This window comes from Haliotis asinina, chromosome 13, assembly GCF_037392515.1.
Source record: "Haliotis asinina isolate JCU_RB_2024 chromosome 13, JCU_Hal_asi_v2, whole genome shotgun sequence".
NCBI classification, from domain to species: Eukaryota; Metazoa; Mollusca; class Gastropoda; order Lepetellida; family Haliotidae; genus Haliotis; species Haliotis asinina.
The window spans coordinates 22,422,468-22,494,556 of NC_090292.1; the positions used below are offsets into that span (position 1 = coordinate 22,422,468).

The 72,089-nt window shown below is 39.2% G+C and overlaps 1 protein-coding gene across 1 annotated transcript; it reads left to right on the forward strand.

Annotated features, from left to right (window-relative positions):
- Positions 1–3,381: 3,381 nt before the first annotated feature.
- Positions 3,382–18,010, forward strand: LOC137259422 (FMRFamide peptide receptor frpr-18-like). Its single transcript, XM_067797083.1, has 3 exons — positions 3,382–3,433; positions 4,330–4,793; positions 17,456–18,010. The coding sequence occupies exons 1-3, from the start codon at positions 3,382–3,384 to the stop codon at positions 18,008–18,010; spliced, it is 1,071 nt and encodes a 356-aa protein (XP_067653184.1).
- Positions 18,011–72,089: the final 54,079 nt, after the last annotated feature.

The following is a 72,089-nucleotide window of genomic DNA, read 5'->3' on the forward strand; positions in this document are numbered from 1 at the left end:
CAGCGTTTGGTCAAATCATTTTTCACGCAGGTATTTTACTTTGCACGGAAGTGTATCTATCCAGACAATTCGTGAAGAGTATTTGTTAAGTCTTAGACATGAACGGATTATTTATTCGGTATCAGGTGGTCTGGGCTGCCTGACACATGACATCCTATTCCACTGCACACATCGACACACGGGGCGGTTGGATAGCCTAGTGGTTAAAGCGTTCGCTCGTCACGCAGAAGACCCGGGTTCGATTCCCCACATGGGTACAATGTGTGAAGCCCATTTTCTGGCGTCCCCCGCCGTGATATTGCTGGAATATTGCTAAAAGCGGCGTAAAACTAAACTCACTCATTCACTCACATCGACACACGCGCGGTGGTCCAGTGGATATTCTGGTTCAGACTCGAGTATTTCGAAACCGCATTTACAAAATAAAGCTAATTAACAAACAGACAAATCGTTATTGCCGCCAGACTCGGGAATCATCCTCATTGACACTAGTAAAGATCACGTTCTTGCCCATGCCCTGTGAACCTTTCTCACTACAGATGACGCCAAACATGACCCTTAGGATAACGATGTGGCGACAAATGTGTAGGACGTTTCATCACCCTTTACGACCCGAATCCTGCTGCATCAAGTCCATTTCAGGATGTGGGTGGTGTTAATAAAACGTTCTACGTCAGAGTTCTCTTTGTGGTAAAGGGTTCTTGCGTAATGAAGCTGAGTAGGTCGCGATTGTTGAGTTTTTAGGACACAAAAGGACGCTGGTCATTTGCCCCATCCATTGTAGGATGTTTAAGTGCCAGTCTCATTATAACCAAGAAGATTATCCCCAAAATGTGACAGCTTAACAATTTTGCAGGACATTTCAAAATCAAGCCGATTACTCTCTAACACTGAAATTCGCTCTCAGTTAATGAACTTTCTCACGACACGTTGAAGTTGCGAGTCGTGTGTTGTGTCGTGCAAGTCCCTTCCTTGTCAAATCAAACCAATATTCACCTTTTGCTGGTTGATCACTCTATATGATTCTAAAAATTACGTGTGTTATATCTTGCGACAGTGATTATGCATTTTGCGTCATATGGAACAGAGTTGGGTACGGACGTACACAGAAAACAACGTTGATACTTGATGCGTTTACCAGAATGCGTTATCAATGCTGTGTGCGTAAGCCTGAGGTATCGTGACCAATTTCAACGTCACATGCGCCTCACCTTCGCAGTCCAACAATCAAATCAACCAGTTCCTAAATATAATTTGGCTTAGAAAGGAGAGCAAGTTTTTCCTCATCATGACATTACACAGCGTTCTCTATATCAGCACTGTATGATGAATTTGGATATTTGATTTCATTTGAATTTGAATGAAATGTTTTAAGAGCAGCTGATAAAGTAAATGATCGATAATGCAACACGCATCCACAGCCGGGTTTGACGTTGCCGAATAGATTGAAGATCAGTTTCTTCACCTTAAAGCATTAAGTGAAATCTGAAGACTTGAAGAGGGTTTTCACCTTAGAAATCTTTCAGTCACCTGTCGGAAGTATAATACGTGTTTTAGCTTCAGGTAAAATATTATCTTTGAACCGTAATAAACCGTTCGATCGTTTTGAAAGGTTTTTGGCCCTTTCATTTTCCAAAATAAAAGGTCGGAAAACTGAACTTGTCATGAATGCTAAATATTCCTCCAAAAAATATATTCTTGATCTCCTGTTCCAGAATGGTCCATCCCTGAAGACGTGTGTAAATTACTTTTTCAGTTCACTGGGCAGAAAAACGTGCCTACACATATAATCTTCACAAAAGAAAAATTAATGAAATCCAGTGTTAGGTGATTGTGGTGCAGAATTAAGTGAAGCAGCATCACCGTGGGAGATGATAAGTTTTAATTAGGTTTCAGCCACAAATGAGAAGAATACGCCCATAAGTCTTTTGTCTCTTCTCATTACCTGTCACATGACACTAGAGAACAATACGTTTATTATTTTACTGTCGCTTTCTTATTAGATATTTTTATTTTCATTTCATACTGTTGCCGTATTTCACATGCCACTGGCTCAGGTGTGATTAGGGTCGGAGAGATATAGCTGACGTCTTGGCGTCAATCAATCTGTTGGAGTTTAACTTAATGTGGCAGTTTTTTAGGAGTGACATAAATGGTTTTAGGAGCTTTTCTTTAGTTTTTAAAACTAAACGTTTTAACTATTGTTTCACGAAACTCATATTTTACAGAGACAGCGACTTAACAGGTCTACTTCGGAATGGTAAAGTCGACTCTGTGTTTGAGTGTAGCGAGTAGCATGTCGGTTGCATTTACAGGCAAGCTAATCAATATGTATCAAACCTTGGGGCGCGGTGGGCGAGCTGACTAAAGCGCCTAGGCTAATGATCCAGCGAGTTGAAGGTATCGGGATCAGCCCACCTGTGACCGAGTGTAAAACCCTTGGAGTCGACTTTGTGTGCAGACTCGTTCAGTGTTGTCACAACCCTTAGTGCGCAGTACAGAATCCTGTGCACTTAAAATGACCCATTAGTTGGTATCTGACCAGATGGTGGCCACATAAATACGTGCATACATCTAGTTGCAGGTACGGCAACGTGCAGTAACACTGGACAAAGTACTATGAGTATGTATCCCAACCCACCAGCTGTGAAGTGGGTACCTCGATAGGATGAGAGAGCCACAACAAAATTCGCTGCGCCTATAGTTGTATACTCCCCAGGGAGTTGAGATTGATAATACGACGTGACGCTGAGACTGACATCCAATGACCGAGAGAAACAAATACCAGCGCCTTGAGCAAGCACTAGTAGCATGGATGTGTGCGCTATATAAATATCCTATCATCACCAAACCTATGCGATATGTGGTTCGTTTAAACTGAATATCCACAACAACAGGCTCCATCCTACAAGGTCATTTATGTCAAAGAATGGGAGATACCTTCTCCTTGGGCCTTGTGCGACGTATAATCTCTTTTCATTGAAAACATAAATCCAATAAAGTGATATTAAAATCTTCATAATTTTGCCTTGCCACCCGAAAATTTAAATCTCAGAATGTTATACAGCTTAGGATAAAAGTTGTTTGACAAACGATCATAAATTCAAATAGTTATTATTGCGTAATATAACTTAGATAAAAGTCGTTAAACAAACGATCATAGATTCAAGTCGCTATTATAGTGAGTGAGTGACATTGCAGCTATATCGTCACGGGAACAAGGAATAATTACATTGTAGACCAAGAAACAAAAACTAAAACCCTGTTGACGATGAACAGTAAAACCACTAATATATCACAGACATCAGTTAGTAATAATTATTAAATCTAAAACAGTTTAACAGATTAACTATAGAGGACAATACGGTATAAAACTGGGCTATGGACTGCCAACAACTGAGGGTAGATCCCACACTAGGGAAAGCTGTTATAGGTTTGTATGCACAATAAATGAAACATCGGTACACTTTCAATGCAGTCAGACTGTAGGCGAGGACACTGACTTGCTCTTTTGTAATAGTCCACTTAGCATGAGAGCGTAGTGCCGTTCTTAGACTCGACGGGGTATTAGCACGATAACGAGGGGCATGTCTTGGTGTCTTTGCACTACAACGGAGTTTTTCTGTCTCTTGTGACGAGAGGGCAGTTCCTGGTGTTAGTTTTCGCACAAGAGCACAGTACCTTACGTGGATTTACAAGAATCTTAGCTCTATAGTTAAGAGCCTTGCCTTAGTCTTGCCACTCGAGTCATATAAGTTGTCTTCCTCTTAGGATCGCAGTCAATTACCTTGTCTTAGTATCAGCACTTGAGCGCACTACTTTGCCATAGACGTTTAGCACTAACTGCGAGTATTTTGTATTAGTCCTTCATCAGTTTTTGTACCAGAGCTGAGTACGTTTTCTTAGATCTAGATTTGCAAGAGTTTTAGACTTGTAATAGTTTAAGCGTACAGCTGAGTACTTTCTCCTAGGCCTACACTTGCAAGTGTCGTAGCACTAAAACTGAGTACGTTGTCTTAGATCTAGACTTGCAAGAGCTCTAGTACTAGAGCTGAGTACTTTATCTTAGACTTGTAACACATTTCACACTTAAGTTGGGTGCTTTGTGTAGGCGTTTTAGCACAAGAGACGTGCACCTTGCCTTCGTCTAAACACAAGAGCGCCGTAACTTGTCCTGGTCCTCGCATAAGGGCGGAAAAAGTAGTTCTCTTAGATATACCACGTACCTTTTCGTAGCGACATCATTAATTTGTGAACTAGGCCCATGATGTATAATGAATACCTTTCGTTTACGTCCAACAACCCTGCTAATTTGTCATTGCTCTGCAGGTGGGCCCCCTTATCCGCCCGTTCTCCCTACCGACGACAGATGGGCTTGGTGGATGAAGCAGATCCTGACTCCTTTGATCGTTGCCATAGGAATTGGTGGGAACTGCCTTTCCTTCATCGTGATGAAAACGAGATCCTGGCGACATAAGTCCTACAGTCACTTTCTGTGTGCCTTAGCTGTGTTTGACAGCCTCACTCTGATCAACAGGGAGATCCTTCTTGTTCATGAACTCCGGGAGTACGCAGGGGATTCAGGGCTGTACGCTGGATTCTCTGACATAGCCTGTAGCATCCATAACTTCTATGAACACATGTGCTACTTGATGTCTTCGTGGCTTATTGTGTGTATGGCGATGGAGAGGGTCGTAGCGGTCTACTTTCCTTTGCGGAAGGCCTTCCTGTGCACTCCCAACGGCGCAGTAATCGTCATCCTGGTGCTAATCATGCTTCTCACCTACACCCAAGTAAGTATTATGAATTTGTCTTTTCTAACAGGTAGGGACGGTGAGGTAGCCTAGTGGTTAAAGCGACCTTTATTCACACTGAAGAACAGGGTTCGATTCTCTTGACTGGTACAATGTGCGAAGTCCATTTCTGGTTTCTCGGTCATGATGCTGCTGGCAAGCATAAACGCGACGTAAACCTTCATTCATTCACTCACTCAGCATGTGGGATCTTTTCACAAACTGAATTTTTCGTCTTTGTTTTTAAAAAGGTTAAGATATGGGTAAGAACTTCAGCAACCCATGCTTGTCATAGCGGGATCGGTTATTAAGGAAAGCTGCGTTCGTTGTCACATGCCACCGTATTTTAACTGCCTTGTTCGATGTTCATGATGATGAGATTTTCAGGTCAAGACTCAATATTTTAGGTTGAAGCTATCTCGCTTTGATATTGCAGCAAATGCACACATGTCAGCGGGAGCGAAAGCGTTTACTTTGCTTTAGACCATGTTTAGGCATGTCAGGCAAAATGAGCACATGCTGTAAAGCCCCGAATTTGAAACAATGAGAGCAAAATAGAAACTAAACCGTCTTTTTTCTGAGTGGTGCATGGCGGAGATGGCTGTTGAACACATTTCTATAAGCGACTGGTAGTCAAAACATTATCGCGAGGTGGTGTGGAATCTCCTACTTTCTTTGAAAGTGGAGGTGAGTGAAGTCCAGTGCTTTTAGTGTTTGCTTACAAACCACATGTTCGATGCCAGATCCATGTGGTGTTGCTGTGCAATATAACCGTACCGCAACAGTAAGCTTAAAAGCCTTCTAGATGTTACTCAATTCCAAAACTAGAAGAGCTTCCTTTCTGGTATCACATTAATTAATTGTGATCAATATCCCTGAGTATATATACCAACCCCGTGATTGGCTCCTCCATGGTGAGCACGTAAATGTATAAGTCGTATCAGTTACTGCATCAATTATATCAGTTAACAGATCAGTCGTGTCAATTACTGCCTCAGTTGTATCAGTTACTGTTTCAATTAATGTTTCCGTTAACACATCAGTCGTGTCAGTTAATGTATCAGCTGTATCAGTTAATTTACAGTTGTATCAGTTAATGTATCATTTGTATCAGGTAGTGTATCAGTTGTACAGAGAAGTATTAAAAGAATCATCTAATATATGAGTTACATCAGTCACTGTATCAGCTGTATCGGTTAATGTATCAGTTTCATCACTTATTGCATCAGTTAATATGTGAGCTGTATCACTCAGTGTGTGAATTGTAATAGTTAACGTATCAGTTAATGTTTTTCGTCGTGTCGGTTAATGTCTCAATCGTATCGGTTTAGCTATCAGTCTTATCAGTTTGTATATAACTTTTATCAGTCTGTGTATCAGTTGTATCAGTTAATGATTCAGTTGTTGTGTCAGTAGTAACAACTAGTTCATGAGTTGTATCAGTTAATGTATCAGTTGTATCGGTTAATGTATCACTCGCATCAGTTAATATATCAGTTTAATCAATTAGTGTATCAGTTGTGTCACTTAAAGTTTCCGTTAGTACAAATTTTGTGTCAGGTATTGTATAATTTGTATCACTTAATGTATCAGCCGTATTAGTGATACATCAGTTGTGTCATGTAATACACTAATTGTATCCGTTAATGCATCTTTTGTATCATTTAATGGATTGTATCAGGTCATGTATCAGTCGTGTCAGTTGTATGAATTAATGTATCAGTTATATCAGTTCATTTACCAGTTTTAGTGCCTAATGTATCAGTTGTATCAATTACTACATCAGCTCGATCGGTCAATGTATCAGTTGATGTATCAGTTGTATCAGTTGATGTATTAGTCGTATCAGTTGATGTATCAGTCGTGTTAGTTGGTGTATCATTTGTGTCATTTAATACATCAGTTGTATCCGTAAACGTATCAGTTGTATCAGTTACTGCATCAACTGTACCAGGTAAAGTATAAGTTATATCAGTTAATACAACAAATGTGTCAGTTAATGGATCCTTTGTATCAGGTTAAGTAACATTTGTTTCAATTACTTCATCAGTTGTATCAGTTTACGTATCAGTTGTGTCAGTTACTCAGTTAATATTATGCATCAGTTGCACCAGTCAGTGTATCACTTAATGTATGATCTGTATCAGTTACTGTATCAGTCACTCAATTCATCAGTTGTATCAGTTAATGTACCACCCATATCAGTTAATCTATCATTTGTATCAGTTAATGTACCCGCATGTATCAACAAATATCATCAGCCAAAGTATCGGCTGCACACTTAATGTATCGGGTTTATCAGTTAATGTATCAGTGGTGTAAGTTCTATCAGTTATTACACACATCAAAGGTACAAAGTGATTCCGAACCCAAGATAAAAACTACCCAATTTATTCAATCACTGTAAGAATGGTTTAAATTGACACTTCCCTCTTTCTCTCATCAATAATCATACATGTTCTTTCATGTTTCAAATCCATTACCCAGCTGTTAATGTAAAGAAACTTCAAGAGCGCTTCAAGATTGTGATTTAGCACAATGTTCAAAGAAACAAGCAATATCTCACAGGATCCAAGATAGATCTTACGTTTAAATTAAAAGCTTTAGCTTCTCTTCAAAAGTACCATAATCATGATTGATCTCACAGTGAAAATTACCTTATAATCTAAATCATGATCATGTGATCAACATGCTTCTAACTCTTGATGAACTTCGAGAAGATGACAGAATTTGTTTCATGTGAAGCAATCAGGTGAGATGAAACAGGATTTAACGTCATGTTCTAAATAAACAAAACTCCGTATTTTATTGGTTTACAAAGTTGGGTACTTGATGGGTGAATATCCGTCACTGTGTAAACTAGTGTAACTTATGGTTAAGTGACATTACATCTCTATCAACTATATCAATATTGACTATGTCACAAGTAAGTGCAGTTTTGAAAGAGCTTCACTAGGTGTAATGTAGTGTTCTTTCTTTCCTCTGTGGCGTTGAATTGTTTGTTTTTCTTGAAATATTCGAAAACAGCATAAAGACACCGTCTGCTTTGTCAAATAACTCCCACAGTCGCTTGTTTTGGATCTAATCTTACGTATAAAAGAAAGTACTCACATGGTGATATGCGATTAATTTTCAAACCAGAACGTCAGTATCTTCATTTGTGTTCTAAAAGTGACGAGTATAGTGCATGTGTTGCCAAAAGTGATATCTTTGCCAGCGTCTATATATTTTTTGTAAGTGCCTTTGTTGTCACTTACTAGTGACGAACATTGGATACGTGTAGCCAGAACACCTCAGGTATAATGGGCGTAGGGTAGTCTTGTAGTCCTCTAGTCCTAGAGTAGTCTAGTAGTAAAAGCATTCGCTCGTCACGCGAAATGCACGGGTTCAATTCTCCATATGGTTATTATGTGGGAAGCTCGTTCTGGTGTCCCCCATCCCATTGCTTAACTCACTCACTACCAGGAGGGTGGAGGTTAGACATATCGTGACTATGGGTGTTGTATATTCAAAATAAACTTAGGCAATAAATAACATCTGTCAACGAAAGACATAAATTTTTCGAGATTAGCGCGGATGCAAAGTAGAATACAGACATGAAACACTATTTCTACACAACAAATAACATAAATATTGGGTTTTAGACAGCCAACAACTGAAGATAGATCACCATACTAAGGAGCATCGGGATGGAGATGAAAGGAGAGTCGGTACCACGATCAGAAGCTCCTGTCGTGCCCAAGGGGCGGAACTCCTCCCTGACTGTGAAACTACTTAATATATGTCGCTATATTAATAATGGAAGTTAATTCACAATTACAGTTATCATACATCCGGACAACGAACGATACGTCCAAAAGGCACTCCGATGACCTCGGTTGATACAACACTTTATCATCTCGATATAAGCCAAACGTCGAGGATATTTACCAATTGTAGCCATACTGTCTGCGATGGTAGACAGTGAGGATATTGTATTGCAGGCGTGTATGACAGAGCACGTTCAACCTAGACAATATCTGGTAAGGAGTTTATTAAAGTACAGTGTTTACGACAAGAAGATAACGAAGATATTGTGATACAGGAAATTTGCAATTCTAATCACGAGACAAACAGAAGAGAGTGCCTAGTCTCTATTAATCAAAGCCTTCAAGAAACTGACAATCATATGCAATGGACATCTCCAGTACATTTGGGCTATGTAGTATGTTCACAGGTAACTGGAAAATCGGCACAAGAGGTGTAAGAATCTGCTGTAGAAATCAAACACTTTCGTTTGAGAGTGAATGAGTGCGTGAGTGAGTGAGTGAGTGTGTGAGTGCGTTTGTCTCTCGCTTAACTACATTCCAAGTAAATATAACATAAGTTGCCATCATTCTGACTTCATATGCATTTCAAAGTACACATGACTGCGGATAATTTCTGATGATTTAGAGTGAGTAGGGGTTTACGTCGTGGTTAGGAATATCCAAGCTATATCCCTAACATGTGGTTGTTAAACGGTTATAAAAGCGAGGGAATATGGATTGTGATCCCCCTGAAGATCCAGCTCTACAGAAGGAGGTGATTCCCAAGGAGAGCTAGCTTTACAGAAAGAGGTGATCCCCAAGGAGAGCTAACTCTACAGAAAGAGGTGTCGCTGAAGCATCAACATTGGCCTACTGAACGCTTGACATTTTATGAACGATTCATGTTCGTTCCGGGAACTATTATTAGCAGTTCAGCTTCCAACAACGACCAAGATCTTGCCATTAATTCCTCTTTTAGGATACTTGTGTTGTGGGATATTTTATTGGTCAAAACGTTTGCTCGTGATGACTAGGACCTGAATTCGATTCCACAATGTGCACTGTGTACTTCGAAATCCATATGAATGTGGATGTTTGCTTTAGTCGTCCTGGACTCTCTCTCTCCCTTTCTCTCACCCTCAGATAAAGCTATGCGATCATCGGGATATAATAGACAAAACTATCATCTTCGTCCTCAGCACAATGACTGGGATATTGTTAAGTGCGGTTAAACAAAACGCCAAACCACCGCCCAAGCTAAACCAAAGTCTGGTATTCATCATCCCCTGACAATCACGTGAGAATTCAGAATTCTCAGAAGCCACTTCATATAGGACAATTGCTGCAGAGATGATCCTCAAGGGATTTTCCCGTGTCTGACATACTACAAGTAGATTAATTTCAGTTCAGGCTAGCGTCAACAGGTCACAAATGAGTTGGGGAATTAGAAAAATCAAACTCGTCAAGTCTAGAGCTGTCACAATATACTTTAGAGGGATTTCTTCAGACTGAATAATACAGTCAAGTGAGTGGTATAACGGCGTTTATTTTTGGTTGTGTCGGAGTCTGTATATAAATGTTAGAGGTTGTTCGCTGTGAGATATTTTTGGTCATGCAGTTGTAAAGGGTATAACAGTTGCGGGGACGTATCGGGACGAAACTTAATATCACACACAACACCCTTCCCCCCACCCCCCACCCCCGCAGAAAAAAAATAAATAAAAATAACAACAATTGATAATAGGACACCGCCACCACCTCCACCTCCACCCCCACCACCACCCCTACCCCCCTCCACCCGCACCATGTTTGCACGTAATGTTTGTTTAACATATTTGATGAAAAAAATCAGTCTAGGCCAAGTGTTACTCGACAATGCAAACGTACTCTGTACCTAGAAGCAATTTTAATTTTCTTTATTTAGCATTTGTCTCTGAAAAAGATACTTCCGGGAATAGCTGGTTAATGCAACAATTCTTTCTTGATTTCTCTGAAGGAGAGACCCTTGTCACCAACGTTTCGTAACAAGACATTGTTCAAGAACGCTTTAACAGGGAGCTGTATTTATTTTGCAGAAGTGTTCAAGATGAAAAGGATATGGGCTATTGCTGACATGCAGTTTGTAAGTGTTTTGGGTTCAAACTGAGGATCTAAACAATAATTTTGTCAATTATGGAAGTAGCATTCACTTTACGTTCAAACGTATTTTGACAACCAAGACTGTTGCACATTCCTTTGTGATGACTGTAAGTGGACCATCACATGGACAATATATCAGTCATACGAGAAACACAAGTTTTAAAAATAAGCAAAACACCTTTATAGAACAAAGTCATCCTCAAAAACGTATTCATTTCAGTATTTACAACTTAGAATAGAAACACTAACAGTTTCCAGAATTGCCTTGAACAGTACTGTTTACAGTCTATGAAATTCCAAATTCATACACTAGTTATTAATAATGAACGTATTGTCAACATTGCACCGTATATATTGAAAACGTGTGGCAGGTACAGTTACATTGAAAACGTGTGAAAGATACAGTTACTTTCAATAATGAGGGACACTAACGTCAATTAAAAGCGTCATTCTAAGGTTTGTCTTACATGTCGTTACAGTCTCTGGTAAGCTTAATTTCATAGGTGCCATTAAATGGTCTATGATAAAAGAGGTTGTGGTCTGTCTTAGGTTTTATTAAGTGTAACATAACTGGCATTAATGTTTGAATTCTCAAAACTGCTGTCATAGTAAGGTAAAAGCGTCATTACGGTCATCGTCGATAACCTCTAGGTTATGCGTTACGATAAATCTACCCTATATAGTGGATGCATCTACGGTTGTGCCCAGTGATTTTATTACCTCCAACTGTAAGCAATCAGCTAAGCCGCCATTACAATCGCACTTGCAAATATCACTAAAGATAGTTGTCGCAGCCGCGAAGATTTGTTTGCAGTGCGACAAATGGATAGGGCCGAAAACATAGGCAAGAATTCTTTCTACCTCTTTCAGAGTACCTACGAGTGCCACATATTAATAGTTTATTGTTTTTAAACTAAAATAAACCTCGCGCCCCTACTCGTTTTTTTTATGCAAAACGTTTTGGCAATTTGGCCAACTAGTTTCATATACCTTTTCCACAAGGGATCTGCTATTATTCTGTAATGGTCAAATAGGCCATTGTTCCACCTGTTTAGCTGCCTGAAATAGCTCCGAATGAAGCTAATGAAAGCTAATGCTCATTTACTTGTTTGTGTCCACATTAGTGTGAGGCGGGTGAATTAATCTTCCTTTTTATGCCGATCAATAGGGCAATATTGCATCCTTTGCTGTCTATATTTTACTGCCTTTGAGGTTCAATGAATCATGCTGTTTCTTTGATATGTTTCCTAAAAGCATCGCACAACTCTTGCATGAGATGTCTTTGGTCAGTGTTAATCAGTTCAAACCCCAGGAAAGTTATAAGGAGACGTCTGTGTTTGACGTTAGAAGGATTACGCCTTATTTGGGCGTATGGAGAACCACTGTGTTATCAGAAACTATTCATCACATTGATGTGTAACATATGTTAACATTGTGTGATTAGGAGGACAACTAATCTCTTCAACATAAACCCTCAGTGTTTGATAAAAAACAGATTAGATGCTTTTACTGCAATATCCGTCTTATGAAAAATATCTTTCTGCCTTGTGTGAGATAATACTCGGGTTATTGTGCGTGGTGGGCGAGCTGGCTAAAGTGCCAGGCTAATGATCCAGCGAGGTTGTGGTGTCGAGATCGAGCCCATCTGTTACCTGTGTAAAACATGGCGTCAACGTGGTGTGCAGACTCTTTCCGTGTTGTTACGACCTCTAGTGTACAGTACACAACTCTGTGAGCCCATGAATCCATTGGTGCAGGACCATATGAATACGTGCAAGCACCTATTTACGGGGACAGCAACTTAGACAAAGTACTACAATTAAAGATATTTAGTAGATTTATCGGAGTCAATCAATGTTGATATGATATTATTGAATGCTTTCAGAGGACATCGCCATTTGCACTGTCTTAAAAACATAGTTATTTGGAATGTAGTCGTTTTTGAAAGATGATTGGTGTACGACATGTAATTTGCATGTATACGATTTTCATTTCAAACCAACGACTAGAAACAAACACTAACAAATGTGTGATGCAAGATGAATGTCAAAATAAGTGTTGTAAGTGATTTAGTGACCTTCTAGAAAAAAAACCCGTCAAAACCAAGAATGGGATCACATCATGCTTTGTGTTTAGGGGTGGTAATAGAGGGAAATGGTAGTGCGTTCATAAGATGTCTGTCCCTGAAACGTTTGTTAACGTTTATACTTCCTATTCAAATTGAAAGTTCAGGTTCCCCTGCTATTTTTGAAGAGTATATACTGGAGGCTGTAAGAGTTATATACTTCCAAAGGAGTGGAGATTGATAATACGATGTGCCCGTTGAGATTGATACCAGCCGATTGAAGGAAATAATTACAAGCGCCTGGTTGCGTGGATATGTGTGCTATATAAACAACCTGTAATAATAATATGATAATTACTAAATCACTATTCAGATCGCCGTGCTCCCATTCAGGGAACATGCATAAAAAAGAGAATTCAGTCTCACATCCAACCAAGTCAATATCCTTTCGAAGCAAGTTGCAAGGGTCTTTTCAGATGCATATTGCGTGAGCTAACAGATCAGAACCATCACCTTGACAGATGTAAGATCAATAGTATAATTGTCATGCTGATACATCAAATACATCATTGGACTCCAGCTTTTATGACTGACTGGTGTGCACTTGATATCTATGTAATTGAAATAAATGTTAAAGTTCGAACGAAAGGAGCAAGCATATTTGCTTTTCTTTAATCATTGCTTTGTATGATTCTTCAAAGTGAAAGTTTACTCGTCTGTCACATGGAATGTTTCTGTAATTGAACACTGTTCATGGACTTTTTCACCATGTTTCATCGCAAATGCGTTTCTCGAACATGTGTTTCTATTCCTTTTATGTATAAAATCGTTAGTAGGTTTCGCAATTTCAAGCACTGAAAATAAAGCCTGACAGGAAATTCAAAAACAGATTTAAACCATGGTGTTCAGTAACGAACAAACATGCGTCTTGCCCTGCTAGTAGATACACACGGTGAAGCGCAGCTAAAACACATATGCTTCTTTTCAACGCGGCACATTTCGCTACAGTATATTTATAAACCTTTGCTGAATATCAAACACAAATATGTATCCCTGCATAAAGGCACAATTCAAAGAAATGTGTCGAAATCTTTGCAGAATCAACGAGCTACAGAGAATACACTTCTGACCTCAAATATTTAACTCTTCAACTAGGCTCAATTCACCGGAAACCTTTGCTGAATAACCTCTGAAAAATGCTCTACGAACGTTCTCTGGTCACATAAGGTCGTAAAAGTACGACAAAATTTGTGTACGTGTAAGCAGATTTCGTTTCCATGACAGAAATGTCAGTGACTTGTACAGGAAGCTACTGTGCGATAAACTTTGGAATTTGCTCCAATGTCCCAGCACATTTACTGCAAGACAAAACGTACGCATAAAGAACTTGTTGATTTATTTTTGACAACGTTTCTGTACAAGGTCTTGCCCCTTCGTTGTCCAGACACGTTGTCAAAAATAAATCAAGAAGTTGTTATTTATAAGATTTGTCTTGTATTACCACACCAACCTATAAATGCCTTTGGAGAAACCCTGGATATTTAGTCATGTTTTTGCGGTTGACCAATAATGTAACATCATTTTCCTTAACAGCAAAATGAATATTTTTTTCATATTTCTATTAGGCTGATCTTGGATATTACAAGAGGCTACAACACGTGAGGTTCCTTAGTCGAATCATCTGTTGTTATCATACCTGGTATCAACCTGCACTCTGGCAGGGATCATACAGATCCATCGAATTATAGACCGATATCTGTAACCAGCTGTGTCTGTAAAACCATGCAATGGACGGTGAATAATAGAGTAACTTGGTATCTTGAAACCAATAACCCGATCACAAATATCCAATGTGGTTTCAGGAAAAATCGAAGTACCATTGGCTATTTGGTATGTTTAGAATCCTTCGTGAAAAATGCTATGGTCAATAAACAACATGCAGTATCGATTTTCTTTGATCTCGAGAAAGTTTATGACACGACCTGGAAGCATGGTATTTTGAAGGATTTACATGATTTTGGATTGAGAGGTCGCTTGCTTCTTTTTACATCACATTTTCTGAAAGACAGTCAATTTCAAGTACGAGTAGGTTCAACCCTGTCTGATCATTATAATCAGAATCAGGGTGTACCTCAGGGCAGTATTTTGTCTGTCACTTTATTTAGTGTTAAGGTCAACAGTTTATCCAAGGTTTTAAAGGATTCAACTGATGGATCACTATTTGTGTACGATTACGGCAATTACAGTTGTGTTTAAATGAAAAATAAATGGTGTCTTGAAAATGGCTTTAAATTTTCTAAATCTAAAACAAATTGTATACATTTTTGTAGAAAATATAAGCCGCATAAGGACCCTGAACTATCTTTAAATGGCACTCCCATCAAAGTTGTCAAGGAGGCCAAGTTCCTGGGTTTAATTTTCGATTCCCATGTAACCTTCTTACCCCATATTAAATCCCTTAAAGTTAAATACCTGAAGGCACTAGATTTGTTGAAAGTTGTTTCCAACTCAAAGTGGGGAGGGGATCAAACTTCCCTTTTACACCTATATCGATCACTGGTCCGTTCAAAACTCGATTATGGGTCCATCGTATATGGTGGAGCCTGCAAAAGCAGCCTGAAACTTCTTGATTCTGTCCACCATCAAGGCTTAGGACTTTGTTTTGGGTCTTTCAGAACTTCACCTATTGACAGTCTTTACGTTGAGGCCGATGAACCATCTCTTGCGTAACGCCGTATATAATTATCCTTACAATACATTACTAAATTATACTCTTATGAATCTAACCCTGCATATAAATGTGTGTTCAATGCACTTTATGAGGATTTGTACAATAAGAAGTCTTCTCTCGTTCCACCTCTAGGGCACAGAACTAAACTCTTTCTTTCTTTGGTCGGCATTGAGCTGGACAACATAGCTCCCTCTTGTCTTCTTTCTTCTCCTTGGCAGTTGGTTAGGCCACAAGTCGACCTAACATTAAGTTCATTTTTAAAAAATTCGAAACTGATGAATTAGAGTATAAACAAGAATATCATCAATTAAAAACTAAATATAGCAATTACAAACCCTTATTTACGGATGGTTCCAAGAACGGTGTTGCAGTAGCTTGTGCCACTGTCACTGGATCCAGAACAATATCTTCTAGACTTCCAGATAACAGCCCTATTTTTACTGCAGAAGCAAACGCCTTAAATATATTCAAGGTCTTAAATATATTCAAGGACTCGTATAGTAACTCACTCACTCACTATCATCCTGCACAGACATTAACCTGACTGTGTACAGCTTACAGTGTCACTCCTACGATGAAGGGTATGAATTAGTCCGAAATGACATTTTGGAAGATGTGGTTGTTATCGCTATAATACAGTGGAAGTTGTCAAAACCGGCATCTGTCCAATCTTGCAAGCTGCCAACACCAGCATAAAATCTCATTCCTGTCTCTATCTTGAAGATTTATCAGCAGCTCTACAATCCGGCACGTTGTCCAACCTGGATTGGTCGATCAGTCCTGGTGAGTGCCGGTTTAGACAACTTCCACTGTAACTTCTTTTTCACACAACTTCCACTTACGTACATTATTTGTTCCCCTACGGTACACTATTGTAGGTTCGTTTCTGATGTAAACAATACTGTGAAGTGACGTAAAGACACCTTCACGGGCAGCATAGGCAAAACATAAAGTGAAAACAACATCTTACTTCTAAATTCATCAATGCTGTAGGACCGTAACATAACGTGTTTCACTATTTTCCTTTTATTCTCAATGGAGTCAGTCTCAGGAAATAATTGATGCAAAGCATTGGTTGTGGGAATCGGGCGCTGGTTAATAATAGTTGAACCATGGGCCGCCGGCTACCCATAGTGTTTGTTTTCCCTTATTTATTGATCTACTGATAAGAACGAAAATAATAATATACCTAAGAAATATGTCGCATCATTCACATTATCAACATTACTCAACTTTTCTCAGCTCTCAAAATGGCCCACGGATAACCAAGGGAAAGTCAAGTCTAATCCGTTGAGTAGATGTACAAATCACTAAAGGCCGTCTGTGGTGCGACTACCAAGTCCAATAATCAAGTGGATGTCCCCTTAACTCTCACATGCCTGTCGACGGTATAGATGTCTTAGACGTCTATTAGGCTATCGGGCAGGTTGTGTCACCATTTATTGATGACTCTTGTTACGAGATTGAGAGATAAGGCACCATCTACGGAAACGCAAGTGGTGATCGTAAAGGGGTTCAGGACTGAGTCAAATGATAGTCCTTCTTCCATGAATGTGGCGTTGCATATATTCTGTCAAGCTTTAAATAATCTATATAAATACTCCGACTTTTCGGCATGATCATGAAGTGATGACTTACGAAAGAATATGCAGGGTCCAAACTTTCATTTCCAGACTACCATAAGTTTGAGTGAGTGGGTGAGTGAGTGAGTTAAAATGTCCCGTCACATCGGCAATATTTCATCCACATCGTGACGAGAACAATTAATTTTATACAGAGCTATAAATGACGTTTGTGTCGAAACTCGAACACCTGGAAGCATGTATTTTTATTTTTATTTTTGCTTCTTCTAAAGTCGGAACTTGTTGAATGCACGTAGTGTTTTACTCCCCATGTATGTCATGAACTACTCCCATAAACCTCTGTTCTTCTTCCTCAGGTGTTCCGGTTTTTCATGGTGGGCAAGATAGACGACAAGTGCGTGGCCTTCACCGACTACCTCACCGTGTACACATCGCTTCACGTCTACCTCTACCAGTTCACGCTCATCTTCATCCTACCGGTTGTTACAGTTCTCACATGTAACATCCTTGTGCTTTTCAAGATATACAGGGTGATGAAGCCTCGAAGTCCAAACGGAACAACCCTTTCCAGGTCCCGGAGAAACGTTGCTAAGACCCACAAAACCACTCTGATGTTGCTAACAATATCATTTGTGTACGTCATCACATTGTTCCCATCCGTGGTGGTGTCAATCATCGTTCATGTTGCCATAGCAACTAGATACACAGGCATGAGGGAACTGTTTATGAGGATACGTCCCCTGACAGATCTGTTTGAGTTGTGCTCGGACTTGAATTATTGTTCAAACTTCTTTATTTACATTTTGTCAGGAAAAATGTTCAGATATGAGCTTCGGAGAATATTCGCCTTTGAACGGAGCACTGCGCTGACAGCGACATCCAAAGCTAGGGATGAAATGGCTCTTGTGTGACGGAACCTTTTTAACTCTCAATATGTGATTTCAGAACAACGTCAGAATGTGTTCTCTTAGAGCATTCCGTGACGACCACGGTGGCAAAATATCTCTAGCTGAGTCGATTGTCAAACTTGTGTAACGGACCGATAGTCTGATACTCAAGTTTGGTATAATATTTCTTTGTTTTGTGGGTGTAATGGGTTTATTTAAAAATTAAGTTCAATGAATATTATAACGTAAATATTTAAAAATATATATTAATATAAAGACGACACTTTTCTTCATTCATCATGTTTTATATCTGTACAAAAAAGACTCTATTCAGCTTAATCTTCATCTATTCTTGCTCAGTTCATAAAGATGTTTTTATACCTTCAATCACTGAGCCAATATACTCTCTCTATAAACAAACAAAAGGTCGAGGGCTCAATGTGGTCTGTTTGGAACATGTTTCTTTGAGTCTTCGACTAGGAAGTAGCAGGTTGGAATAGCTGGTTTGTTTCAGTATACCATTGTTACAGGGGATAGACTCACAACTGAGAAACAATTATTCAACAATTTGCCCACAGTGCTGGACATCTTGGAGCTTGGTACTGGACATGAAGATGATTACCGGTATGAGCCATATTTGTGTGTATCGTGAAAAGTGAAAAATCGTGTCAATGTGATAATGTGACCCGCGCCATTACGTATGACACATGCTGTATTCTGAAATATTGTCGATGTCTCCATTACCAGCAGTGATGTACAAAGTCACCTGTCATCTCTTTTTTCACATTAGACCCATGAAGGTCCCGGGGTAGAGTTGGCCCGCCCTCAGAAACCCATGCTTGCCATAAAAGGCCATTATGCCTGTCCGAAGCTTGACAGGCAAATAACGGGATCGGCTGGTCAGACTTGCTGACTTGGTTGACAGATGTCATCGGTTGCTATTTGCGCAGATCGATGCTCATGCTGTTGATCACAGGATTGCTTGTTCCAGACTGGATTATATACAAGCCCGCCGTCGTATAGCTGGAATAATACTGACTGACGCGTATATATATAACAATTTATACTCATGTTTGTACAGTTCGTTTATGCCATTGTAACGATGCTGAAATAAGTTTCATCTGATCAAAACGGACATAGTAATAATGCAGGTTTGCAGCAATTCTCAAAAGATCAGACGGCTTAACAATGAGCCAACGGATCGTGTTGCCTCTAAGGGAGGCAACTATGAACAGCAACGCGTGACGCCGGACACTTCTATGTCGCTGTGCCGCATTTAAGCGAAAAAAAAACACGATTGTATATTTTGTCATTTCTCAGTGAGGAATCAATGAAAATGAGTAAGACAAAGGATTGTGGAAGGACTGGGTGATTAAGCTCTTTGCAACCAGTTATAAGTCACCGTATCGGAATGAAGACACACACACGTGTTTTGCAATTTCTTTTGTTCTTAAAAGCAGGTGCGTGAATTCAGTTAAAGGAACATCATTTCTGTTAAATCTTGATGTGTCAAGTTCACATATATTGGAGGAAATTTTTATCACTTTGGTTAAGACAGCAATACAAACAAATTCCTGAGTCGTGATCGAAATGAAAATTGCGACATGGAACTGCCTTTAGTTCAGATCCATGACAAATTGAGTGTGTACTTTGCACTCATGCTGACTGTCTCAGTGCCACAATAAAAATATATTCTGTTGTGAATTTGTGTTGCATTTCATGTCAATCGGATCATAATGCCTGTTAGATTTGAGCATTCCAGATTATCGTATTTTGAGAAAATGGTCAAGCAAGCGATTTGAAGGCGTTAGTGAGTAACAAATGATTAGCATCGGTCGCAACACGGGAATCGAACCCACCCTGACATGGTAAAGATACACGCCACTGCAATCAACATGAAATCATCATTATCATCATCATCATCATTATAAGGATGTACAGGCTGCCTTGATCGTTGCTAAGAATCAATCATCACCTGGCCCCTGCTGCCATAAAAAATAAAACAAAACAAAATATAATAATGTGATAATGTAAAAACAGATAACTGGGAGATACAGACACAAAAAATACATATTTGTGGAGCATATAGTAAATATCCAGATTCAACAACTCAGTAAGAATAACTCAGTTATTTGACACTTTTGACCAATGACATAGTGATTTTACAGGATCTGGACAATCTCCACAATGGCGAAAATAGAGGATTTTACTCAGGAGCATGAATGATGTTGCTTTATTTCATGCAAATATGTGTATTATTGTTTTTCTTCGTTTTCTAGATTTTTTTTAATTGCCAAATAAACTGATAACTGAACCAGCCACTTTCTTCAGATACTTTCCAAAAAGGACATTTTCTTTCCGTTAAAGTTATTTTTATTCCATCTCCCAGTTTTAATGGTTAGATTATGGTTACAAGTTTTAAAATTGAATATGACTCACCAAAATCTTTCTCGCAGTGGAATACCCGAAACAGAAACAAACAATATTCTTTTTTATAATATGAAACAATAACTCAATTCCCATGATACATGCAGTATTCCGCAATATCAAGTACTATATACACTAATGTCACTATTGAACGAAACCTAACACAACCAATTAAGGGTAGCACAAAAAGATCGATATTGCTAAAACACCTCCCCAGCCATTTCCAATGTAATTCATCGTCGATCGCTTTTTCACGTTATTGCATTGCACTGTTGTATTCAGACGTCTAGACAGATTATACACTTACCTAAACGGTAAATTAGTCACCAAACTAGTTTGCCACCATTAATGGTTGTTTCGTGATCTTCACACCAGTTACATTGCAGTGTTTGCTCAAGCGTTCAGCTTGACTGTATTCAGGCCACGAGAATTACACACATAACTATCGAACACACAGAAAAAAAACACACTCACTGTTTATCAGGCTTGTACAAAAGGAGGATTAAAAGTATTTGGATCACGGATTTAGGATTCAGCTTTATGAAGAAACATCCCATGAATAGGTTTATTTCTCTAGTTAGCTCAGTTTTAACCTGAGTACATGCTCAGAGCGCACAGTGAGAAATGGCATGAGAAAATAGATAGGTCTTTATTTGTAACTTGAAAAAAAGACGCAAGATTGTTCAGTCTCTAGAGTATTCTGATAGGTTGTTCCACAGGGTAGATTATATTGGTGAATAATTTGTCGTGACCAAAGGTATAAGAAATCCCCACAGAACCAGAAAATGTAAGTCTGAAGTCCAGAAGTCTAAAATATTCAGTTTTATGTATTAAGCAAGCGAAAAAGCAAGATACAAACATTCACAATAGAGGTTTCACGTACAATGCAACTGAGTCTGATCTAAAGTAATGGGTCACAAATATAATATCAACTCACCAAATTCTTGGTTTGAGAGTGAGAAACAGTTATACTGAATGTAACACTGCGGGCGGTCAGGCAGTGGTCATGTCTCATGTCAGTGATCTCCGTGTGTGTGCCCATGGGCAACACAATGACCGGCATTTATATACAAACTCACTGATTCCTGAACATTCGAGCACCATACCACCATCACCATTAACTTCTCGTAGTCTCGTGTTTACCTCAGCCCAAACATTCTCAAAGGGAGGTAACTCCAGAGAACTACCTTAAAGGCCTGTCGCTAAAATACTAATAGCACTTTATCATACGACATGTCACCCATAATAAATATCACTCAAAACTCTAAACATTGTGATAATAATAATTATCACGTAATCAATAATACAATTTACAGGAACTACACTCTCATAACAAGATGTTGTATAAGTAAAAGTCATTTTGCCAGGTTCTCATGTTCTTACTTTTGGGACAATCCACGGGAATTTTTTTACTATTTTCTGAGTGAAGGTGTCTGCTGGGGGTACATATTTCTACTAGTTTCTGAAGATACGATTTGCACTGACGTGACAACTTTAAACTGCAATGACTACATTCAATATAGAACAATCTTTATTGATAACAACCCCTTCGTAATTTACGACGATACGTATTGTGCCGACGTCTATGGCTGGTTACAGAAAAGAGTGATCAGAAGTATGTCGTGAAACGATAGCTCAAGTAAACTCTACACTGACATGACTTTATGAAATGCATCAACCATTACCCATAACAATAATATTGTTTGATAATTTATGGCCTGGGTTGAGGCATGTCTTGGTATCACAGTTACATCTGCATTTTGGGGATAACTTTACTGTGCTTGACGAACTGGGCATGTATGTCGATAGTATATATATTGCCGCAGCATGATTACATCTTTATTATTATGTAATAATTTCATCACGTACCCGGTATTTACTATCTTCATTGTGTTAGAAACACATCAGACTGTGCCTCTTTGTGTTTTTGTATTGGCTTCGTAGAGTGTTATTTCTAACTCGATGACGTCTGGTTAAGTGGGTCACGTGTCACGCCTAGGATCCATGTTTGATTCCTTGCATGGGTAATATGTCATGCCGATTTCTGATTTCTCCTGCCGTGATATTGCTGACATACTGTTAACAGCGGCGTAAAACAAACCTCACACTTTGATCCAATGTCACTTCACCTGTCACAGTTACAAAAAAGTACTAGTATCTTGCCCATACTGTCTTAATACATCATTCTTAACAGCTGTTCCTGGCATCTCACAAGACTACCCGGGCACTGTAAACGCCCCTTAATGCGCACTGATTCTCCCCCACGACACCATCAACAGTACATTATTGTTGGGAGCTAAAATGCATAAGCAAATATGCAAAACTTCTGAAAGCATTCTGCGATCAACAAACCTATAACAGACCTTTATACTTCATCCTACAAGCAGTTCATGCCACCTACGCGTCCGATCGCAGATGTTAATCACGTTACTCATATCTTATTAGTATTTGTAATCAGTAAACGTATCAGTCCATGTGTTTTCAGTTGGAACGTGGAATGATTATGTTCTATGCATTTTCTGCATGGAGAAAATACATGAGCAATACTTTCTTTAGATCCACTTTATCGTTGTGGCACTTGGCATCTTAAACAGGTGTTGTACCTACAGCTTTGAGTGTGATTCGACACACATTTACACATCTGGCGATCAATATGTTTTAATATGGAGTATCGTTACCCCTCTGGTTATTATTCAAAATGAAAATTTCAAGATTTGTTGTGATCTCATAATCAAAGATGGCCCCGTCTCTTTCATATTACCAGAACAATATATAAGATAGAGACAGCGAAGAACCAGCTGTAAGTAATCATAATTTACACTGTTATGCCTTTTAATGTAGGCAGTTTGGCTTCAAGGTTATACCCTGATGCGATGGCTGAATTACATAGACCAGCGCGTATATGCACCAGTCTAGTACCACAGTTCCACAGTTATTATTCTTATGTTTTCACTAATGTAACGCTCTTGCTAGTGTGCTCGTTTTGATACATTCCAAGAAGCTATCATTACGCTGAAGCGGTAATGACTTTTAAAATGACGCAACAAGTGGTGCCTCTACAGATGTGTTGTCTCGAACTTAAAGGGCTGTGTGGATAATATGATTCTGCCAATGCTGATAAATGAGTTCATCCACACCTGACCTAATATCTCGCCCACTCAAGTGGTATTAATTGGTAACGCACATGTACAATATTGAGGTTAAGTCATGCTTTCAATCCTTTATGGAAAAGGTAACAACTTGGTACCTGTGGTTTAGCAACAATGCCTGTGCCGATGCCAACCTAGGGTCTGCAGTGGCGTTGATGCTGCATTGCTATTTGTGTTCTTTGTGCATCGGTTGGAGATTACAACATCTGGCCCGTTACAGCGTCTGTACAGGGATTTCATGAAGCTGTATAGCGTCCAGCTATACTTGTTTGTTCTGAAAATAGCTTTTCCTCTGGAATGACTTCGTTCCGTCTCTGTTGTATGACCTGAAAGAGGTATGTAATGGCTTTGGGGATATGGTGCTCGCGTAGATGCCTACTAAGATCCCAGGCTAACGTCGATGCAATGACGGGTTCAATGAGTTGTGCACTGAATGCTGGACCGACAATAATATCGATCGCGGGAATAATCTACTGCAGATCGCAAAATTTATTTCATATGGAGTGAGTGAGTGAGTATATCGTTACCCCGTACTTAGCAATATTCCAGCCATATGGCGATGGTCTGTAAATGATCGATTCTGAAACAGACAGTCCAGTGATCAACAACATAAGCGTCGACTTGCACAATTGGGAACCAATGATATCTGTCAACCAAGTCAACGAACCTGACCACCTGATCCCGTTAGTCGCCTCTAAGGCCAAACAGAGTCGCCTTTTGTGGCAAGCATGGGTTGCTGAAGGCCTTTTCTACCCCGGGACCTTCAAGGGTCATTTTATACGGATATCCAGCGAGATCGTGCAATGTTCCTTATGCGTCTTGGTACAGTCGTTTATTATAATTATTATATTAATCTTCCCCTTGAATAACCCTTTTCTTTCTAAGATGTGTGATAAGATGAAAGATAAGAAATTATTTTAAATGAAGGTCATTTGGCCTTGATCCTGTCCACCTACGTTATGACGTCGAAATTTATGTAATGGCGGATGAAATGATAAAATCTTGTATCATCGCATGAGGAAGTGTAATTAATACTATCGCCCCTGATTGCAAAGCATTTCTTTCTTGTAAAGTGACAGAATGTTCCTCGGCACCAAGTCCGTTCATAAAAAGTGAAATGTGTAAAACATAATTATTTGAAACGTTCTTTTACACTGCTCGCATATACGGAGCACGGCTGTAAGTGATTGAGTTAATCGGAGCCAAACCGTGACGAGAACAAATTTGACGAAAATACAGAACAAGTATATTTCATAAAACCTAACGTCCAAAAAGTAAAACAACCAGACTATAATAGTTCGAATTTAAAACTAGCATGTACAGTTGAAACCAAGAGCACGGTACAAATACATACAAGAAATAACTATACATCGCCAACAGCTGAAAGTAATTAACCATCCAAAACTGTGTTCCACAGGAGATGTCGCTTGTGTGAAATCAAATGATATCTCTTAGGAGATATCATTTTGACAGCAGAGTTTGTACAAGGCCCTGGTAATACCGTGACGCCATGAACCCGCTGAAGTCACAATTGCAAGTCTAATGACAGAGCTGTGTTCAGAGATGTTCAGTTTTCATTGAAAACTAGTGAAGAGTGAATTTGTTGTGATAAATAGAATCTCACCCAGGTGTCTTCTGATGTCAAATATATCAACACTTGTTGACAAAGGTAAACATATCGCCGTAAGCCATGGATGTTTGCAACTTGAACAACTCGTGGTGATGTAGTTTTTATCAAGAGACACTCAGGTGAGATTCTCTTTATGTTAGAAAGGGTATAGTTGAATTGACCTATGTGTAGACATTGCCATCAAGAAGCCTGAAAATGATTCTATAGAATCAAAGTGTCTCTCGGAAACTATTCATCCAACCATTGTCTCTAATATAATGGTTTTGATGGCGTTAGGGTAATTCGATAATTGAATGCAACACCACATGACATAATAGCGTATCTAAGACAAACTGTTCATTGAATGCAACACAACACGACTTAATGGCTTGTCTATTCTCCTCTATTCTCCTCAGCGGCTACCGGTGGGTACATTGTATGGTCTCTATACCAAACGCAGACGGATAGACGGACTAAGAACGTGTGAGTGCAAAAGTGTTCAAATAACGTTAATTTGCGGTACAACTTCCAATCGAAAAGGATGGTGGGCGAAGAACTGACAATACTAGTAATTCAAGGGAAAGTAGTTTACCAATAAACTTAGTGACGTATGTTGGAACCACTTTACAAGACCTCTTTGCTCAAAATTGTCACGTTAGGATTCCCGAATCAAAGATAATTGTTCAGTTTCTATGTTGTTTTAAGGGTCAAGCAAAATCCTGTTCATCAATCACTTTGCCAAATGATCTATATCACATGTTATGAGACATGCCCATCCAAACTGGTTACGTTTTGTGATGGTAGCGTAAGATGTTGGCATATGAAAGGATCATCAATAGTGTTCGTATTTATACAAACACAGCATTTATACTGGATTTGGTTAAAATATTCAAATCTGTGAAGACAATATCATTTCAATGGGTACTTTTGTTTCTATGGAGTGATTGATTTTGTATGTGAGAATCAATGACTATCAAAATAAATAAATACACACTCTTAAATATCCTCAGAAACAAAGTCTGGTTTTTTTTGTAAAATTGGGAGACAACTGTAAAATGTGAAGGAATGGCGCAAGAAAGTTAGTGTTGACACCAAAAAAAAAAAAGAAAAACAAAAAAGAAACAAAATGTTGAAAGGGAAAGTCGAATGAATGTATTTGTCAGATGGCAGAAATCGTGGTTGGTGACGAATTGTCAAGTGGAATAACAGGCACATATACTTGACCAGGATCCAGTTTAGGGGAAAGGTGGCAATAACCGGACGTCAGAAGGATGTCAGTGATGTGGGATGTCTTATTTCGAATGGGCAGTTGATAAATCAAAATGGTGACGTCCTGTTGTTTTTCTGTTGTATTTTGGAAAGAGGGTGACAATGCCAGACCTCATGAAAATCATATATCCCGAGGTATGTAGGCGTCAGCTTGGCCTGAAGAGTCGCCTGACAGGTCCCTAAATAGACATTTGCGGGATGGGAGTAGGCCTGGGGTCCAGCTTCGAGAACATGATCTAGCTTCTGGCACGTTACCAAGAGCGAACATACACAAAACTGGTCAACAGTCGCAAGGTCTAGGCCATATTTCCCCACATGATCGTCATACCAGAAATTGAGGTACGTGCCTTGCAGACATCTATCGCCCTTACCCGTCACCTTTCTGTTCATCATCTCTCTTATATTTTGCAAACTTATGCCAAATGTCAATTGTTGGAAATTTTGTATGACGCAGTTGCTTAACGGTATGTTGCCTAAAACGTCACTTTGGGGGCACTGATGACGGTAATTTGTTTATGTTTTTAATATGAGTACGTTAGTGAGGGTTGTTAGTCACACCCACAGAATTTCAAGTATATCTTGATTAAAACGAATTATACATCCATGACACATTAAAGCAGAATATGAACATTTGTGGACAAAGGATAGTAATAGCAACCACAGAAGTAAATATAAAACTAAAACGTACACATTGGTGGACAGAGGATAGTAATAACAACCACAGATGTAAATGTAAAACTAAAATTTAAACATCTGTGGACAAAGGACAGTAATAACAAACTAAAATGTAAATCTAAGTCTATACATAACAGCAGCTATTGCTCATGAAATCTAACATTAGACAGATCCTACCTATGAGAATGTATTGTAGTATACTGGACAAAATTAGTTAGGGATATCTGTGTTTTTTGACGGATATTTTATCGCTATGTCAATGAATAAACACATTATTCATAATTTCAAAATGTACAATTATCCTTATTTTGGTCCAATATAATTATTCACCAGTTTACACATCGATACTTTTCTGTTGTAGCACTTGGCATCTTAGATTTATATGCAGATACCGTACCTACAGGTTTCTGTGTGATTCCACGCACCCTTCATCTGCCGTGATAGCAGCATGAGATGTAGCCATATAAAAACAATATCAAATAGTATTTATACTGGGTATGGTTGCACCATTCAACGCTATGAAAACAAAACCATTTCAACGGGTAATTGCTCCATGCAGTTGCACTATGGTGTGCTTCCTTTAGATGAGTATCAATGGTTTAAAATAGAGAACACCCCTGCAAAATAATACCATGGCTTGACCATCCTAAGAAACAAAATCTGTTTGGTGTAAAACGAGAAAACAGTTGTGGAAAGCGTAGGAATGGAGAATGAATAACAGTGGTGAAACCAGGTGTTGGCGAAACAAAATAGAATTGGAATGCTAAGCAACAATTCTTGACCATGATCCACTTGGGGAGAAATGGATATGGCTGGACGTCAGAGTGTTGTGGAATGTTTTATTTCGAATGGGCAGTTGATGAATCAAACTGTTGACGTGCTGTTGTTATTCTATTATCAGGAGATATTAAAACAGAAGAATGACAATGCCGTCTACATCAAACTGTGATATCTCGAGAAATACTGACATTAGCTTGACCCTCGACGTCACCTGACACGTTCTTTTAAAAGCATTTGTGAGGATAGAGTGCGCCGGAGGTTCAGATCGTCTATCGATAACATGGTCTAGCTTTCTCTTCAAGTAGACTGCCGGAATTATGAAGGGTACCCACAGGGAAACGTGGTCAACAGTCTCAAGGTCAAGCACATACAACTCCACATGACCGTCACATCAGACAATGATGGACATGCCTTGCAGACATTTATCGTCATTACTCTTCACCTTTCTATTCATCATATCTCGTATGTTTTGTCATTTGCACAGCACAATAGTGACAATGGCGATTGTTTGAATTGTAGAAAGACACATTTGCCAAGAGAGTCAATTTGGAGCACTAACATTTTAATTAATATGTGTGAGTGTTTGAGAGAAGTTTTAGTCACATCAATGTATATCATAACTATAACGAAATAACACATAACCATAGCATATCTGTATAAACCTTTTTGGACAAAGGGTAGTGAACACAAGCACGGATGTAGGTGTAAAACTGAAATGTAAATCTGAAACGCAAACCTTAAAAACGAACCTCAGGAAACTCCAAGAAGTCACGGTGAACTATATTTAAAGACTCCAGCAATCAGTCAACTGTTACCATGGATATTACTCATTGAAAATACACGATCAATCATATCCTGCTTGAATTGAATTCTCCATCACAAGGGATAAATATTTCAATGTTAAAACTGCTAATTATTTTTTTACCACTGTTAGTTCTCATTTAATTATTTTAAAAGAAAGTGATTTAATGATAGAATTTTAATCAATATGTGCTGTAGATAGAATGATTGGTAGTATAAATGAGCAACTGGTATTCCTGGTGGCTGTACGTAAGTCCCAAAACCTTCACAGTTTAGTTTTTGCTTAACCGATTTTAAACGTAGTATATTTTTTCATTCAAACTTTAGCTAAACTTCCCTACAATCGCCAGCGGCTGTAGGGATGGTGTAAATCCAGCTAGGGACCGTAGAGGTAGAAAAGGTACTGTAAGCCAACATGGACCCTGGTATGGTGATCTGTCTTTAGTTGTTGGCGGTCTATAGCCCGTTTTATCGTCCTCTATAGCGAAACTGTTTTAGATTTAATTTCTAATTTTAAATATCTATCTGTGATAATCTAGTTGTTGTACTGTCCTTCGTAGATTTTTACCATTCACTATTATGTATAACATTAATGGTTCTCGTCACGATATGGCTGAAATATTGCCGATGTGACATCATTGACACCCCCACTTATGTACAACGCAGACCTCACTTTTCCCTTATGCATTTTGCAGGCTTGATTTGTTACGTTTTGTATGGTTTCATTATCCCTATAGTACTTTACAAGCATCTCCTCTAACTTAAATATATGATCCTCTATGCTTATGCTGTTCATCAACTGGTTGATAACGGTGTTAAAATGTACACCGAAACGCCACTTTCATTGCACTATAGAAGTTTTTCATCCTTATTTTGTCATCGTTCCACACACACTATAACAGGTTCAAGATCACAAAAAACTGCCAATAACTCGACTGAAGCGATTTAGTCCTTACATTCCTAGGCACACGATTCCGTTAAGAGCATGAGGGTACTTCAGTTCCATTTTTTCCTACCCGTCCCAACCCCTGTATTACCTCATGCCCAGGGTGTCGAGTGTGTGCCAGGAATTGCGACACACGTTGTTATTGATCCAAACATTATGGAAGATGTTGATTTTAACTATGCTAGTTGGTCAACAATGTATGTATTTATGAGCTTAAGGAGGCTTATGATTTCTCATAAATTCTGAAGGAGAAAGTAAGTAGCATGAAACCAACATATTCACTCTGAGGTCATTTTGTATTGCTTTAACATCTCACTGTTATATGTTAACAAATTTCATTTGTTTTTGTTCTGTAATGAAGATAGCAGGTGTTGCGTGTTGATATCACGACGCCATATCCGTTCGGAGCAAGTTTGCAGATGTTTTTCTTCTTTTTCTAAAGATGTATATTGCGCAAGTTGATAGATCAGAAGCATCAGCTTGACAGAAGTAAGATGAGACTGACAATGTAATTGTCATGCTGATACATCAAATACATAACTGGACTGCGACATTTATGACTGACTGGTGTGCACCTGATATCTCAGTTATTGAAATAAATGTTAAAGTTGGAATGATAAGGGCAGCTATATTAATTTTACTTTTCTTTTAATCATTGCTTTGTATGTGATTTGAAAGTAAAAGCTTACTTGTCTGTCGCATTTAATGTAATTGAACAGACGCCATGTTTTCTTTCATCGTGTCTTAGGGCAAATGCGTTTTTTAGTATATGTGTTTCTATTTCGGATACATAAAATCGTTAGCAATGTTATTGGTTTCGCAATTTCAACGACACAAAATAATACCTACCAGGAAATTAAATAACAGTCTGAAAACACGTTGTCTACTAATGAAGAAGCATACACCTTTATGTAGACACATGTCTGGGAAGTTTTTGGAAATCATTGGTGATACCGGACTTCAGACAATACCCCACTGATCTCAGATATTTAGGTTGAAGTACCATAAGATATAGACCTCCTGAGAGGGTACATAAGTTCCCAAACATTTGAAGTCAAATTTAATCTTCCACTTTTTAAGAATTTTTGTCATTTTAGTTTGTGGCTAAACGTGCATACAATCGCCAGCAGTGTAAATCCAACTAGGGACCGTGCAGGTAGCAGAAGCATTGTATGTCATGGCCCCTGGTATCGTGATCAACCTTCAGTGGTGGTGATCAATAGCATATTTTACATGATTACACGATTACAAGTGAAATCCTAAATAAGACATATCTTGCATAATTTTTACATGGTATTGTCTAAACTTTTCTGTTTTCTTTTTAAAATCTAGCTGGTTTTAACTCTTTTTGTGATACTAGAGTTAATTTACAGTCCGTTGATGACTGGTTCTTGAACTACTTATATTTATTGTGTATCTCATTTCTCGTCACTATATGGCTGCAATATTACCGATGTGACGTTAACTTTTAACTCACGCACTCGCTGAAATATTTATCTCCTTACAGGGCACAATGCATAACCATCTCGAACTCTTGCCGATTATTACTTACAGTTGACATAACACCACATGTTCCAGTGTGTGATGTAGACGAAGTGTGTTTAAGTGAATGCAGATTTTGTTTCTTTAACTAACTTACATTGAGGAAAGTCATCATGATCTATGTAATGAACTTGTGAATCTGCTTGGACCCTGAAGATGCCTAAAGCATTGGTTGTTATTCAGATCAGATCCTGATCCACTGATAAGAACGAGAAAATTGAGAGAAGTGAGAAAAAAAAAACCCAAAAAACACAAAACAAAAAAATTTATTAAGGTTATTCGGGCTTTCTCACCTCCCAACGTATGACACATGTTCCAAGTGGAAAGCTTGTCTAGCCTCCTGAATAGCTGTGCATATCTTCAATGCTTGAAGTTCGACTGACAAGTCTAATCATCGAATGCGTCAGCTCACATACCTCTAACATTACTTTCACATGCCTACTATTGACGTCTTGAAAGCCCACAACGTACGTAATGTCTGCTGAGGCAGGTTGTGTCGCCATTCGTTGAAGACTCGCATTACGGCATTGATGTATAACACACAGTCAATAGAAACGCGACAGGACAATCGTGAAAGGGTTCAGGGCTAAGTCAGCTTATACTAACATACCACTTTATATATACAGTCATATAGTATCGTGTCGAACTTCAAGGGACCTGGGTAAATAATTCGACTCATACGAGGTTAAACGTATCCGGAAAATGACAACTTACAAGGAATACACAGGGACAAAGCACAAGGCTTTCGTGAGTGATTTCGAAATTGACAGTCTGTGTCAAAACTCAGCAAGGTCTGTTTTAGACTTAATTCCTAGTTTTAAATGGATATCTGAGATATACTACTCTTAGAGTTTTAGTATCTAATGTTCTTAACATACAATGTATTATTACTTGTTCTCGTAACTATATGGCTGCAACATTGCCAATATCACGGTAAATATTAACTCACTCACTCACTGTAATACCGCAAATTATCTGCAAAAAGGGAAAACTAATCGCTGACTATGCAATCTAATTTTGAGATCGATCTGTTACGAGAGTGTATTTTCTGCAAATTGTAATACTGATTAAGTGATAATTATTATTGGGCCACAGTGTTTAGAGTTTTGCGTGATAGTTATTATGGGCCCCATTTTGTATCATAAATGTTCAGTGCTATTATGAGTTTAGCGGCAGGTCTTTCAGGTAGCGCTTTAGATTTACCTCCCTTGACGATCGCGAAACCAGGCGAGAGTTCCATTATATTTCTTCGCTGGAATATTCGGAAATCAATGACTGCATATATAAAAGCTGGTTGTCGTGTTGACGACACGGACACACACAGAGATTAACTTCAGGACATATTCGGCTGATATCAACGTGCCTCTCCGTCAACGCTTGATCTACATAACCGCTGTCTGACTGCACGGTGTGCTAAATTCAGTATTACTGTTTCTCACTATTAAACCAAGACTTTGGTGAGTTGACACTATATTTGTGACCCATTACTTTAGATTTGACTCATTTGCATTGTACAGGAAACCTCTGTTGTAAATCAGTGTATCTTGATTTCTGCTTAATACAAAAATATTGAAAATATCAGATTTCTGAACAAATGTACCAAAACCATAACATGGGTGTTTTGGAAATTATTACACAGAAGACACGATCGACAATTAGAGTCACTGTCGAACACTTAAGCTTACAATACTTCACAATGAATATTGCAATACGGTTCCCTGAATCACAGTATATAGCAATGCAATTTAGCTGTCAACACACAACCCTACAAAGCCTTTTGATAATTGTATCTAGTAAATGTTTCAGTCCAGGTGTTGTCTCATGGAACACAATTTTTTAGATAATCTTAGACATAAATTATGGAAAAAACATTATGGAATCTTAGACATAACCACAGGTGCAGGACATACATCATGCATTGTGATTCCTCTTTATCTGGCAATCAGTGTGATGTGGAACCTTGATGCTCTCTGGTCACCATCCTAAATGGTCACTTGATAATTACCATCTCATCAAGATGGCCACGTATCGTAGATATTACCAGATCAACATAGAAGAAACCCCCCAGCCCTAATTAATCTCCGTGACATCGCAATGCATCTTGTTCATGCAGTATGTCTTCACGCTTTGGAAACTGAGTGATAGTGCATGTACCAGTTCATTTTCGTTTGTTTGCTGCCAGGTAATTTTAAACACAATCATCAATACATATTCACATCTCTAAATGATAAATTTCCAGCAAAGCTGTTAATATTTCTCCTAACATTTTTTTCTCGTTGAACTTAAAGAGCTGCGCTGGTGTTATACTGTCAATGCTGATAAATGAATTCGTCCGTTCGTGAGCGAATATCACCAAGCCAGGGCTGCTACACCACGCTTGGCTGAGATACCTGTGACATTCCAGATTGAAATGGTATAATTTCAAATGATGCAAGAATAGGATAAACATTTTCATTCCTGTATGGAAAAGGTCACACAGTTCCTTGCACCCTGGTGTTACAATAATGCTCGTTTTGATCCACCGAAAATCTATCATTACCATGAAGTGGAGATATGTTAACATTCTTCTGTGTCCTCACAACACCATGTTAAAGACCCTAGGAGCTGAGTGGATAATATCACTTTGCCAGTGCCGAGAAATGAACTCATCCATACAAAACCTCTGCCATAAGGACTGGTAAACTGATTACACTCCTCAAAATATCAAATTAATCATTCCAGCTAAATCTGGTATTTGAAAATGAGCAAATAAAATAATGCTCGCGTTAATATGTTCCAAGGGACTATAATTCCGTTCATGTGGTTACAAGTACAGGGGCGGTGGGGTAGCCTGGTAGTTAAAGCGTTCGCTCGTCACGTCGAAGACCCGAGTTCGATTCCCCATATGAGCACAATGTGTGAAGCCCACTTTCTGGCGTCCCCCGTCGAGATATTGCTGGAATATTGCTAAAAGGGGCGCAAAACTAAATTCACTCACTACATGTACGATTTCTGGGTGTACTGGATGGAGATTACAACACCTGTCATGTATTACCATTGCATTGAGATGATGTTGAGAAATGCGTCCGGGTATACCCGTTTGTCCTGAAACTCTTTTCTTCTCAGCTACAATACAAGAAAGAAACAGGCAAAGATTTTAGGAATATGGGGCTTGCGTAATTATCTCATTCAGATCCTTTCAATGCAATGCAATGATGCAATGATGGGTTGACTGGGCTGAGCACAGGACCCACCGTAATGTCATGTGCATCTCGGGCATTTGCCTAACACTGCATTTATTTTATAAGGTGATTCGCTGAGGTGGTCAAATTGTTGCTACGTGACAAGCAAGAGGCATGCAATGGCTTCGAGAATATGGAGCTTCCGTAATTATCTTATTCAGACGTTCCCAATGCCTTTTGGTATACTGGCATATCTCTTCCAGTTGAATATCTTTTCTTCGTGCTAAAGTATATGTAACATGTCACAGGTAATGGGAACGTTTCATTTTACATAATAACATGTGTCAGTTGAGTGTTGAAGTAGTTCATGGTGTTATAGTGTATAGCCTAAAACCACTCACGTATGTGCTTTGAAAAATGTCTTAACAATGCCAAGTAGCATTTTGCCCACTTTGCCAACTGATATTCTGAGGTCATGTAACGACAGATGAAGTGATTACAGGTAGTTTCACTGCAAGAGGGAGTGTGATCGGCCATGATTGTAAACAAAATAATATCTATTGTGGTCCGATAAATCTAATAATATGGCATATTTCGTTGATTTATCGCCTACAAACTCGTTACATCCATACACATATGTATGTCTAAGACTTCATCACTTTCTTCCAACTGATCTGACATTGCTCTCATACACAGAACGCGCCCGATATCCCTGAAAGGATTTGTCAGAATTCATCCATTTGTATTCACAATGGCATTGTCTGTGAAGAAGCCGTCAAATTATTCTACAGAAGCTCAAAGCTTTTTCTCTAATAAAATGTTAACGATGGCGTTAAGTGAGTGAGTGAGTGAGTGAGTTTAGTTTTACGTCGCACTTAGCAATATTCCAGCTATATGGCGACGGTCTGTAAATAATCGAGTCTGGACCAGACAATCCAGTGATCAACAACATGAGCATCGATCTGCGCAATTGGGAACCGATGACATGTGTCAACCAAGTCAGCTAGTTTGACCACCCGATCCCGTTAGTCGCCTCTTACGACAAGCATAGTCACCTTTTATGGCAAGCATGGGTTGCTGAAGGCCTATTCTACCCCGGGACCTTCACGGGTCAATGGCGTTAAGGGACAGGATAAATGAATGCAAGACCATTTGACAACGGTTTGTATGCGACAGACTACTACACCTCTACACCCCCTGTGGATAGATTGTATGGTCCATATAACAACGTCGACAGACGCACTAGGAACGTCTAAGGGCGTCATTGTTCAAATAGCATTAGTTTCCACATGGATACGGTCGGAAACGGAGTCGTAATTTGATCACCAAATAAAAGGGAAAACTGGCAATAGAATTAATTCAAAGTAAACCATTTTACCCCTATTCATAGTTTCATGGTTTGAAGACACCCACTTTGCAAGGTCTCCTTGATCGTAAATTGTACATAAAGGATGCCCGACTCAAGCTGTATCGTTCGGGTGCTATGTTGTTTTACGATTCAAATATTCATTTACCTCTGTATTGGAAACGCAGTCCATGACATGGCAACTTGGTTGTGTGATAGTAGCATGAGATGTAGCAATATAAACGCAAGATCAATTGTATCAATGATGCGTACGGTAGAAACATGATACTCTATGAAAACAATACCATTTCAAAAGGTAATTGCATTACGAAGCTGCACTACGGAGTGCTTCTCCTAGATGAATACCACTGGGTTTAAATAGAAAACCCCAGTGCAAAAGAATATCCGTCTCGAATATCCTCAGAAACAAAGTCTGTTTGGTGTTAAAAGGGAAAATCAGTTATGGAAAGTGTAGGCATGGAGCAGGAAAATGTGACACCAAGTGTGTGTAAAAAAAACATGTTGAAAGGGAAAGCATGTCGAATGAATGTATTTGTCAATTGGCAGAAATCGTAGATGACGAAGAATTGTCTAGTGGAAAGCAAAGGCCCATATTCTCGATACGATGCCAGCCAATGGATATCCTAACTTTGGTCCTAGTGTATAGGATAGATCCCCTACCTTATTCTGGAAAAGTATCCTAGCGCTAGGATATCCAAACCTAGGGCAAATACTAGGATCGTTTCTGACTTGTCTTAGGTCTATCTAGGTGGAAATCAATATGTTGTGGTACAAATTTTGGCGTTGTTAAAACTAAACTACATTAGAGTTTATAACAGCACAGAGTTTGAGCTGGGAAGAGGTTTGCTTAAGTTTATATTAGCATTGAATCGGTGAATATGTATACTTGTCGCAATACACATATTCTTTAGATCTACAAAAGAGATTAGCTATCCTGTCGCTTTTTCTTCTCAACATCGCTCGTTTCTATCACATTTCCGTGAAATGTCAATGTGAAGGCCAACTCGATAAGGGAAGTAATTCCCATTTATCTCCTACATGATTTTCACTTTATGAGATAACGCATAATGGAAGTTCAAGTCATGATAATTATTTCAAACAATCAAAAGCAAATACTTTTTGCACATGACTTTCAAAATCTGACGAAAGTGAATGAATTTGTTCTAAAGTTCTAAACATATCGAATATATTAACATCTAACAATACTTAGATCTGACAAAATATTTTAAATCCATTCAAATACAAGTTGCTCTATTTTTTCTGGATACAAGAATTTTTATTATAACTACTATTTATTATATTTTTTTCTACATCAAGTAAGTCCATCAAATGCTGAATCGCGCCAATTTCAAAGTTTGTATTTCGATTTCCAGTTTGACCATGTATCTTCTAAACAAGAGTTTAATGTGTTTTTCATGCAATCAATCGTGGGTAATACTTAGGCGAATCCCCAATTTAATAGCAGGTTCTTTCTGCCTCGGATACTGAAGAGCTCGCTACCATAGCTAGACAGGGATAGAGCCATTTCAAGAATGGCTCTTATCTCAACAGTAGGGTGTCCTAACTCCGGATCCTGTCCCAACATGTTAGGAACTGTCTTTGCTGGGACTCCTGACCAGGATCCAAATGTGAAACAGGTGGGTATGGGTGGACGTCAGAGTGATGTGGAATGTGCGGTTTCGAATAGGCAGTTGATAGATCAAAATGTTGGCTTACTGTCGTTATTCTGTTATCTGACAATGCCAGTCCACATCAAACTGTAATATCTCGAGGCATACGGACATTAGCTTAGCTCTCGAAGCCACTAAACGTTTGTGGGAAGTGTTTGTGTTTGTACGTCTGAGGTTCTGATCCTGCTAACATGATCTAACATTGGGTAAGCTCTTGAAGTAGACTGGCGGCACATAGAAACAACATGACGAACACGAATAATTATTATACATCCATGACACATGACCGTAGAATATACACACATTTGAGGACAAAGGACATAAAACAATCACATATGATTGTAAACTGTAAATCATAAACTACTGACACCATACTGTATAACATACTCAATATTGTCATAAACGATCGCCCAAAACCATGTGGACACACTGTACTGTTGCTAACTGGTGACCCTAGGTTGCTTCACATGTCACGTCTGCTAGTGTGTATCTTTATTCATTTTATTTTATTGTTTTTAACAAAACGTAAAAAGACCTGTTAAAATGCATTGCATTCATTATATATTATGGCGCCATATTGCGTACAGTTTATTCCAACGATTTTTTTTGTCACAAGACGCAAGGTTCTTTGTTTAATAACTTAACCTAGCGGTATTTCGTACACACTTCATTTCAACCTTGAACTTGCCCATGCTGTCTTTTAACTAACCATGTTCAGGTCAAGTATTCTCCAGTCAAGATACACTTTCGTCCAGACGAGGTAAATTCAGACAAAAGTCAACTGGAGGATATTTTGAGAAATTATCTTTGTCTGCAAGCACACATATGCTTTCACTTGGACACTATAATTGGGATATACAGATATATTTACGACACAGAAACAACTACCAGATTGGTCTTTATCCTTACATGTATTGTTCTGTTCTGTCTTAGCACGCGCCATCATACCTTTCTCGTACCTCTGTGTTATTTATCACACGTTTCGTCTGACAGTTAATGTACCTACTAACTCTTAAGTCTTCATTACCTTTTATCCAAAGATGTTCTCTCATAATCCTATTTGACCTGTTGTCACACGTCACATCTTAAACATCACAAGCAGATGTGGTAGTTTCTGTGACACCTGTGACAATACACAAAAGGAAACAGAATAACAATTTTCCTCTAAATGTCAATATTTTGGTGTTCGCTGCTGAGCTCCACATAAGGAGCGTATTTGCATATTTCATTCAATAAAAATCCCATTTACAAATCTTTACAAATCTTGGAGTACAAGAAACGCGTCAGAACCACTTAAAACCAAAAATGTCTATAATACCTTGCGTACTTTACTCATTTAACTAAACTGGCTTGCACATGATTCGTCTTGGTACCCACACTCTACAACAGCAGTAGCTAATGGTAGACAATGCTGATATATACATATTCTATTATATCCGTAGCCACTGTAAGGGGTTTACGCTAAAAGTCACATGACCTCCATGTTAAGTGTGTAATAGTGGCTAAATATTTGGCAGTATGACAATTACAATAACAATTAATTTATTGAGATGCATTTATATTTATATATTTAGAAGAGTTAAGTACTCAAAAAGCATAAGAAGATCTGTGTAAAAGTACTCAATTCGATTAACTAGTGGGAGTATACAAAACGCCAGTTACTCCTCAAACAATGCAATTACTCATACATAAACATAAATGGGATTAAATACTCAATTGCTTGAAAATTACCTGGGGGTCTGCCGTTCTCAGACCTTTAGGGTCAGGATTAACGTCCAGAAACAGACTTCATTCTGCACGGTCGTGTTACCGGCACGGATCCTTTATCACCGAAAGGGCATCCTCTAGAGCAAATTTTCAAATCCGTTTTTTAACGCATCGTATCAACTGGTGGCATCTATTTACAGATCTAAGCGTTATAAAAATACCGTTTGCAATATGTGAAAGCCCAAATCCATTGATAATTCACGTATGTATTCAGCATACAGACATTTTATGAATCAGATACCTTACTTTCAAATTACTTACTTATAACATTATTAGCCCCTGAACACAAGAAATGCACATAGGAAGTTCGTTCTTAGCTGTTATGGAACAATATTCGTGAGTAAACCGACAGTTCCAAGACAGCACCTCAGACTGAACTCGTCATGTCTTGACCGACATTTGAGTGAGTACAGCGGATTATTGGTATAAACTGGGAAAGGGTATTGATTTCTACATGGCTGTCCTTACTAATTGTCAATGTGAAGAAGCTGCCTTAAATGAAGTAAAATATGACACTTGGCAGTGTGTGCTGGTGAATACACCTCGGAAGGTGTGGAATACAGTTAGGAGATAAACACCATGTGTTGGCCAATTTCCGGGCTGACGCCGGCGGTTCCAAATGCATTCACGTGCTTCAAATACTCAATAACACCCGGAAATTGGCCAACACATGATGTTTATCGTCTTTGTTAACACAAAAGTAAGCCAATTTTTTTTACTCTCTGCACTTGTATACATCGAGAACGGGTACAGCAGTGAAGTGTCATCAGCTGGCCGTTTCGGCTGGATCCCATGGTAGCATCTGGAGTTGTTCATTTGTGACGTCTTTGCAACTTTACGTCACAATATGATTTGAATAACGTCACCCCTGTTGATAAAACAACAAAACAATTGTTTGCATGGTTTCTACTTGTCAATACGCAGTGACCAGTCTTGCAGTTTCCGGGAATCTAATACCATTTGATCACGGTTTTCAACCAATAACATTACAGAACACAGTGACTTTTGGAATACTGCGTGCTATGCTGCTGTCTGTTTTTTCTTTTTTTTTTCATCAACCACTCTTGCACTTTCTTGACTATGACCCAGTGCAAGAGAGAAATTGCTGTGGTAAGACGCCTTGAGAGCTTGAAGTGATTTGACTGTCACAGACATTCATCAAGATCTCAGAAACAACTCAGTACAATTACCCGGCACATATATGCAGTACTTTCATGCACCAAAGGTGGTCGAACCATCTGCAAGTGACGAATGGACTGACGAAGATATGGAAAGCTTCCATCACGACTCGAAGTTCATAGGAGTCATTACGGCCCATAACAAGGGTAATTTCACTGTCAATAAAACGTGCCATGTCGGCCGAATCATATGAGCCATTATGGTCTATCATAAGTGACGTTACGTTCAATACAAAAATGTCATTATGCTTTATCATAAGTGTCATTAAAGTCCCTGATAAGTGTTACATAGGTCGATGTGGTCTATGATGAAAGCCGTCAAAAGGCATCATTATGTGTGACCAATGAAACGTGTCATATTGAAGAATGATGATGATAATGATTATAATAATTACCATTATACGGTCTATAATAACTGTCGTTGGGATCTGTCCTAGTTCATATAAAGGCCCAACATAAGTGCCATTAAGGTCTGTCACAATCCGTGTCACATTATTTCATAAATGGAATTATGGTCTGTCAGTGTCGTTAAGGTCTGTCACAATCCGTGTCACATTATTTCATAAATGGAATTATGGTCTGTCAGTGTCGTTAAGGTCTGTCACAATCCGTGTCACATTATTTCATAAATGGAATTATGGTCTGTCAGTGTTGTTAAGGCCTGTCACATTCCGTGTTCCATTTTGTCATAAGCGACATTATCGTCTGTCAGTGTCGTGAAACCCATCAAATCTCATCCAAAACGTTTTAGGGATCTAAATGCGTAACACACACAGTAGCTGATTTTCAAACTACTCCATCAAACACTGTCCCTTTCAAGAAAATGTGTTAGAGGAGTCTATGAAACAATATCCCCGTAGCCTTTTGCATTTTGTACAAACGCTCTGTCCTCCTACAAATATCATACAATCATCGACGCAATACAAAGGGTAAAGATTAATGAAACTCATCCAATCAACCAGATTTCAAAGATGATATTGAGATCCAACTAATAGACACGTTATATATATATATTTTATTTAAAATCTAATATTGATAAACGTGTTTTTACAATACGTTCAGACAAGAAAGATTTGCCTGCTGAAAACGCTAAAACAGCTTTATGTACATATACAGGTTAGAGAAAGTGTTCACTGGATTTAAATGTCACTGTGATACATACATGGTGAGCATATGGGTCTTCAGTCTTGACTTGAATTGATCAAACGTTGGATACAATTTCAACTCTGCTGGAAGGGAGATCCAGGAGATAAAATACATTTACCGCTTCAACATGTACGAGTTTCAAATAATATATCAGTGACAAATGATGCAGACGTCTGTAGAACGTGTCATGTAGCGACATTGCAACCTGACACATATTGTACAATCCTTGCCCCCACATTATACAACAATTGCATAAGGGTATTTATTAACTCTTGCCCTGTATGTCGAGTGTGTGTCACAGCGACTCAGCCTGCTGTTTTCCGACCTATACGGCAGATGTAGGTTTTAAGTCTACTGGTTTGTCACCAACTTATGTATTTACGTGCTTAAGGAGGATTAAGAATTCTCATGAATTCTGAAGGGGCAAATAAATAGCAATGAGTCAACATAGTCACTCTAAGGTTATTTTTAATAGGTTTGACAACTCACTGTTACATGCCCACAAAGGCCACTTGTCTTTGAAGTGTCCAAAAACACCGGTTACCTGGTTAAATGCGTGTTAATATTTAGTTTCATAAATCATTAACTAACATGAAGAATTTAATCATTTTAAAGTATGGTCATATATGTATGTTTTACAGGGGAAATAATAACACCCGGGAAATCTGCTGGGAAATAGAAACGACATATTAGTCTAATTATGAAACTTGTAAAAAACCTGTGGACCGGATGCTCACTCATCAATGTTTCTATGCCAAACTACCTGTGAAGGTCTACCCGGGGTAGAACAGGCCTTCACAGCAAACCATGCTTCATATAAAAGGCGGTTGTGGTTGTCGCAAGTGGCGACTAACGGGATCGGGTGGTCAGGCTGGCGGCCTTGGTCGACACATGTCATCGGTTCCCAATTGCTCATGTTGTGATCACTGGATTGTCTGGTCCAGATTTGGTTATGTACAGACCGCCGCCATATGGCTGGAATATTGCTGGGTGCGGCGTAAAACTAAACGCACCCTCACCCTTTACGCCAAACGTTTGACAAATTAGTTACATGTATGTTCACTTTCACCGATCTCATATGACTTGGTCAAATAACCAATTTCTTTCCACCTGTTTACCTACCTGAAATAGCAACAACCTAATCCAGTGAAAGGTCCTTATTTTCTTGTTTGTGCCCGCGTTACTGTTAAGTAACCTCCTTTTTATATCGAGCAATATTGCAATAGATCCATCCTTTGGTGTCTATATTTCACTGCCTTTGAAGTGCAATCGATCATGCTGTTTCTTTGATATTTTCGTAACGAGCATCACAAGCCACTTGCATGAAAAGTCATCGATCGGGGTTACATCAGTTTAAGCCCCAAGAAAGTCTTCAGGAGACCTTTGTGTTAGACATGAGGGACACATCAGTCCCTCATGTTGAATGTAACATGTGCCTATGGGTTGTTAAGTTGAACAATTAATATTTTATGCAAGGGTCACGAATGTTAGCAATCTACAATTGATGAGTTAAATGTCATAGCGGTGTTATGAAAAATGATATCATGTCTTGTTTGGGATGATAGCCAGGTTAATAAATCAGTATTGAGATTTGCGTGTTCACATTTGGAGAACGTTTGGGGACAGGTGCGTTATTAAATCTTTGAAGGGCATTTAGTTGTGAAAAGCATAAGAAAAGCCAGATCTGTGGTTGTCAACTTTTTCATTGTGGAAAACATCCATAAATCTGGCTTTCCAAGAGCGTTATTAATGTAAGAAAACAAATAAGAACGTAATAAAAAGGGGTGTCATTCCAACAAGTGCATTTACAGTTTGAGAGAGTGAGATTGATTTTACGCTGCTGTTATAGCCTTTCAAAGCAAGCTAGCAGGCGTTTTTTTTTAAAGATTTATTTATGACTGACTTGCGCGCACCTGATATCTTTGTTATTGAAATAAATGTTAAAGTTTAAATAATAAGAGTGAGTGAGTTAATATTTAACGTCACACCGGCAATACTTCAGCCACATCGTGATGGGAACATGCTTCATATTGAAATGAAATATGTATATATTATTAACACCTGTCAGCAAAGGACAGCAAAACAACTAGAACATCACAGTTACAATTAAAACTAGTGTAGAAAGTTCAAAGTAGTAGCAATAGTTGGACAGAACAATGTAAAACATGGGCTATAGATCGCCAACAGCTGAAAGTAGATCACCATATTAGGGGCCATGAGGACTTTCAGTGCCTCAATTACCTGCATGGACACAAGTTGGATTTACAGCATCCCTTCAGCTGCTGGCAAGTGTTTGCAAGTTTAGTTATTTGACTTAAAATATTTTGGGGCTTCAGTACCCACTCAGAAGAACTATCGAATGATATGAACAACCATATATGTTTTTACTTTAATTATTGTTTTGTATGCGCACTTAATATTTCGGTAATTGAACAGACCTCATGCTTTCTTTCATCATATTTCAGGACAAATACGTTTTTTTTTCAAACATGTGTTTCTACCAGGGGATGTCAATAAGTTTGGACCTTCACCATTTGTCATACCCAGTTGTCACAGCCTATGGTACGGCATTGAACCTTGGGATGTAGCTGATGTGATATATTAGTTTTGGTATCCTACTCTCAGAAGTTATTGAACAGCTCATATTGACAGAAAGAGACCCCCCTCACGGCAATGAAAATGAATAAAATTGAGTATAGAGCAGTAATTAAGTTTTTAGTTCTTGAAGGAAACTCGGCGAAGAACATTGAAGAAAGGTTTTCAGCATTTTATAGGGAAGTCTTCCCCTTCATCTGCTACCATCAAACGATGGGTCAATGAATTTAAGCATGGTAGAGAGAGTCTTGAAGATGACCCCCGTCCAGGTCGCCCAACAACAAGCACTAGTCAGGAAAACATTGACAGAGTGCATAGACTTGTGCTGGAAAATCGTCGAATCACACTCCACAAGTTAGAGGAGACCACTGGCATTTCACACGGATCCGTCGAGACAATTCTTCATGAACATCTCGTAATGTCTAAGGTGTGCGCAAGATGGGTGCTAATAATGCTTCCAGGGTGACCATAAGCAACTCCGTGCTAACCAGATACAACAAGAATCCAGACGATTTTCACTTTAGACTAGTAACCTGTGATGAAACCTGGATCCACCACTATGATCCTGAGAGCAACAAGAATCCATGGAATGGAAACATGACACTTTTCCCAGGACCAAAAAGTTCAAAGCCTCCACATCAGTGCAGAAGGTAATGGCGACCGTTTTCTGGGATAGCAAAGGCGTCATCCACATAGATTATTTACCAAAAGGAAGAACAATGAATGGGGAATATTACGCTAACTTGTACAGGCAAGTGCGACAGTCAATCAAGGAGAAGCGCCGGGGCAAGATCAGACGTGGTATTCTTCTACATCAAGACAATGCTCCAGTACACACCTCTCGCGTTGCAGCCGCTGCTGTCCAGGAATGCGGGTACGAAATCTTGCCGCATCCCCCCTACTCTCCGGACCTGGCACCAAGTGATTACCGAGTGAGGCTTGGTTTGAGGACCAAAATGGCGCCTTCTACAGAGATGGCATCAGCGACTGGCAGAAAAGATGGAACAAGTATCTTGACTCACAAGTGGACTATGTTGAAAAATAAATGTGGTTCATACCAATATTTTGTGTTTTTTGTTGTGCAAAGCTCAAAACTTATTGACATCCCCTCGTACATAAAGTCGTCAATAACCTTATTGGTTTCGCAATTTCAACAGCACAATGAAGCGTGAGAGGAAATTACATTGCAGTCCCAAAACACGTTATCTAATAATGAAAACCCATACACCTTGCCCTTCTATGAGCTACACACAGTGAAGCCCTGCTTGGAAATATTTCCTTTTTTAACACGGCACATCTCGGACAAGAATAACTGAAAACTGTGGAATAATACGAGACAGGAAATTAGTGAGTGAATGAGTTAGCATGGTTTTAAGAATAGCGATATTCCTGGAATGTCAAAGAGCCAGACACCAGATGATGAGTTTACAAAAAATCACATGACAGACTTTAAACAGAGTTTGCAAAATATAAGAACATGCCGCTTGCCCTGCTAGGACCTGCAGATTGCGAAGGGCTGCTTCCAAATATTTACGTAATGTTTCGTCAAGAATGATTGGAAACCTTTTCTGAATGACCAATAATGTATCCTGGAACAATGACTCCGAAATAAGCCATACCACTTTCTCTACGTCTCATGTATTTACGTACGTATGAAGGCACACGCTTGGAAAGGAGTTGGATTGCATTGCGGATATCGAGCCACAGACAACACACTACTACCGTCAAATATTTACCTCCTTAACAAGGCACAATGCAAAATTATCGCTGAATAACCTTATTACGTACAATTGAAGAATGTCTCTGTGTGTTGTATATGGCACTGGTATGTACAAAACATAACAAAGTGTGTGAAGGTGAAAATAAATGTTACTTTGACTGGCAACGAGGCATATCACCATGAACTATTTATAATATTATAACAAACTTGTGATTCTGCTTGTACCCCGAAGGTACCTGGTTTATAACACTAGGGGATGTTCACATCAGTTGCTGATCTCCTGTTTAAAAAGGAGATTCCTTGGAGACTTGAGAAAAAAACCCTAAAAAAACCCCCAATCTCAGCTCTAAACATATGACACGTATTCAAAGGGAGAGCTTGTGTAAGTTCTTGAATAGCTGTACATATCACCACTGCCTGTCTGGAATGTGACTGACAGGTCTAATCATCTAATGGATCACCTCTTTACACTCACATGCTTGCGTCTTGGAAGCCCACAGCATGCGTAATATCTGCTGAAGGCAAGTTGTGTCGCCATTCCTTGAAGACCCGCATTACAAGATTGATATATAGCATCTCTGGAAACGTGACAGACAATCGTCAAAACAGGCTTCAGGATTATGAGTTCAGGATTAAGTCAGTTGAGGTTCCTGCACATGTTAACATACCAGGTTACCTATAGTCAAATAATATTGTGTCGAACTTGAGGGGACCAAGGTGAATATTTCGATTTGTCCGAGGTTTGTCTTAACCAGACTTGATAGCTTACAAGGAATACACGGGGGCAAAACTTTCGCATTAAGTCTGGCATGCGTGGGACAATAAAACATTGAAAAATGACACATCTGACGCCCGTTTAGTTTCCATACATACTTAGCTCAGTCAATTAGTAATTATATTCAACAGGTGAGGTATTCCAGGCATTTTGAGTTTGAACACTAGCATATGAAATAATGAGATTTGCTGCAGTTTCCAATCAGAAAATTATACATGAATAATAATTCGCCCATCTTCACAATGATGACTTTTCCTGTTGGTATCTTAGCGTCATCTGTAGATCATATACCTACAGCAGGTAGTGTGATTCCGCACATCCCTCATTTGGCGATCGATGTGATGAGAAGCATTATTGCTCTCTGGTTATTATGATCATCATCTAATGAATTCCATCAAATGAGATGGACTCAACACGCACATATTACGAGATCAATATAGACCAAATGCAACCTACCAGCCCTAAGTAATCTCCATTACATCGTAATGTCTTCATGTGCAGGAAGTCTGGCTTCAAGTTTTGGAAACCGAGGTGATGGGTGAAATCAGCGTGCACAAGGAACCAATTCATGTTCGTGTGCTTTATGCTAAGTAGGGGTATGCTTTAAGGATACATATTCACATTTCTGAATGAAAAATATCGTGGCAAGATGTTAACATTCATCACTGTTCTGACAACACTAGACACGTGAATGTCGTAGAATTGGCCTTCAGCAACCAATGCTTGCCATAAAAGCTGACTGTGCTTGTCGTAAGAGACGACTAACGGGATCGGGTGGTCAGGCTCGCTGACTTGGTTGAAACATGTCATCGGTTCCCAGTTGCGCAGATCGCTGCTCATGCTGCTGTTCACTGGATTGTCTGGTCCAGACTCGATTATTTACAGATCGCCGCCATATAGCTGTAATATAGCTGAGTGTGGCGTAAAACTAAACTCACTCACTCTATCATTTGTTTTTGAACTTAAAGAGGTGAACTGGTGTTAGTCTGTCAATGCTGAATTTGTCCAAACTGAGCGAATATATCTCGAACCAAGGCAGTGCTGTTACACCACACTTGGCAGAGGAACGTGTGACATTCCAGATTGAAATGGTATTACGCAGGTATAGCTGAAGCGTTTTCGTTCCTTTATCATCAAGGCCGTACATTTGTCTTGCACCCTGGTTTCGCTTAATGCAGTAATGACGTTCAAGCATGGCGAAGCTACGGGTGTGTTAACATTCTTCTGTGACGCTCCAGACTGTAATGGTATTTGAACATACGCAAATAAAGGTGAAGCGCTTTCATTTCTGTATCTACTAGGTCGCACATCTGTCCTGACACCCTGGTTTGGCATTAATACCTGCCAAGAATCTACAATTACACTGACGTGGTGATGATTTGCTAAAGGACACAAAGAGCTGAGCGGATAATACGATTTTACAAATGCTGATTAATGAATCGAATTTATCCATACTTGACCGGTTATATCTCGCCCATAATGTTTGGCAAACTGTTGACACTCCTAAAATATGAAATCAAACAGTCCAGATTGAACTGTTCTTTTGGAAATGCACATGTATTGGTGAAGTTGTTTCCAATCATGTATCGACGTCGTGTCATGATGTAAACCCTGGTTTTGCATTAATGTTCCCGTAGATACTTGCCAAGGGTTTTCAAGTTCCCATGATTAGGTGATTACTTCACAAAGGTTTGTGTTCTTTATGTATCGGATAGAGACTACAAACATCAGTCCGGAATCTGCGTCAGTTTTGATACTTAATGAGGTTTCGAAATGCGCCCAGGTATACTCGGTTGTCCCGAGAATAAATCTCCTTGTGCGTGTATGTACCAGACCATTTGCGTAACGTGTTCCTTAACCATGTTTAGCATTATTAATATGTTTCCAGTCCTACATCAGACTGGTTACTCTATTGTCTTGCTACTCTGCTTTTGCAATAATGCTTGCGTCGCCACCCGGCAATTTACCATTACGACGATGCATCAACGGCTTTCCAAATTACTTAAACATGGTGCATCGACAGACGTGTTAGCATTCCTCGCTGCTCTGACAACAACATCAAGAGCTGAGCGTATAATGTGATTTTGCTAATGTCCATGAATGCATTTATCCACACTTGACTTAATATTTCATCCACCAAGTCAGTGATGTTACAGAATTGACTGGCAATAATATGACACTCCCGGAATTTCAAATCAATCATTCCAGTTTAAATTGGTATTTGGAAATGCACAGATATACGTGAAGGCGTGTTTTCAATCATGTCGTGTCGTGTCACCTGGTAAACCTTGGTTGTGCAAAAATGCTCGCCTTAGTAACTGCCAACGACCTACAATTTTGTTCATGCCGTCATGGCGTCACTGGGGTCTGTGCTCTGAGTGTATCGTATGGAGATTAAAGGATCTGTCTTGTACCTTCATTTGCATTTAGATGATGTTGCGAAATGTCTCTTGGTATACACGTTTTTCCTAAAACTCTTTCCTTCTCACGTATGTGAAAAGCAAGAGGCATTTTTCAGATCCTGTCCGTAAGTTGATGCACTTATGGGTTCACTAGGGGATGTGTACTGAGTACAGGGTACTTAAGAATGTCAAGTTTGTCTCGGACATTTATCGATTGAAGATCGCAACATTTATTCTATAAGGAGATTCCTTGAGTTGTTCCTCGTCCGTCTTGTGCTAAATATGTCTCTTACTGCTGATCATCCTTTCATTTTTCCATCTAAGGTAGGGGCAAACATATGGGCGTATAACAGGGTACTGGAACGTGGACATGTCCTTCAGTACATCATTACTGCTATTACATGCAAAGTGATGACACCAGAACACCATGAAGAACATTCTGCCATGATTACTGTGAGGAACACAACCTAACAAGAAGGAAGTAATTAAAGCAGTACTCGATGTAAAAACGTTAATGCTTCGTCCATGAAACAAACTGCTGCTATTGCCACCGCTATTTTTAAAGCACATTATAGAAATCAAGGAGTGAGTGAGTTTAATGCTGTTGATCACTGGATTGTCTGTTCCAGACTCGATTAGTTCCAGATCGCCGCCATATAGCTGGAATATTGCTGAGTGCGGCGTAAAACTAAACTCACTTGACTGGAACTGAATGCCACTGACTGCCTGACCCCAAGTCAATTACACTGAGACTCCCTTGATTTAGATGATAACCAGGACTGTCTGATGTTGTTGTATTCGTTTGATACTGATAGACTAATAACGAATCTGTCTCAAGTGTGACCACGTGCATTACGGTCACATCGATATGAATTATTACAATAACACGTCGAAGGTAACGGAAATGTGCTTCGTTTCTTTCTGGTGTGGCCAGTGCGTTTCCGTTGTCTCGGAAGGCTGTCAAATTATGTTTGTCTAAATTGTTAACAATCTAGTTCACCATCACTTGTGGGAGTGAGTGGGTATTGCAATTTTACGCCGCTTTTAGCAATAATACCTCGGGGGACGCCCTAACTGGGCTTCACAAATTGTGGGGAATCGAACCCGGGTCTTCGGCGCTCCATGCGATACACAAGACGCTGCCATCCATACAGTGTTATGCTCCATGCTTGACCCATTACTTCCAGAACGCCGAAAAATAAAATAAAAATAAAATAAAATTGTTTATGCATTCCTTGCCGACCTGTCCGTGTTCCGAATAGTTTCCCTTCGACTACCCGGCTGCGTTGACGACCGTGAGAGAAACACAGTCACTCGACACAAATGAATTGACTCATTACCTCATGAAATTCTTCTCTTAAGAGACTCCTGAAACTGCAGGGACGTCATAATTTAAAGAAATCGGCAACATCTCTCTCATTCACTTTCGCTGAATCTGACCAAATTTCTGATATATTCAATGACATAGATTTAAATTTTTGACTTGCATGTGAGTCAGGAGGCAAACTGCCTATACTTTGTCAAAACCGGCATTTTTTTATTTGGTGCCGAGTGATGCCGGTATTGACAGAGTCCACTGTATGTTGCGTAGCATTATGCTTAAAGTTTTGATTCACAACGCCGAAGACCCGGTTCAACCCGCGACATGTGAAACAATGTGAAGTCCATCTCCGTTTTCACCCATCATGGTAAACTATTAAAGTATCTTCTCACAACAGATTAAACTTTTCTTTATTTTTGAACTTTATGTGACAAGAAGCTAACCCTCGTGTCCTATGATATCAAACATATCATCGCAAGTTGATACAGTTACACATATTTGAGGCTTGCCGATATTTTCTCTTTTTATCAGCGAGTATTGACATATTTGATATCAAACGATATCGGGTGAAATTCGATTTATCATACAAATCACTCTTCATTTGGTTTCAGTGAAAACTATTTTGAATAATAACTGACAGTTTACACATGGAATGTCGAAAGGAGTTATGATTTTAAGTATTGAAGTTATTGAAAGAAACCGCTTGTCAGTGAATATTCACCTTTCCAAGTGAAACAAACACAAACATGACGCCCCTTCAGACATTTTAACATTCTTTTGTGTACTAATAACACATTATGCATGGTAGTGAGTGAATGAGGTTAGTTTTATGCCGCACTCAGAAATATTCCAGCTATATGGCGGCGGTCTGTAAATAATCGAGTCTGGACAAGACAATCCAGTGATCAACAAGTGTGGTGTAACAGCACTGCCTTGGTTCAAGACATACTCGCTCAGTTTGGACAAATTCAGCATTGACAGAATAACATCAGTTCACCTCTTTAAGTTCAACAACAAATGATAGAGTGAGTGAGTTTATTTTTCAGCTATATGGAGGCAGTCTGTAAATAATCGAGTCTGGACCAGACAATCCAGTGATCAACAGCATGAGCATCAATCTGCGCAATTGGCAACCGATGACATGTTTCAACCAAGTCAGCGAGCCTGACCACCCGATCCCGTTAGTCGCCTCCTACGATAGGAATAGTCGTCTTTTATGGCAGGCATGGGTTGCTGAAGGCCTGTTCTACCCTGTGACCTTCACGGGTCATTATGCAGGGTAAAGGTCATGAACTGAATTAAATAGTTGATAACTGCTAATACCGACATATGAGTGAGTGATCGAGTTTGGTTTTACACCGCACTCCGGTCCACGATAAATGAAATGATCTATACTTGACCAAATATCTCGCCCAACGAGTCAGTGTTGTTTTAGAATTGATTGTTTATATCCGATGAGGAGTCTTACTGACCCGTCAAGTCACAAGTCTGACATTTCCAGAATAGGCATCTGTGGGAAGAGAGTACGCCAGAGTTCCAGCCTCCTCTAACATGGACTAGCCTTTGGCTAGCTCTTCAAGTAGAATGGCGGCATTACAAAGGGCAAGAATACAAAAACGTGGTCAACAGCCTCAAGGTCAAGGACATACAACCCCACATGACCGTCACCCCAGATATTGCTGGACATGCCTAGCAGACATGTAACATCACAACGCCTTCATGTTTCACTGCATCACTTCTCTTATACTTGTTTGCTCCATGAATAAAGGTCAATTGTCGGATGTGGTGCACAGGGCGTTGATTGAAGTAAGGGGATGTAGCACGTCTTCCGTGTAACATGTTTTGTCTGAGTGTTCAAAAGGCGCCGTGAAATAGTTTACTATATGTGTAGCCTACAATCCCTGAACGTATGTGGTTAGGAAGTAAATCGAAATTAATGTTACGAAGTATTGAGGCTGTCCACTTATAGTATAAGATCGAGAGGCATTTATTGACGGATGAGCTGATAAAATGTTGCATCACTGCAAGACGAAGATGATAAACCATGATGAAAAACAAACTGACCAGTACCTATTACAGTTTCTGGTGTCTCGTAATGAGGCAATTCCAGCACAGCTCGTAACACTTTTCCTTTAAGAGCACATAATTTACACTGCTTGCATATACGAAACGAGGTCAGTATATCAGAAAGTGTATGTTAAAATTGACCCCTGTGGTTCCAATAACACTGTCTGCCAAAGTACCTCCAAATGATGTTTAAAAGACAAATTGTCTCATGGAAAACTATCAATCAAAGTTTTCCCTGAAGTAAAATAGTTACGATAGTATTACGAATTCGTGTAATTCAATACAACACCACTCGACATAATGGCTTGTTTAAGACAAACTACTCCCTCTTCAGTGAGTAAATTGAATGGCTTTCGGAACAACCTAATGTCCAAAGACTGACAAAGAACGTCTGAGTGCAACAAATGACATTCCGTTCCACTTTCATGTCGTCAGAATTGCATCCGTAAGATAATGGTCAGTAGTAATGGTCAGTAAATACTTAGCAACCGCCCTATTACTATCACATAAATCCAAAGACATTTTTCCAGAAAAAGCCCCAAAACTGAATTTGTTCACAGCATCTCTTTCATAAACGAGTTTCTTCTCAAGTGTCCAATAGGACAGACCTTTTTATTAAAGTTAATTATACTCAATCAAATATCATACATGAAACAAATCTTACACTAAACAAACACATCTTGCTTCATAGGCTGTAAACACATGTCAACACCTGTTTTGGTCATAAGGAGTACAAAAGCAGCATTCCCGTTTCAAAATTGATGGGGCACAGTGTCACATTTAGCAATATGTTTTCGTTATTTTTTTTCAATGGTTTCCTGGTATGCGTGCTTTTTTCCATAGGTGATGACCAAGACTGTGTCACACACAGCATTGTACCAGCATGCTGGCTTCGCTACCATGACTTGGAATGAAAGAGTCAGGTTCTCTACGGCTTGGCAGCAAAACTGCAACAGTATCACAGTATAGAAACGACTCTAGAAACGAGTTTCACACCACGTGACTACAATGGTAGTCAAACATGCACCGACTGAATATCTAATTTGGATATCTTTAACCTTCGCCTAGCCTTACTCTGTTGCTATTGCATTGTGTCAATAACGGTCCATATTACCAATGTGTCACTTACACCCCCTTAAAATATACACTATACACTGAGAGGATGAGCAGACAGAATCTGATACATCAGTCATGACCGGGCATAGATACACACATGCTACCACAAAGGTAACGTACGTGACGGCCGTTTTCATCTCAGAAGAAATCCCATGGTAGTAACGATATTGGCATTTAGACGCTAGTGGGGTGAACAGCGGGGATGGTCTTGAGATATACAGCTTCTTTGTTATCAGATTGAGTGAGTGAGTGAGTGAGTGAGTGAGTGAGTGAGTGAGTGAGTGAGTGAGTGGGTGGGTGGGTGGGTGGGTGAGTGAGTGAGTGAGTGAGTGAGTGAGTGAGTGAGCTCACATCGGCAATATTTCAGCCATATCGTGACGAAACATTTAACACTGAAATGGAACATATGTGTATTCTGAAAACCTGTCGATGAAGGACAGTAAAACGACCTAGTATCCCAATTAGAATTAAACGTAGCATGGACAGTTAAAACTAATATCACTATTTGGACAATACAATATGTAAACCGGCTATAGATCGCCAACAACTGAAGGTAGATCACCACACTAGGGGCCATAGGGACTTACCGTACTTTTGCTACTTGCATGGACCATAGTTGGATTACACTATCCCTACAGCTGCTGGTTGTACAGCCACTTATAATAACAGTTAGTAATCGAAACTACCAATAATAAAATATTTATCTATTTACACATCATTTAACAAATCTAATTCATTTAAAATGCAATAAATGAGAACTGATATTATTAAAAAGATCCTTCACAGTTCGGGATTTGAAATATCTCTTGTGATGAAATATTCAACACAGTCAAGCAAGACAAGCTTGACTGTAATGCTTGACTGCAACTCTTTCACCACAATCAATTAGAGTGACGTTAAAAGTACTAACACCGTGCTGTACGATACTGCAGTAAAGTACATACAACAGTGATGTACATACAAGTTTGAACAGTAAGTTAACTAATGTTAACTAAAGTTCACACGGTTAACGTGGTTGATGTTCAAGGTTAGAGGATGTTTACAGAAAAAGGCAATTGTTACAAAACATATTGAGGTGTGTGAGTGGACAGAAGAGTCATAGGATTAACATTGCAGGGTGATGAGCAGGTGTAGGCTGTAGGTATCTAGTATCCTTGGTCTCGGTGTATGGCCAGTTGGAGTCTCTGCGTGTGAATGACTTTTTCATTTTCCTGATCTTGTAGAGGGAGTGGTTCATGTACAGATTACCAAATAATGAGGGAGTGAGTTAAGATTTAATGTCACATTGGCAATATATCAGCCAAATCGTGAAGAGAACACAGTAATGTATACCAATAACAAAATCAATAAATTAAAACGTAAACTCCTGTCAGCGAAGGACAGTTCAAACACTAGACTCTCACAGATATCAACATAAAACCAGCATTGAAAGCTAAAACATCGTAACAAAAGAAGACAATACGAAATAAAACACGAGCTATAGACTCTCACAGATATCAACATAAAACCAGCATTGAAAGCTAAAACATCGTAACAAAAGAAGACAATACGAAATAAAACACGAGCTATAGACTCTCACAGATATCAACATAAAACCAGCATTGAAAGCTAAAACATCGCAACAAAAGAGGACAATACGAAATAAAACACGAGCTATAGACTCTCACAGATATCAACATAAAACCAGCATTGGAAGCTAAAACATCGTAACAAAAGAAGACAATACGAAATAAAACACGAGCTATAGACTCTCACAGATATCAACATAAAACCAGCATTGAAAGCTAAAACATCGTAACAAAAGAGGACAATACGAAATAAAACACGAGCTATAGACTCTCACAGATATCAACATAAAACCAGCATTGGAAGCTAAAACATCGTAACAAATGAGGACAAAACGAAATAAAACACGAGCTATTGATCACATCATGTGGTGTGACCACGTTACACATTTGTCTAAGAATCGCGATTCAAGGATAATGGTTCTGGGTGCCATGTGTAGCTATTATGTTGTTTTACAGGCAATGTAGTTCGCCACCATTTTTCATGCTGATGGCTGTGTACGAAAGGATATCAAAATATAACGAGCCTCAGCGGGACAATGATATAGAGCGAACTGTTTTTATGTTTCATTTTTCTACATAATATCTGTCACCCTCATGCAAATTAGTTTTGCTATGTTCCAACCTCACAATCCCCATTTGGTTTGACGTTTTGTCTTGCTACCTCCCAAAGAACGGAAATTCTGCAGTAAATGCATCACAAACGTCAGAAAATTAAATATGCAAGAAACATTTTGTGTGTTTTAGAAAGGTAGCGCTAGAATCAAACTAAGATATTAAAGTGCATGAAAAGGTAATTTGAAACTCCAAAGGCGTGTTAAAGTGACTCCCCACCCATCCCTTCATGTTTACTGAAAGAGCTTGGAGACACTACCCACCCTCTACCGGATGACGCAATGGGGTTCCGTCCGTGCACACTTATCTTTTCCGGAGCTGAAAGATTAATCTGGCGGTGTGCTTGTGCCGTTTGAATTGTTAGGGTATTTTGAATATAATATTTCTTGGCGTTTCCATGGCAACACTTTTAACTTCGCTTGAAATTGGTGGTAATACTCTTTTCCAGGGCACAAATCAGAAACCGTGCACAATTTCTTCACCAAACATGACACATCGATTGGTCTAGTGGTGTACTGGTCCTTTTGGGTAGTTTTTTAAATTCTGAATAAATATTTTTGGCGTTTCCATGGCAACAAGTTTGACTTCGACTGGTGGTTGTGCTCCTTTCATGAGTAGAACTATAAATAAGCACATAAAACCTGTCACTACCTTCCTTCTACGTTTCTGTATGCACACCAAAACATTTGGCATAACCTTAACTTGTAGACATATTTATGAAGGATATTTTTGTTATTGCTGGATATATTGATGACTCTGTCTTCTTGTTATACAAATATTATAACCCGATGTATTGTGATGACTCATATCTCGCGAACCACTTTACCCACATATGTGAAACTTTGGACATGGCTGTGCTAATGATCACTTGGAAACTTTACAAACACTGGACTGTAATATAGTTACACTCACTATTTTTCATATCCACTTGTAATTTGGCTGTCCAAGACTTAATTCACACACTGCACTAATCCCGTTCTCACAATAACTGAATATCGGAAAAGCATGCTGTTTTCGCTACACAGCCAGGGCGGGTCAAGTCTGACCCCTCTACGGTTTGGCATCAATATTCACAGCATCACAGTGTGAGATACAATATTAATCTTTCATGATGGAGCCCCACTTCCTTATAGCATGAATGCACTATTTCGGTATCTTTGACCTTCGCCTACTTCATCTCACTGGGAAAGAAAATGCTATTACACGTCAAGTGACGACCTAATTCTATGAAAAAGTTCAGTTTAAATAGAATGTAGCTGTCTGACTTCATATAGCAAGAACAGTACCGAGTTCGCCCTAATTCTATGGCATCTGTACATGTTGCGTTTCTCAGTTTACGGATCACAAGGAGCTTGTGAATTGAGGAGATACTTACTAATGGAAATACACCGATTAAAAGGTATACTAGTGACATTAATGATACATTGCAACCGTACGTCCTTACAACCCAAACCAAAACCCAACCTCGCCCCTAACAAATAAAATCCAAAAAGCAAAATAAGAAAGACAAATAAACAGCAATGAAAATAACTATCTCACCAAGGGGCAAGGAATTGACTGATGGAAGTGGAGTCACTCTTCACAGGAACTTGAGGGTCACCGTGATGCAAGTATTACACCAAACTATATTCTGTAAAGCTGTTTTGCATTTAGTGGCAAGTGAATGAACATGGGTTATGAGAAATCTCTGTCGGAAGTTTATACCATTGAATGTTAATGGTTCTTTTTCATACTCTGTAGGAGACGCCTCGGGGTCTACTATATCTGACGATAGAAAGAGAAACACCTACCCTGGGCGACATAGGAAGACAATTGTGTTATATAAAAATGGCGTCTAATATTCCTCACCGTTTTTTATTTCTGAAAAATGAAGAAGTTGCAAGTTCCCCACCTACCCCAAATGATCACAAGGACCTAGGAAAAAATGCGAATGTTTAAAAACGGACACGTGGTGTGATGTGTTCATTTCGATTGGGCAATTGGTAGACCATCACAATGTTGATGGTATTCTATTATCGTATATCTCGAACAACAGGAAGACAATACTACCCACATCCTCTGATTATCGATGAAGAACAGGCATACTGACATTAACCTGGTTCACGAACTAGCCTCAGAAACGGTCCACTATCGTGATGAATATAGTCCGTTTGCTATGAAAGAGAAAATAGTTGACATTACCGTGGCCTGTAAAGTCACCTGCCATATCACCCAATAAGACTGGAGGAAGAGTTGACGCCATGTGTTCTGCCCCCGCTAACATGACCTAGCTTTGGGGAACCTCTCCAAGTAGAATGGGAGCAATACCAAGGGAACCATACACAAACGTGGTTAACAGTCTCAAGGTGAAGGACCTACATCCCCCACATGTTCGTCACACCAGATACTGATGGAAATACCACGCGGGCATATGTCGGCAAAGAGTGGATACTCTGAGATCTGTGTTAGCTCGTCATTGTTCAGACATGGTAAACCGTGGTAAGTAGGGCAACTTACAGATATCCGCTGAGAGTGTTTGAGTATAGTTTTGCGCCCCAAACAGCAATACTCCAACTATATGGTGGCGGTCTGGACCAGACAATCAGTGACATTGTCATGGATCTACACAATGGGTGATCGATGACACCGTCCCTGAACAATTGGTTCCGTTGGTTGGCTCTTTGAAGTGGTATTTACAGACCGCATAATGTTTGGAGTTGTTGGCGATAAAAAGCTCGCGTTTTATGATTAAGTGCCTGCTTTAATTACTAGAGTGTTTTACTTTTCCTTGCTAGTTTTATATCCATATCTGTGATAACGTAGTATTTTTGCTGTCCATCTTCACAAGTTTTATTCTTCAAAATGTTTTCATTTTTCACATATAGATTGTATTTGTCACAATATGGCTAATATATAAACTAATATATGTGACGATAAATAGTAACTCCCTCACCCATAATGTCTGATGAAATTGTGTTCCACAGCTATATCAAACAGGTCGTGTAATACACACCTCGACAATACCTGTCACGAACCAACCATGAATTTTTATGTAATTATGGGTTCCATATAGCTTGCGTTCTCTCTGGAGAACCGCAAGAATGTATGGGCTTTAAAGCATTAGCACTGTAAGGAGATTAAACGTGGTTGTAATCTGTTTCTCTGTCAACTAGGTATAATCGTTTATCCTATCGCCCCAATTGAGTGACGTGTTTCAGTTATGAATTACATTTCCCAGCTATAATATGGTTAAGGAATATATGGTCTGAAACAATGCCCTTGGGTCTGTGTCCGTGAAGCCCCGAGAGACACAATTCGACCTTGGTGATGTCATTGTGGAACCTCATTTGCCAAAAAGCACTGTTTTTGTCACTCACAGACACGAAACACAGTAAGTGTTACGATTTCACTATCGGTGTGTAGTATCTTTTATCTTTGTTTATGGCTAGTTTTAGTCTTTTGATGTGGTGGCTTCTAGTAGTTTCCTGATCTTGAAGTGGATGTGATAGCTGGTGAGAACATTCAGGCTGCTCTTACAGATGTTACGGTTAATAACTTGCCGTGACAATAGGTATAAGAAATAGCCTCTGAACCAGTAAAATACGACACTGACAAGTCAAAAATATTCATTATAATTTTTTGCCCAAAGAGCAAGATACAATGATTCACTATAGAGTTATCTAATACAAAGCAACTGAGTCAAATCTAAAGTAATGTGTCACAAATATAATATCATCTCAAAGTCTTGGTTTTCAATAAGAACACGTTCTACTAAATCTTTCACAGCGAGCTTTCTTGAATGTAGGTCAACGTTGGCGAAGAGGGAGGCAGATGTAGAGGTGCCAAATGATGACAAAACTCCAGTATCACGCCGAAGTAAGCCGTGTATGTGTCCCGTCAACACAACAAGCAGTCTTTGGGAACACATTCACTAATTCTTGAGCATTACTGCTTAGTATGGAATCTTCACAATCGGTCGCCTACCTTAACGCCGTGTCGCTACGACCCTGTTACCGATGATACGAAATGTGTCCCGTAATAACTATCACTCACAACTGTATACGTTGTAACCCAGTAATAATTAAATTTTTATTGTGTTCATTAAAATTCTGGCAATCTGATTGGTTAACTGGGAACATTTCTTTTGATTTCATTTCCCAATGAATCTGAAAAAAATAAGCCACGCCCCCCGAACCGGACTACTTTCGGACCAGAGGAATGTCGGGGAATACCTTTATACAGCGAGGGAATTCCCTTGCACCCACGTACCTTAATGAACTTTGGGTAAACACTGAAGTGATACATTGTGGTTAACAGAAACAAACAACTCAAAATTATCCGTGAACGTTAATAACGTTGCAACGCCTCGACAAGAGCATGCGCACGTTGGAATTTGATTATGTTTAAAGAAAATATTGTTGACAGGGTATAGTATTTGTTGTTGAATTTAATTATAAGGATTGACTTTGTATTTCTTTGGATTCATACGGTTTGCACATTGGTTTTTAGTTTCATACTTCAATGCAACGAAAGAAATACACAGTCAATCCTTAAATAACTAAATTAATAATAATACAAATCACAGAAAACACCCTCTCGGAATACAGAGAGGGGTCTTGAAATAACTAAAGACCGTTCCAGTACAGTTTACCATGTAAAATGGTGGTGACTGATACATTGGTCAGACCTCGATGACATACCTGGATCAGGAGGTAGCTAATCAAATGGAGTAACGGAGTTAATAATTTGTCTTCACAATGTTTCAACCATATCTTGACAACATTAGTTTTATGCATAATAATGGATGGTAATTATATAACTTGTAAAAACATGTTGTAAAAGCACGTGAGCCGCGAAGGTACCGGGGTAGAGTAGGCCTTCAGCCATCAACCCGTATTCTCCATAAAAGGCTATGCTTGTCGTAAGAGGCGACTAACGGGATCGGGTGGTCAGACTCACTGACTTGGTTGACACATGTCATCGGTTCCCAATTGTGCACATCGATGATGATGCTGTAGATCACTGGATTGTCTGGTCCAGACTCGATTATTTACAGACCGCCGCCAGATAGCAAGAATATTGCTGACTGCGGCGTAAAACTAAACTCACTCACTGTAAAACATGTCAGCGAAGTACAGCAACACAGATTATCACAGATTCGAGTTTAAAACTAGTAACTAGATAGAAAACAGTTTATCTGTGTAAGACAATAGAATATAGAAACAGGCTAAATATCAGCAACAGCTAAAGGACGATCACCACGCCATGTCCTTATATGGAATAGCGGCATAAACGAGGGCGACCATATACTAACATGGTCAACAGTGTCAAGGCCAAGGACATACAACCCCCACGTGATCGTCACACCAAATATTGATCTTCACTCCTTGCAGATATGTATCGTCATTTCAGCTTGACTTATCGTTTCAACATCTTTGTCATATTTCGCCTTTTACAAAATTATGGCAAATATGTGTTGAAAGTTTTGAAAGACACACTTGCTCAACGTTTTGGTGCCTGGAGAGTCACTTTGAAACAGAGATGATGTTAGTGATACCTGTGTTAAAAACGAGTGAGGAATTCCAATCGGCACCGGCAGTATTTCAGACGTATCGTAACGAAAGCAACATCTACACTCATGACATACGAACCTGCAAACAATGGGTAGTACATTGGTGGACACAGAAGTAGACGGTAAACCGATCTAAGACTATAGACAAATCAATATAAAAGCGGCTCCGCATCGCCATCAACTGGTACATGTAGATCTCTGAGTGAGTGAGTCAATAAACAAAGTCACGTCGGCAATATGTCAGCCATGTCTTGACGAGAACATTTAATACTGAAATGAAATATACGTCTACTATAAACACCTGTTACCGATGATACGAAATGTGACCAATAATAACTATCACTCAAAACTGTATACATTGTAACCCAGTAATACCTAAATTAATAATAATACAAATCACAGAAAACACCCTCTCGGAATACAGAGAGGGGTCTTGAAATAACTAAAGAAGACCGTTCCAGTACAGTTTACCACGTAAAAAGGTGGTGACTCATTCATCGGTGACACCTCCATGACATACCTTGATGAGGAGGTAGCTCCTCAGCTGGAGTAACAGCGTTAAAGCAATTATCTTCGCATAAACAATATTTCAACCATATCGTGACAAGATTAATTGTATGCCTAATAATGGATGGTAATTATATAAGTTGTAAAAACATGTTGTAAAAGTATGTGATCCGTGAAGGTACCGGGGTAGAATAGGCCTTCAGCAACTCATGCCTGCCATAAAAGGCGACTATGCTTGTCGTAAGAGGCGACTAACGGGATCGGCTGGTCGGGCTCGCTGACGTGGTTGACACATGTCATCAGTTCCCAATTGTGCAGATCGATGATCATACCGTTGATCAGTGGATTATTTACAGACCGCCGCCATATAGTTCGAATATTGCTGACTGCGGCGTAAAACTAAACTCACTCACAGTAAAACATGTCAGCGAAGGACAGCAAAACAGATTATCACAGCTTTGAGTTTAAAACTAGTAATTAGATAGAAAACAGTTTATCTGTGTAAGAAAATACAATACAGAAAGAAGTTAAATATCACCAACACGTGAAGGACGATCACCAAGCTAGAGACCATGTCCTCAAATAGCGGCATAAACGAGGGCAAACTTGGTCAACAGTCTCAAGGTCAAGGACATACAACTCCCACGTGATCGTCACACCAAATATTGATCTTCACTCCTTGCAATATGTATCGTCATTTCAGCTTCACTTATCGTTTCAACATCTTTGTCATATTTTTGTTTGTTACAAAATTATGGTTGAAATATGTGTTGAAAGTTTTGAAATACAGAGTTGCCCAACGTTATGGTGCCTGGAGAGTCACTTTGATGGTGTTAGTGATACCTGTGTTCAAAACGAGTGAGGAAGTCTAACCGCATCGGCAGTTTCAATTTACATTGAATGTGTGTGGACTTACATACCCCCTCGGGAAGACAATAGTTTTACAGTACGTCAACCCCCTTTCAGTATAAAACAGGCTCCGGATCGCCATCAACTGGTGCATGTACATCTACGACAGGTAGATAAGCACACTATGAGTTAGTTAAACAATATTTCAACCATGCCCTGAAATAAATTCATAACAGACACATATTACATCATAGCAAACAATCCCCACGAAGTAGACTGCAAGCCTAGATTAGTACAGATAGAAGAACAGATCTAGTATGTAACTTCAAAGATAAACACACTTTTATAAACAATACAATGCACACACGCACAAAAACATCCCGTTGGAAATAAAATCAGATAGCAAATTGAGGCTGGTCACCATACTAGGGGTCATGAGGACTTACAGTAGCTTGTCTACCTGCATGAACCCTTGCAGGTTTTACACCACCCCTCAAGCCACTGATGGTTGGAGACAACTGTAGCCATATGCTAAAACACACATATTATACTATTTTAAAAAGTTTAAATACTTTTTAAATTTACTTTGAATGTATTGGGAATTGCGTACACTGTCGGGGAGATATATTGAATGTATTGGAATTTACCTAACCTCTCAGGAAGACAGTTACTTATGTAGTACATTAACTCGATTTGAGGATACATCCACTACAAATCACAAGAGTAAAGTATCGATCGTAAAAGTGCGTCTTTTATCAAAACATACTAATAAAAAATTCTCAGTCATTTCTAAAATTTTAAAATGGTGAGTGATAAAATGGTAACTACCACCACAAACTAGATCATTCAATGTTTTGGAGTTGAAATATGTATCCTTTGTGAAGAAAAAATCAATGCAGTCAAGGAGATTCTCTCATCAAACGGGATGCATACACTTTTCTGCAAATACCCCTGTGTATATCGTAAATGGCCAAATTGACATCGTTGCATGAGTGAGTGAGTGAGTTTAGTTTTACGTCGCACTTAGCAATATTCCAGCTATATGGCGACGGTCTGTAAATAATCCAGTCTGGACCAGACAATCCAGTGATCAACAACATGAGCATCGATCTGCGCAATTGGGAACCGATGGCATGTGTCAACCAAGTCAGCTAGTCTGACCACCCGATCCCGTTAGTCGCCTCTTACGACAAGCATAGTCACCTTTTATGGTAAGCATGGGTTGCTGAAGGCCTATTCTACCCCGGGACCTTCACGGGTCTCGTTGCACGATTACCTCTTCAAATATGGACTGGCAACCGAAATAGGTCCCACCAAAATAGGGTGTTATGGTGGCCGTCCTCTTCTGCAAATCAGATACGAGGTGTAAGATCGGTTAAAAGCTTTATAACCAGAGTGTGGAATGAGAAGGGGTAAACGATTTTTACCCTTGACTAGGCAGGAACATCGGCCACTGTCTTCCCTTAAAGCCTAACGTGGCCTTCTAAGCAATAAAAGACGATGTCTAATTGACCAGTAGCAAGATCATTGTACAATTCAATAATTTCAATCAAAAGTTGATGTTTGCAAGAAAGATATTTATATCTAGCTGAGAGTCATGTAATGACGGATGCAGTGATAAAATGTTTGTCCACTGCAAAAGGAAGTGCCATTTGTGCTATTTTGGGCAGTAAGGAATTGATTTCAGAAATTGATCTTATATCGAAAAGCAAACATGAAATATTTGATGACGTCAAAGTTTTTGTTTTGTTTTTCTCTAAAGACATGCATGTATTTGTTTGAGAAACAGGTCCAAACTCATGTCACGTAAGAATGAGTCGGTTCACCTATCTTGTCAAGTTGAACGTGAAATGAGGGATGATTTGATAAAATGTTTCCCGCAAAGTTGTGCTATCACACATGGTTGAAAATGAACAAGCGACCACACCCGATCGAAAAGTCTTTAAAAGTGTCCGAATTCTGGCAATTTTTCAACCCCAAACTCATATCACGGAGATATGGATTTCTAAAAGCTCGTCAGTTGTCTACAAATGACACGGCATGCATGCACGGAGTGAGTTTAGCTTTAATAAAATGCTCCAGCTATATGGCGGTGGTCTGTAAATAATCCAGTCTGGACCAGACAATCCAGTGATCAACAAAATGAGCATCGATCACTGCAATTGGGAACCGATGAAATGTGTCAGCCAAGTCAGTGAGACTGACCACCCGATCCCGTTAGTCGCCTCTTACGACAAGGATAGTCGCTTTTTATGACAAGCATGGGTTCTTGAAGTCCTATTCTACCCCGGGACCTTCACGGGTCTGCGTGCACAGAATGCGGCTCATACATCATAAAGGGAATATAGAAATTGACCTCTATGTTGTCCCAATGATATTGTATTTCACAAATACTCCCAATGACTGGACACAAGTAATTTGTCTCTTAGGAAGACAAGTTTTGTCCTCAATGTACCCCTTTCGATGGCGTTAAGGAATCATGGAACAATTGAGTGCTTGTGTCTATTACAAACTACTTCAGTGTCTTCAGTGGCTATCTGAGTACACATTGTATGGTCTCTATAAGAACCCTACGTCGATGTATGGACTAAGAACATCTGAGAGCAAACTTGTTCAAATAACATTAGGTCCCACTTTGATGAAGTACAAATCGAAATAGCAAGACAATGACGGTCAGCAAATGACATTACGAAAGGGAATGAAAACCTGGGAACAGAATTCCATCAAGGTAACTTATTTTATTACTAAGCCAGTTTCTGACGTTGCTGAAACTTCCTCTTATATGGTGTGAGCGAATTAGAACTTAGCGTCACATCGGCAATATCGCAGTCATAACGTGATGAGAAGATTTAAACTTATATCAATATTAAAATTAATAAAGTGAAAATAAAAAAAACCAAACCTTTCAGCGAAGGGCAGCTAAAACACTAGCTAGAGACTATTGCAGATTCGAATATACAACTAGCGTTGAAAGTTGAAACATTGTAACTAAAGAGGACAATAGGAAATAAAACACGGGCTTCATATGGTGTAACCACGTCACACATTATTGTAGGAAGCCTCACTTGGACAATGATATAAATACAGTTATTTTAATGCTTTATTTCTCAACATAATATCTGTAAACCTGAAGCAAAATCGTTTTGCGCTGTTCCAGCCTCACTATCCCCATGTTGTGTGATGTTTTACCTTGGTACCTCCTAAAGAATGAAAAATCTCCAATAAATGCAACACAAACCTCAGGAAACAAAATACACAAGTAACATTTAGTGTATTTCAGATAGGTAGCATTAGAATCAAACTTACATATATAAGTGCATAAAAAGGCAGTTTGAAATTACAGTTGTTGATCTGACTGATTCTAACTACTAATACTTGAAGAAAGCTTGAAACTTAATACTGAATGGCCACACAAGTGTCAGCTCCCAATATATTGCAAACACAACCAGCTTGAATATCTGGACACAATGGTTTTGAATGACGAAAATGGATATGTCCTTAAAAGACTGTCCCTGTCTAAACTTAAATCAAGCAATCCAAATTTGGCCGTTGATTATGAAGGAATTCATCCATGACCATTCTGGACATATGTTATATGATGTTATCTGAGAACATGACCTATACAAGATGTACCAAATGACATATCGTTTTCGTTTTAACCAAATATTTTTAAAATATTACACCCCAATGTGTTGTGATGACCTATATCCCGTGAACCACATTACCAACATATGTGAATACATGTGTTTGAATGTGACTTTGCCAATGATCTCCTTTGGAATAAAATGAAACATTTGACATCAATACCATAGTTAGGCTCACTACTTTTTTATATCCACTCGTAGTTTGACTGTTCAAGACTGACTCACAGAACACGAATCCAATTCTAACAATACCTGGCTATGGGAAAAGCATGGTGTCCTTCCTACACCACCCTCGGTGACCTAATCTGACCCTCTACCGTTTGCCATCTTTACTCCAACAACTTGACAATTTGAAATTCCAGAAATAAGTTTGCCAAATACCGGTGATTAAGCATGGACCTTTGACGTTGTGAACAGACTTTCTTTCATGATGCAGCCCCACTTCCTCATAGCATGAAAGCACTATTTCGGTATCTTTGACCTTCGCCTACTTCATCTCGCTGGGAGAGAGAAGGCCAATAGACGTTAAGTGACGTCCTAATTCCACCAAAAAGAACGTTGAGTTTAAACAGAATGTATCAGTTTGACTTTTATATATAGCAAGAATAGTGCTCACTTACTGGCAGGGCTGTTGATACTGATTTTGCCTTGTTGCGATTCCATGCCATTTGTGCATGACTGCGTTTGTCAGTTCATATCACGCTCACTGACTTCAGCCTAAAGGAGACGGGATAACGAACATATATTTCTAGAGATTAAACCCACCTGGTCAGTAGCTGGTCGTGTAAAAAGAAAAGAATAATCTTAAAGCTATGCGCAGGTATAATGGTGAAACAAGTGTAGAGGTGAGCACAGATCACATGTCCCCACTTACCACTTTGGGACATGGAAATGACTGATATTGATATATAATGTGACAAGGATTAGCAGCTCACTGTCTATACATATTAGATAATAGACTTGTCATGTACACATTTCTTTGCACATCTTAAATGAAGAAGTTATGCATTTAGAATCAATCAGAACTATTTTTGTACTTGTGACATGAACACAACAAAACGTGTAGATACAGAAAATAAATCACATGTTGATAACATCCAGGAAATAACTAATCTAGCTACAGAGAATAAACCACGCATTGGTACATATGACACAGGCTATGAAAAGTGAAGTTAACATCACACTTTGAATAATCACGGTTTGCAAAAAAGTAGCACTTGGCATATCTTTGGGTCCTCAGTTAAGTTGAGTATTAAGTTAGGTGAACCTGGCATGTATAGCTTCGTTGATATGCTCTGCCCAGACAACCATCGAACATATTTTGCATCAAGTCATGTTTCCATGGAAACAACAACAACAAATTCTGAAGAAATAGCCAGTGGCACATCAGTGGGTAATGATTAACATGTGTGTGAAGTTTGGTGTACCTAGCCTGCAAACGTTAAGTGATATGTTAAGGACAAAACCATCAAACACATTTGTCGTGTTTCCATGGAAACAACACAAAACAAAATTCTGGAAAACTTCAAAATAGCAAAAAACACATCTATGGGTAATGATTAACGTGTGTGAAGTTTAGTTGTGTAACTTTGAGAGATATGCTCTGGACAACGTTTCGTGAGGAAAGGATATAACTAGTATTATTTGCCCCAGACAATCTAAATATGTGCTCTTTTAGGAGCCCTTCATTTATCCATGACAAAAAGCTTATTGTTCTTGTTTTTCATGCATCTGACGTTTAGGAAAATCTAAGTGCGTAGATCGATGCTCATGCTGTTGATCATTGCCTGGGGCAGACCCGACATAACGGGAGGAAACAGCAACATTTGAAACCTTAATTACATTTCTAAGGCATTGACAATTTTGACCTGAGCGTCGTGACTATCCTCTGAAACAGTGAGTTAACTTTTTAAGTGAAATCGGCAATATTTAGCCACCTCGTGACTAAAAACAAGCAATAATTATATTACAAATAATAAAGGTTAAAAACACTGTCAGCGAAGGACAATAGACCTACCTATAATATCACAGAAAAAAAATAAAAAATAAAAAAAATATAAAAAATAGCTTGCATTAGCTTGGCTCACAAAGTCACCTCACATATCACTCAATATGTCTCTGTGGTTTACATCAGAGGCGCAAAGAAGGCCAAGCTGTGGGGAAGCCCCTCACGTGGAATGGCGACATTACCAAGGGCGACAACTGTGGTGAACAGTCTCAAGGGCATACAACCTCCCCATGATCGTCACCCCAAATATTGATGGACATGCCTTGGAGACATGTATCGTCACGAGGCCTTTACTTGTCTTCAATAGTTGACAATAGTGAATTCTTGGAAGACATGTTCACAACGTCATCATGGCCAGAAAGACATGATGGTGGTGACCATTTTTGTGTTTAATATTAGTGAGTGAGTTACAATGTTGGGTGATATCGGCAATATTTCAGCCACATCGTTACCACAATTAGTTCATGTAAGAATTAGAGAGAGTGAGTGAGTTCATATTTAATATCACAGCTGGAATATTTCAGTCAATATCGTGACGAGGACACATTTTACATTAAATCAGAAGATATATTATATTATAAAAACAATAAATTCTCAAAGTATTTGTATAAACTAAAACATATCGTCAATCACGTGTGGTAATATTCGAACCAATACCTGATTTGATAGCCTGTATATATTTGGGGAAATATTCCCATTGCCTGTGCATGAACGTATATCTATATATGTATGTGTGTGTTGAGTATGCTGTTTCTTGGTTACATAGTTATATAACCATGAGGTTTTGATGATCTTCCGACCTATCTGGAGGAACTAAAGACATTAATTCATTCATAAGCGAGTTATCCCCCAGGTGGGTGTAGTGTAAAATTAAATTCACTTGCTCGCATTATTTACCGAGCAGGGTTGCTACTATTTGCCAATAGAACGGCGTTCATGGGTTCGTAGAGAAGCACGGAGCTTAATGGACAATGCCTTTATTTATTCCATAGAGCGAAATTTCGACGTTATTCAAAAGTAGAATGAACCAAGTAAAGAGAGAGATATATAAAATGTTGTGATAACCACCAACATAGTATGTTTTTGCTGTCTGTTCTCAGACCATGGCTCAATACCGGTAACCAGAAACTTGTGGTAGAATTCAATACACTCGTGGATACTGACAATGAATATCGGGCCAGTTCATATTCCAAATCCGACATACATCATTACTGAAACTGTCCCCATCGAAACATGAACTAGTGACATATGTATTCTCGGACATATCCTTATTATGCACGCTGCTGTCACAAAAGGGGAAACATTAAACTTGCTTCTTTTGCCCTTTGTTCACGAACTGAAATCATTAGGAGGAATGTTCCAATGCAAACTAGCATGGCACGGTAGACAGTAGACACCGTTTGAAATTACGGCTATTTCCAAGTCACAAGTCAACGGAGAGGGTTCCTGTTACCACTGGCCATATGTTTTGCTGCATGGTCAGTACGTCTGGCTCCTGTTTGTTGGGTCATCTATCAGAGATATGGAGGGGTGCACTCTTTTTCGGTTTGTATATATTCCTGCATCACTGAGTTTGGTCAACACAGTCCTTCTCCTTGTGATCATCAGGATGACACCATCACTCAGAGGCTTCTCTGAGCTTCTTCTATCGAACGAACAGGTAGCATCTTTAATACAGCATGTGTCCACCTTGGTGATTGTCTATACCAGGACGAAGGCGCCAGGCACTATCTGGCATGAAACTGCACAGGTGTTTAGGCAAACAGTTGTGTCAGCAAGCATTTTGTTTCTCTTTGCCACCAACATCAATTTGTATCTGGCTGTGTGCAAGGGGACGTCCTACAAGACTCTCGTTACTTACAAAAGGGGTGCAATTATCGTAGCAACAATTTGGATACTATGCTCTGTGTGGGGATTTTTACCTCTGTCGTATGACTTTTTTGACTCACCAGACTGTAAAACATTGGTTTTATTGCCCAACCCTAACTCTGTAACAAGATGGAGGGCAGTTGGGTACCTTTTTGCAGCTGGCGTGATAATAACAGGGAGTATTACGCTACTGTTGAAGCTGAACTATCACAGAGCCATATCTGGTACGCAACGGAAAATGAAATTGATGAGACTGACCTTTGTAGTGGTCATGATTCAAAGTATATTATATACAGTTCTTCAGCTTCGTTTCCTTTATTCTGGAAAGTCAGAGCAAGCAAAACAAGTTTTCAGAGTACTGAATCTTATCGGATTTATACTGAAGAATGTGTACGGCTCTTTTCGGTTGTGTTTCTATCTGTCTCTGTACACGCCGTTGTGGGAGACCGCCAAATCCATCTTGTCCGGTCGGAGATGGAACTTAAACCAAACTACAAATGGTGTCAGTTCTGCCAACAGACACAGGCCAAACAACCCGATAACCTCAGTGCAAGCAATAGTGAACGCAAATATCAACGTGACACGTTCGGTAGAAGCAACAGCGACAGGCCCCAACAAGGTGACCTTCAGTCAAACCTACCGGGAAGATACCCCAGAACGTAAAAACATCCATCCTCGTAGGGAACATTTCCACAAAGTGGTGACCTCACTCCATCACCCGGAGAACCCGACCAACAGAAAGATAAAGTCAGCTCATCCAACATCGAACACATCCAACAACATAATGACGTCAGTCCCACCTACGCAGGGCCCCGGCCAACATGGTGATAAAGTCAGTACATCCAACACTAAACGCATCCAACAACTCAGTGACGTCAGTCCCACCAACGGAGGACCCGACCAACAAGAAGAAAAAGTCAGCTCATCCAACATTGAACACATCCAACAACATGGTGACGTTAGTCCCACCAACGGAGGACCCGACCAACACGGAGATAAAGTCAGCCTATCCAACAATGAACACATCCAAAAACATGATGACGTCAGTCCCACCCACAAAAAGAATACGTCAGACAACGTCAGTTCAACGAATAGAGAACACTCCCAGTAGCATGATAACGTCAGTCTACACAGTGGGATACATCGTCAGGCTAACGTCATTCCCTTCCATGGGGACCACGCCCATCCTCAACTAGTGATCATTAAGACTACTGGGTCGACTTTACATCAAGATAATCTGGGTGCGACGAAGGTAGGTCGAAACCAGGACTGGACGGTACCTACAACTGAGACAGGCACGTTAGTGTTCCAACTATATACCACCCTTCGAAAGTAAAGATTCGCTAGTGTAAATTGCCATTTACTTCATTCAACTGTTCTAAACTAGGCTTGCAACATATTCCATACTGCTTAAAGGCCCTGTTTACACATATTCTGAAATATTGTAAAACAAATTTCAAAATATTCAAAATATTATTTTCATGAACATAACACTTGAGACCAAAACGCAGTTGTCTACATGCAAGGTATTTGCACATACTTTTCTGCAAGTTGATGCATGCTCCTCACGCAGTTTATCCGCGGTTAGTGGAGAAATTCATGATCGATGGAACCATACATAACATTTATCATATTTGGGATTACACTTTCTTAGTAAAGTACAAATTGTAATACTTTTTAGGGTGAGTGCCATCCGGGCTTCGAACTCGCACCCTCAGCTGCAGAGTCAGGCACCTAATCGTCAGCGTGAGTGAGTGAGTGAGTTAATATTTATCGTCACGTCGGGAATATTGCACCCATATCGTGATGAGAATAAGTAATATTAACATTCCTTGCAGGTTTTAGGTTCACTCTAGGGTTCTACGTAGTACAGTATGCATAGAAGCAAATTAAACATTTTCTTCTATAATTTTGTTGATTCCTCTTACCGTTCGTTTTGGTGATTTCCTTCATGCATCTGACGACAAGCATGGACTACTGAAGAATAATATTGTAACCAGGACGTTCAGGGGT

Coding starts and splice junctions, on each gene's coding strand:
- LOC137259422 (XM_067797083.1), top strand. CDS start 3,382: ATGGACTGCCAACAACTGAGGGTAGATCCCACACTAGGGAAAGCTGTT. Junction 3,434..4,329: donor ACTAGGGAAAGCTGTTATAG/GTTTGTATGCAC, acceptor ATTGCTCTGCAG/GTGGGCCCCCTTATCCGCCC. Junction 4,794..17,455: donor TGCTTCTCACCTACACCCAA/GTAAGTATTATG, acceptor CTTCTTCCTCAG/GTGTTCCGGTTTTTCATGGT.